Source organism: Peromyscus californicus, unplaced genomic scaffold (assembly GCF_007827085.1).
Source record: "Peromyscus californicus insignis strain IS unplaced genomic scaffold, ASM782708v3 Scaffold_18__1_contigs__length_77618521, whole genome shotgun sequence".
Lineage (NCBI taxonomy): Eukaryota > Metazoa > Chordata > Mammalia > Rodentia > Cricetidae > Peromyscus > Peromyscus californicus.
In genome coordinates, this window is record NW_026294480.1 from 68,841,363 (window position 1) to 68,913,451 (window position 72,089).

At 39.4% G+C, this 72,089-nt stretch overlaps 1 long non-coding RNA gene across 1 annotated transcript; it reads left to right on the plus strand.

Moving 5' to 3' along the window:
- Positions 1-13,870: 13,870 nt before the first annotated feature.
- Positions 13,871-57,627, plus strand: LOC128113755 (uncharacterized). Its single transcript, XR_008219628.1, has 2 exons — positions 13,871-14,189; positions 57,237-57,627. It is a non-coding gene; the product is annotated as an uncharacterized LOC128113755 (long non-coding RNA).
- The last annotated feature ends 14,462 nt before the right edge of the window (positions 57,628-72,089 follow it).

Here is a 72,089-nt window from a genome sequence, read left to right on the forward strand (position 1 = left end):
GTGATTATATTAGGCCTACCTGTATAATAAGATAACTTCCTCCCACTTGTGATTTGTACCCTCTCTTCTGTGAAGCTCCCTGTGCTATATAAGATAACCTATTCTTAGATTCTGGAAAAGTAGGGCCTGGGATTTGTATTGGTTACTTTTCTTTGGGGGTGATAAAATACCATGACCAAGGCAACTTCTAGATGGGAGAGTTCATTTGGGCTTATAATTGCAGATGGACCATGATAGCAGCAAAGTGTGACTGTAAGCATCAGACACGGCAGCCAGAGTAAAATGTTGAGAGACCACACATCCTTTAACCATAAGCACCAAGCAGAGAGAGTGAACTGGCAATGGAACAGGGCCTTTTTGGGTAAGCTCACCAACCCCTAGTGATGTATTTCCTCCCGCGAGGCTGCATCACCTAAACCTTCCCCAACAGTGCCACTGGGGGCAAAGTGTTCAAATGCCTGAGACTATGGGGGACATTTCTCATTCAAATCACTACTGACATCTTTTGGGGTTGGTATTTTACCTGTCACTGTGACCTTGTCTGTCTTCAGCCTTATATATTCAATGTCTTAACTGGTTTCTGCTTCAGACTCAATAAACATTGTTAAAATGAAAGAACGTGGATGTAACAGGCTTTCTTGGACCACCAGCTCCCAAATCATGACACAGAGACTTATTATTAATTATGAATACTGAGCCTTAGCTTAGACTTGTTTCTAGCTAGCTTTTTTTTTTTTTACTTAAATGAACCCATCTCTATCAATCTATGTGCTTCCCTGATGCTTGTTTACCTCATCCATGTACCCTCCATCCTTTCCTGCTTCCTCCTTGTCTGGCTGGCTGACTCCCCTTTTCCCTCTGCCCGCCAGCTCCAACTCTCTCTCTTCTGACTAGCTATTGGCCATTTAGCTTTTTATTAGACCTATCAGGTGCCTTAGGCAGGCAAGGTGAAAGAGCAACACATCTTTACATAATTAAACAAATGCAGCATAAACAAATAAAACATCTTTAAAGAGTTAAACAATTATCCTGCAACACAAACAAATGCAGCACATCTTTACATAGTTAAACAGATATTCTATTCCACAACACTTAGACAATGGTAGGATAAGGCAAATCCTACGTTCCTTTTTGTCTTATACTTAGCCTGGCTCATCTGAGACATAATTTAGCTGTAGAAGGGGAGTTCATATTACATTAATCTATTACAACCGATAAATGAACTGGGAGTCTTTTTTTAAATTTTTATTTACTTATTTATTTTTCTATTATCAGCTTGATACAATACAAATTCTTATCCTAATAGTGAAATGTTTCATTGAGGCTTGCCCAGTAATTGAGTAAAACCAAAATTTATTATAAGCCACAGTCATCCTAGGGTCCACCCTGCTATGTAGCCTCCCTGGTTCTGTGGGTTGCAGTCTGATTGTTCTTTGCTTTATATCTAGTATCCACTTATGAGTGAGTACATACCATGTTTGTCCTTCTGGATTTGGGTTACCTCACTCAGGATGATATTTTCTAGTTCCATCCAGTTGCCTGCAAATTTCATGCTGTCATTGTTTTTCTCTGCTGAGTAGTACTCCATTGTGTGTATGTACCACATTTTCTTAATCCATTCTTCGGTTGATGGGCATCTAGGTTGTTTTCAGGTTCTGGCTATTACGAATAGTGCTGCTATGAAAATAGTTGAGCATGTATCTTTGTGGTATGGAACACTGCTCCACTGTTGGTGGGAATGCAAACTTGTACAACCACTGTGGAAATCAGTATGGTGGTTTCTCGATCTACCTCAAGACCCAGCCATACCACTCTTGGGCATATACCCAAGGAATGCTCAATCATACCACAATGAACTGGGTGTCTTTACCCATAAATATCCCCAAATGTAAACTGTGCATTCAGCTATGATTTTATTTGGAATGCTGGCCCCATATATTCTACCTGCTCTGGCCATTGGAGCACTCATTATTGACAGTGTCATGTAGATCCAGGAACTCTGAGAAATGAAGAGCAGCTCTTACAAACAAATGAAGAAGCTCCCAATTGGATTACATCACAACACTGCAATCACTCAGACAACTGAAACGTTGTACTTGGCCTCCTTCCTCAGTGAACTCATTAGACACAAGCACACAGTGCATGAGAGCAGACTGAGCCCCACACAGTGATCATGACAGCTCTTCTCAAAGGTCAGTTTGAATAACATGCAATTTAAATCATTGTTTCCATGCACTACAACCTGTGGTTGGATAATGCTAAACAACTGTTAAATTCTAAAGGGAAACAGCCACAGCATTAGGAAGCTATTTCTAACTTGCTGACTTGAAGGTCTGATCTGCAGCTCAGTGGTAGAGCACTTGTTTAACATGTGTGAGCACCTCGGTTCAACCCCAGTCTTTAAACATACAAACGTATAAGGCAAAAGACTTATTGTCTTGAGTCAGACAGTTCTCTCTGCCTGCCAACACTGGTATCATTTTGCTGACATAATTTTTGTCACCTCATTCTTTTCCTAAGTGTTGGGGTACTTTGGTGAAAATGTTAAGAGAATTCTTCTAAACTTACACAGAATATCAGTTATCTGACTGTTGATACAGAATATATATAAACACACAGAATTCTCTTTTTATCTTCTAGGGCCAGGGATACCAGTCAAAAAAAATTCACAGGGATGTTTCACAGGTATTGCTAAAGTTGATAACATCTAGATTCTCTAATAAGGTTTCTCAGTTTGCAGATACCCAGGCCAAGACATTGTCATCAAATGCAGTCTTTTTGGTCCCTTTCTATCCACTGGTCGGGAGACATCCACAATCCTACGTAAGTGTAAGCTTGCCATTGTGGTATCACGAGCTGTAGCTTCAGATCCCCCAGTTGTCCATGTGCTAAGATTATGTCTCTACGTTTTTTGCCATTCTTCTTTTTTTTTTTTTCTTTTTATTTTATTTTATTTTATTTTTTTAATTTATTTTAATTTATTTTGCAATACAATTCAGTTCTACATATCGGTCACGGATTCCCTTGTTCTCCCCCCTCCCGTCCCCCTCACCTTCCCCCCAACGACCCCCCCCCCATTCCCATCTCCTCCAGGGCAAAGCCTTCCCCACAGACTGAGGTCAACCTGGTAGACTCAGTCCAGGTAGGTCTAGTCCCCTCCTCCCAGGCCAAGCCAAACAATCCTGCATAGGCCCCAGGTTTCAAACAGCCAACTCATGCAATGAGCACAAGATCTGGTCCCACTGCCTGGATGCCTCCCAAACAGATCAAGCCAATCAACTGTCTCACCCATTCGGAGGGCCTGATCCAGTGTGGACCCCTCAGCCATTGGTTCATAGTTCATGTGTTTCCATTCATTTGGCTATTTGTCCCTGTGCTTTATCCAACCTTGGTCTCAACAATTCTCGCTCATATAAACCCTCCTCATTCTCGTTGATTGGACTCCCAGAGATCCACCCAGGGCCTAGTCATGGATCTCTGCATCCAGATCCCTCAGTAGTTGGATGAGGTTTCTAGCACAACAATTAGGGTGTTTGGCCATCCCATCACCAGAGTAGGTCAGTTCGGGCTGTCTCTCGACCATTGCCAGCAGTCTGTTGTGTGGGTATCTTTGTGGATTTCTGTGGGCCTCTCTAGCACTTTGCTTCTTCCTGTTCTCATGTGGTCTTCATTTACCATGGTCTCCTATTCCTTGTTCTCCCTCTCTGTTGTTGATCCAGCTGGGATCTCCCGCTCCCCCAAGCTCTCTTTCCCTCAACCCTCGCCTTTCATTACCCCCACTCATGTCCAGGCTGTTCATGTAGATCTCATTCCATTTCTCTGTCATTGGGCGATCCCTGTGTCTTTCTTGGGGTCCTGTTTTCCGGGTAGCCTCCCTGGTGATGTGAGTAGCAGACAATTCATCCTTGTTTCATGTCTAGTATCCTGCTATGAGTGAGTACATACCATGTTTGTCTTTCTGAGTCTGGGTTACCTCACTCAGGATGATTTTTTCTAGATCCATCCATTTGTCTGCAAACCTCATGATGCCATTGTTTTTTTCTGCTGAGTAGTATTCCATTCTTTTTGTGTTCTCTGCCCTGGCCCCTTATCATACACAATACAATTAAGCTATTGCTAGCTGATAGTCTTCTATTACAGCCAAGAAAATAGGTTTTTCTACTAATTAATTCATACCACAATATGATTGACTGAGTATATTACTTATATTTTGAAAGTAGGACGTGTATCCAAAGTGATTTTTTTTTCAAGAAGTAGGAATTGTATCAGTTTTGTTCATTCTCAGGCTCCTAGCACAGTGCCTGACAAGAACTGAGTACAGTGTTTTGTAGCTGTCCAGGAGACCAGAAAGAGTAGCTCTCAGTTAGGGGTTCATCTTGGGGTCTGTGTTTTTCTTCCACTGCCTGTAGCCTTATCTTTGGTAAGGCCTTTGCAACATTTGTTTGATATTCCCTCTGCACTGCTACAGATTGGCCTTACCTATGTTCTTATGTAGTAACAAATTCACGTAAGTGTTATGGGTTTCTGGAAAGTTCTTGCTTGGGAAATGGCTCTTTTTCCAATAGCCATTGTGGGGGGCGGGGTCGACCTTGATAAAAACAGGCATTTCTGAACAGGAAAGTGCAGCTCACCACAGTGTATGCCGATTGATCCAGAGTGCTGACTGAATTGGGCTTGATGGGGCCACGTGTAGGGTACAGAGCCTGAGTTCAGGTTTCTGATCCAGACTCAGCAGTGGTGGACTGTCACAGATATCATCTAACAACCTGGGGAGGAAAAGGCCTATTTGGTTTACACTTCTGCATGATATCATTGAAGAAAGTCGGGACAGGAACTCAAGGCAGGAACCTGGCATCAGGAACAGAAGCAGAAGCTGTGGAGGAGTGCTGCTTACTGGCTTGCGGCCATGACTTGTTCAGCTCTCTTTCTTTATATACTCAGGACCACTTTGCCAGGGATTGTGGTGATATTGTGTTCCCCAAAATATTGTGCACCCTAATAAACTTATCTGGGGTCAGAGAACAGAACAGCCACTAGATACAGAGGCCAGAAAATGGTGGCACTCACACCTTTAATCGTAGCATTTCTAAGGCAGAGATCCATCTGGATCTCTGTGAGTTCAAAGCCACACTGGAAACTGCCAGGCATGATGACTCACGCCTTTAATCCCAGGAAGCCATGGCAGGAAGCACAAAAGTATATAAGGTGTGAGGACCAGGAACTAGAGCTGGTTAAGCTTTTAGGCTTTTAGCAGCAGTTCAGCTGAGATTCATTTTGGATAAGGACTCAGAGGCTTCCAGTCTGACGAAACAGGATCAGCTGAGGAATTGGCAGGTGAGGTGGCTGTGGCTTGTTCTGCTTCTCTGATCTTCCCAATACCCAGCTCCAGATTTGTTTTTATTAATAAGAACTTTTAAGATTCCTGCTACAAGGGATGGCACTGTCCACAGTGATCTGGGCTCTTCCATATCGTCCATTAATCAAGAAAATTCCCCAGAGGCTTCCCAATAGGCCAATCAATTGAAGTTCAATGGGTGATATCGTTCTGTATGCTGTGAATATGTGTTGCGCTGTTTGGTTGATAAATAAAGCTGTTTGGCCAATGGTGAGGCAGAATAAGGTTAGGTGGGACATTCTAACTAGAGAGGAAAAAGGAGAGAAAGAACAAAGGAGACACTGCCAGCCACTGCCATGAGAAGCAAGATGTGAAGATACTGGTAAGCCATGAGCCACATGGCAAAGTATAGATTTATAGAAATGGGTTAATTTAAGATTTAAGAAGTAGCTAGTGAGAAGCCTGCACCATTAGGCCATACAGTTTGTAATTAATATAAGTCTCAGTGTTGTTCATTTGGGTCTGAGTGGCTACAGGACCTCAGGACCTTGGGAACTGGGCGGGACCAGGAAAATTTCAGCTGCAGAAGTTGCCTCTCCCTAAATGACTTTAACTTGTGTCAAACTGACATGAGAATCATCAAGGACAGCCATCATCCTATTTTCTTCGTTCTGTGTCTGTGCTACTTTTTCATCAAATGAATGTAAACCTCATAAGTCCTACAATCTATTTCTATATTATTTAAAACCCACAATTATGACTTGGATATGAAATGCACTCCTCTCCCCATCAAAGGCTTAATGAGAAGCAGGGGGAGGGGGCTGATTTTATGAATGAATTTATCCACCAGTGATTTTACGACATTATTGGGAGGCGATGGAAACATTTGGACATGGGCCTTGATCGATGTAGGCATGACTTTGATGTATGAATCTTGTCCCTGCTTTTTGTTTTCTGTGACTCTCTGCTTCCTAGCCACCACGAGTAGCACTCTCTACCACTGGCTTGGACGGCCGTGAACTTGACTGACTCAGCCATCTTCCTAGTCCCTGTCCACACAATCTTAAAAGAATATCTACAAATGGATATCAGCAACATGAGACAAAACATGGAACGTTCAAGTAAATCAAAATCTGGAATATCACATTTCATCATTACCGTTATCAGAAAAAGCAAGAGATAAGGTGTGGAGAAAAGGGCACTCTGGAATAGTTTACAGGAATGTTCATTAGCACAATTAATATGGAAAACACTTTACAGATCTTAAAAAGTTAAAAATAGAACTACTGTGTTATTTAAAAGTCCCACTACTATGTATCTCTTAAAAGAAAATTAAGTACAGATGTTGAGAAAATATATGGATTCCCATGTTAATTATGTCGTTATTCACAATAGCTATGAAATAGAAACAAATAAAAGTCCTGTGTGTCCATGAAGTAACGAATAAAGACAATGTGGTCCATGTAACCACAGAAAGAAGGAAATCCATGATATACAGTAACATGATATACAACAAGTCCTTTATGATCTCATTCATGTGTGGAATGTACAAAGAAGAAGATAATCTCATAGAAATAGAGAGTAGAATGGTTGTCACCAGACACCAGGGAAATGAGAGGAGAGAGATTGGTAGAAAGATTGTTTCCTGGGTACTAAGTTATAGTGAGATGGAAGAAAGAAGACACTGTGTTTTATTGCACAGTGGGGGTGACTATTGTTTAAACAATAATACCATGTGTATACATGTGTATAAATAGGTACAACCTAACTGCTTTCACCATGAAGAAGGTAACTGTTTATGAAGATGTATGTTTGCCTTAGTTTGAATATCATACTACATATGCATGTATTGAAATGCCACATTACAGCAATGTAACTGTGCATTTTTAAGTATCAGTTAAAAATAAAAATAAAAATCCAATTATTCATATTTACAAATAACAGAACTTGGTTTTAATACTTGTTTTCACTGTAGTTAGTTATTTCTTTTTTGGTCTGTTTAATTGCCCTCTTTTGAAATTGTCCTTACAACTCCTTATGATGATTATAGGAGATTAAGAGAAGTAGAGAAAAGCTTGACATTGCTAACATTTCTATAGCAAATATATTTTTTGGACACTGCCCATACCAGCTCATTTTCATAAGAATGTTTTGCCATTAATATTGGGATTTAAAAATTTCTTAACATTACAGAAAAATAAAAACATTTGAGCCACAAGTGATTTCATGAAAAAAAAATATGATTCCATATTTAACCTTGTTTAGTACTTTTTAAATTGTATTTTAAATTTTCATATGTATGTGCTGTGTTTACATAATTTCTCCCCCTCCCTTTGAACTGCCCTCACCCCATCACTTTCCAATTCATGGTCTCTTTTTTTTCTTAATTATTGTTGTTACACACATACATACACAACTAATTACATAATATAATCTGCTGAGTCCCCTTAGTGCTGCAAATAGCTATATGTTTTTAGGGCTGACCACTCAGGATTAGATAACTAATTAAGGGGTTCATCTCTGTGGAGATAACTTCGCCCTCTCTCAGCAGTCATCAATTGCCCATAACTCTTCATGGGGCTCCATGAAACTTCCCTCATCCACACTGTCATATCTACTAATGTTCTTGTGCTGGTCTTGCTTAGGTGACCACATTGTGGAGAAGTCATGGGTATAGCTTTCTTGTTATATACAGAAGCCACAATTTTATAACAGACTTCTGGTTCCTTCGGCTCTTATAGTCTTTCTGCCTGCTCTTCTGAGATGTTCCCTGAGCCATGGGTACAGGAGTTGTTCAGTAGATATAGTCATTGTGGCTGGGCATTATTTCCTGCATTTTGACCAGCTATAGATCTCTGTGATGGGCTTCATCTGTTGCAAAAGGGAGCTTTTTTGATTTGTGTGTGGGGTGTGTGTGTGTGTGTGTGTGTGTGTGTGTGTGTGTGTGTGTGTGATAAACTTATCTGACTGGAACCAGGGTAAGCAACCTGAGTAAGGCCTCTGGGTTGGATGTTATGATACCAGGATAAAGTTAGGCAATCTGACCAGACTGGGCTTATGGATAAGATGTGCAACTGAGAATATAGCTGAGGGTTGTGAAATGCCCTTGTTTAACTCTGTAGAACTATTATGTTAAAAAAGAAAAACTGAATGAGGGCTGGAAATGTAGCTCAGTTGCCTTGCCCAGCATGCATCAGCATCTAGATTTTACCTCAGTAGCTCAAACTAGGCATGGTGGTCCATGCCTTTAACCCCAGCATTTCAAAGGTAGAGGCATTAAGATCAAAAGTTTAAGGTCATCCTTAGATAGTGAATTCAAAGCTAACCTGGGCTAACCTGAGATCCCGTCAAAACCAAAAAACTGAATGAAGCAAATGTAGTTCTAGGCTACAAAATTATACAACACAGACAGCCTTTTAAATATACCATACTTGGTTGCTATTTATCATCAAACAAACCCAAATGTTTGTAGTGTATGAATACTTTAAAATAAACTAGTGTCTGAGAACAGAGTTGAGTCAGTAGTTTGCAAACATCTCTGTGTTTCTCTATATTCATTTAGCTACTGGTACATCTTTTTTCAATGAATGAAACAGATCTGAGCACATTCAATAAAGGAAAGCAAAAATTACCAGGTTTGGACTTCCCTTCACAGCCAGAAAGATTCTGTTGAGTCTGCCAGCAGGGGATTTTGCGTATTAATACCCCACCTGGAAGAGCTGACATGTTGAAAATGAGATTAACACTTCCCTGTTTTACATTAACTAAGGCTAAAGTGTCATTTGCCTTATCAGGAGAAAATATTCAATGTTGAAGTGATAGGGTTGAGAACAAGGTATGGTGTTAAGAAAAATGTTAAAATATGAAGTAGGAAGTTTGTTGTGGTGTAGTGATTCTTTGAAGATAAATACCCTATGTGGATAAGAGCCAAAATAATAAGGATGACTCAAAAGCTAAATATAAACACATGTAGCACACCAACTCCAAGTTCCAAGCCAATACCAACTGACACAGAAAACAATTTGTTAGTGCTTTAAATGTTTTTAGAAGTAGGACATGAATCCACTGTGTCCAGGGCACTAATTCCAAGGTATTTGTTGCCAATTTCAGAGCAGCCTAGAAACAGAAGAGTAAATGCAATGATTTAGTCATTCCAATATAAGGTATCACTTCTTAATTCTTTAATTTCACAATCCATCTTTTTATGATTTTACTAAGTGAGTGTTTAGACTAAGATATCAAAAAATTCTAATAGAGGGAAACCTTAAAATCACTATAAGATCTAAATGAAAATGGGGTGGCACACGTAGGTCAAGAGCAATTTTCTCAGGCTAAGGAGGTGGGACATCGACTTCACTCAGTAGCTTCACTGGGTGGGACTAGGTGTTGATAGAAAAGCTAAACTAGAGAAGGTAAGTGCGTTGTGTTCCATGACTCAAGGTGTGGTTGTGCAGGAAGACAACAGCCACATGCAGAGTAGAAATCCAACTCCAATAGGTGACTGAAGAGAGCTACTGTATGAGGATTTGGCTGTATTTCCCAGAGGGCACATGGGCAGGATGCTAACAGGTCAGATAGGAAATGATGGGTGGAGCTTTCTAGGTAGAATGGACAAATACACTACTGTTGGTTTCATGGGGATGTGGGACATCATAGTTAAACAGGCAGCTAACATGTGGCAATAGCAGTGATGGTGTTATAGAAATGACTGTAAAACATCCACTTTTAACAAAAACAGTGTGTATATCCTGAAATTGTAGGTAGTGAACTAGTCAGCTTTTTTTTTTCCCATTGTAACAAAGGGGTAAGTAAACATAAAAAGAAAGGTTTGTTTTGGCTCAAATGTTGAAGGCTTTGATCGAAGATCTATACTCTGTCCTACTTTGGGCCTGGTAGAAGAGAATGGTGCAAAGAAAGGTATCTCTTGGCCAGGCTGGGGAAAGGGAAAGAAAGGGGAAGAAACTGTGGTCCTCACAATTGCCTCTTAAAACCTCCCGCCTTCAAAAGTTCTATCACTTCCAGTAGTGCCCACCCTAGGGGACATCCAGATTCCATATTATGGCAAGAGAGAAGAAAAAGAAATGGAATCTGGACTTTATTCTGCTTGTTAATTATCTACTATTCAAATATTAAAAATAAGACACACCACTGGTTATTGTTGGTGTTTATATCAGACCATCTAATTGGTGCTATCTTATGGAGTCTCAAGAAAGGTGGGAAGGGATGAAAACACATGTAATTTTTTTAGGGAATGCCAGGCATGTGAAGTTGAAACCCTACTCTAACTACTTCCATTTATTGTCCCGAGGTGACTCTGGTCTGTATTATTCAAAAGGAGCTGGGGGGATAGGCAGTTAAGGTAGCACAAAGTAAGGCAACCCCAAGAGAGGTTGAAGAGGTCCTGCTTGTGGAGAAGATGATAATAGCAATGATAGCAATAACAAAAAAGTGCAGGGGTGGGGTGGGGTGGGGGAAGAGTTCCGTAACTGGGGTGAGATGGGAAGAAAGGTAGAGGGGACCTTTGCAGGTGTTCCAGGAGGATTTTCGTGTGATGCAGAGTAAGGACCACTGGGCCATGAGGCACGATGTGCAAACACATCGTGGGAGTTCCCAAGGATGAAGGAGAATGCACATTGTATCATCAGGACCGCCTAGAACAAATCCTCCCAGGAAGTCTCATCTTTTTGTATTAGACGTTTTGCAGCTGAGTTGGGGTGGGGATTGTGGGGGGGGGCAGTGAAAGAGGAGGGAAGATCACTGAGAAAAATGAAACAGTCTGAAAGGTGGGTAAGACTATGAAGGTAAATGTTTACCTCTCAGCTGCTTTGTGTGTCTAGAAATGAAGCCGGTTTTGAATAGTGCTGCGTGTGTACTGTGGAATGTGGGCATTGTGAGCAAATTGACTGTCTCAGATGATTTGACACATTTTGATTTCTACTTAGGAAAATATCTGTTAATCCTATTAGAAAGAGAAGGAGAAGGGTCCTGAGCAGAAAGGCAAAAGATCAAACTTCTCCCCTTCTTTCAGAGGCTCTCCACATTCCAGGTATTCAAATCTCTGCTATTTCCAGAAGACCTCATGCCTCATCACTGACCTGCTTGGCATGACATCAAAATCCCTTCTCCACCTCTTCGTTGCTTGCCTGGCACTGGCAGAAAGCAAGACAGGACTGCATGGCTGCCGTCTCTGTGGCAAATGATGGGAGAAAACAAATCTTATTTTGTGCTTTTCTCTTAGCGTAATTTTCCTTCTTCCTTCCCTTCTTCCCTTTCCTGTTTCTATGGCTCACGGTTTGCTAGTATCCAACCACAGACCATTCTTTGTGTTTGGCAGAGGAAGCAGTTTTATTGTTTGGTAACTCCTATGGTGTCTATGGTGTTGTCTAGGCCCAGTCTCCCCCGGGAAGGTTAACTACCTCCATCTTATTCTCAAGGGGAAAAATGCCAACCACAGACTCCCATGCCAGCCACCCTGTCTGTAGACAGGAAGCAGATCTGTTGCTGCCCAGAAGTATTTTTTATCCTCGCAATGGTGTTACCCCCATGTTTTTTTGGGACCAAGAGAAGTTATCTGGAATCTGAATCTACAGAGTGCAAATTATGAATGAGGAAAAAGGGAAGACTTCTTCCCTCTCTAAGCCCTTTCTGGGTTCTGGAGCAGCATGGACGCCTGATCAAAGGCCTGCTCATCTGTCTCAAGGGCCAGCACTGGAGCCCAGCACGCACCTAGAAATATGCACTCACAATCTTAGAAAACTGTGTTCATTAAACTCCATCGGCAGGTCCTCATCCAGAATCTGCTCCATGCCAAAGCGGCATGCTGCTGTTAATCCCTTTTATAGATCAGGCGGTAAAATAAAGAGGGTGGGGCTGGAGGGCAGGGAAGTCTGCACACTTGTTTGGAGAAGAAGAAAAGGGAAAACACAGGGATTTCGTGTTCTCTCCTTTATGTTCTGAGTTGCCAGGACTGGCCAGACCACTGAGAGACACAGGGCTTTTTAGCATTCACTGTATTTTCTCGTCCACAGGGTAAGTGCTACACACAACACGAGAATTTTGAGCAAGACCACATAAATGTCTTTGACACAGTGGCACACTGTCTTTTCTGTATTGCTCCTCTCTTGGTGCGAAGGAGGAAATAATAATCACAACTGACATTACTGAGCACTTACTAGGTGTCAAGCAGGTGGTGTGCTACTTATGTAATGCTATTTCATTCTCTAAGATCCCTGGGCAGTAGGTATGGGGGCTGGTGATGCCACAGTTTAGAAGGGTGAAGAAACCTGATCGAGTAAGTAGCAAGACTGGGATTTGAACCCGAAGCCTCCAAAACCTCGCTCTTAACTTCTCTGCCGTAATTCCCTCTATAAATAGTTCCCTTGAAAGTATGGTTTTGTGGTTTTCATTGAAGATTTTAGTGACTGCTCCTTAATAACAGTTTTGCCATTATCTGAATCATTACAGTTTTCCGCAATCAAACCATAGGGTTTCTTGGAGACAGGGCCCATGTCTCCCTCACCTTTGCTTACCCCTGCAGCTCTGAAAACAAAGTCTGCCCGGAAGGGGAGCTAAACAATTATTTGTTGGAACACACTTCGCATTCTATCGGTATCTAAATAAAGCCCCTCTAAACAAGTTCACTTGCCCAACACCGGGCTTCGCTCCTCTTGGCCGCCATCACGTTCTTGTTTTGTTTTCCAAAGGTTGATTTTGAGCTGGGAGGACACTGCAGTTGTCTTGTCACTTAGCGTGATTTGAAAGTGAGAGTCTGTGTCGTGCTCGCGCCTGCCCTCAGCAATCAGGCCTCACACTCACGAGGTTCTGATTGTAGGAGTTGCCTTATTTGCATTGATGAGGATGAGCCAGCTGCTAGAGCATACAGACCTGCACCTGACACAATCACTGAGTTCAGGATTAGCGAGGGGAATCAGGAATCCACTGAGCTGCATGGCAATCTCAGCCCCACATTAGAGTCACTCATGCAAAATGACCCAAATTTGCAATGAGCACAATTAGCAATCCAAAGATGCATGTTAATTTGTGGCCTAATATTTTCAACATTTCCCTAAATTAAAAATAGTAAATATACCCTTTTCTTGATGAGTCTGGGCATAAAAATAATTCAGAGGACTAAGGGATCTGTAGGAAATGTGCAAACCCCAGAAAAATGTAGATTTCTTTGGTAACTGGCCACCCTGCCAAAGTTTGTCATTAAAAAGCTTTGTAGTGTCATCACCCCCTTTTGAAGCAGTAGACAACAATTATATATGAGGATAACGTAATAAATACAATAGCGATAAGACATGGGAAAGAAAAATTTAAACTTAAAAAAAGGATTTGAAATTTTATATTAGATATTAATGTTTTTGAAGCTGTGTTTGGGTTACATGTGACCACAGATATAGTTCAGGTATTTCAAAGTCCTGAAAGTACAAGCAATTGTGCAGGGTTTTTATTGAAAAGATTTTGTAAATCAAATCGAATGTTATCAAACCCTGGGCTGTGTTTCTGCATGTTGACAGTCTATAGGTATTGAAATGCTCACCTACACTTTGGAGTGAGGTGGGGGGGGACACCACATTTTATAAAAATTGAATAAATGATCATTCGAAGCAAAAGCATGCAGTTCAAAAGCTAAACCTCCCATTGGAGAGCAGAAAATTTAATGAGCTTTTAATGGAATGCAATGCTCAGAGCGGTAAATTATTTGTTAGTTGACGATGCAATCAGCATGCTGATTAAGGTTGCTTGGTTTTTTACTAAACATTAACTGAATGAAAACGGGTCGTCCTTGTTCTGCTTGGGGGGCTTTAAGGAAGCAAATGGACTTTCAGAACAGAGATTGTCAATAAAGGTGAGTGCACTCCAGGTGTCATTTGAATATGATGATAAAATACTAGTGATAAATATTTAAAAGCATTTTAAATCCACAATGTTCGTCTAGTGTATTGTGGACTCTGTTTAAAGAAACAGTGGGCCTTGGAGGGCCTGACAACCGTCTGTCCTTCCATCTCGCTCTAGAAAGGACTAACCAGATCTGCTTTTTTCTATTGCAAAAGAAAACAGGGGGGTGTGCTTTGAAAATATAAACGAGCGAGCGTAGACTCAGGGACTGGGAACTGCTTGGGAGTTTGGAATGTAAACCTAAAGAGGGAGAGAGAGAGAGAGAGAGAGACAGAGAGAGAGAGAGATCAAAACAAAGAAAAATATTCCTGCAGGAAATAAAAGAAAACATGTGCTTGTCTGGATAGATTGAGATAAAAATTTAATTAAGCAGTTTCAATTTTCTGATGTTTTAAAATTGCTATTAGAATATTTATAATTTTAAATTTGTAAATGATGGCATTGTGGGGATATGAGCATTGTGAGTCTGGCGTTATATTCTGATTTATTAGGTCTGAAGGTTTGCAAAAGAACAAGGAATAAACAGGGAACAAATTGTGGAATTTGGGGCTATTAAGAATATTAATACGGAATTTGTTAAAAATGTGTCTTTTACTATATTTTAGTCAGTCTTTATAGTAGTCATAATTTGTTTATAGAAGAGGTTTTTTGTTGTTGTTATTAAATCTGTTTAAATCAGTGGGTTGATTTTTTTTTTCCTCTGAAACAAGGGTTTTTTGTTTGTTTGTTTTTCTTCCTGCCAATTGAAGAATTGTGGGTTTGTAGGTTAATTTTCTTTGAATAGCTACAAAGTCCTTTTTCTATAAATTCCAATTAGTTTTATCATTGGTGATTCTCTGGCAATGATCAGGTACCCTTAAAATCCGATAAATAAGTACCTCTCACTTTTAACTATTCCTGTTTATGACCCAAGAGGTTAAAAGCCTTTGACTGGCATTTGACTTCTGACCTCATATAAATGTTATCTTATCAGTCCCTGCTTGTTAACTTGTATTGAGTGCTTGTCCCTGATGGCTTTTAGATAAAGGGTTGTGGTTTTTTTTTTTTTTTTTAATATATTTCCTGTAGGAACTAAACCATTCACATTGTTCTGTGCCTAGTGCACTCTAGTCTACAAAGCTGTGAGGGACCTGCTAGCAAACACCAGTTATATTTTTATTTATTCTCTACATTATTTTAAATTTGGCTTTATTGGTAGGATTTTATGATTAAAATACGTATTTATTATAATTAACAATAGTCATTCCTAAAGATCATAATCCTTTAGTGTGTTTGTCAAGAAGCTTCACAGCTTCATATGTCTCTTTAAAAAACAAAAAACAAAAAAAAAAGAAAAACAAAAAAATTATCTTTGCATTTTGTACCAGCATGAGATGAATAGAGAGATAATTTATGGAAATCTTGTCTCCCCAGACTTCAGAAGTCTGCTTAATGAGAGAGTCATCAGTAAGATATATCTTTTTTAAAAAATCAAACAGGCCGTGAATGGTGCCTTTGTTAACCTTTGGGAAAAGGTTCAGGCCCTGCTTTACTGTCTGTCCTGAAAACGGAGACAGCATTGGGCCTTTGATTTTATTTGCAACCGTGTGTGGTGTTCATACGTTCAAGTGTACATGTGTGTGAGTCCAGTCACTGTGCAAAAACCTAGTGCATCTGAATGCTTGCATTTTAATCTCTCCACACCTCCTCGGCACCGAGAACACTGCAGGCAGAGGTTGGTGCCTCGGAGGGAGAGGCTGCTTCATTTGCTAATGATCTGCAGTGTAGCTCCCAAACAAAATACCACATTAATTTCTGTGTGGAAAAACAGGCTGTTGGGAGGGGAAAGAAAGGAGAGGCAGCCATCTTGGAACCACTCTGCCTTGTAGACCATTCTTCCTTCTACTAAGGCTCAGTAGTTGGAATATTATCTTCATTTTTAATTGGCCCACAACATAAAGCCAGAGGCAGATTCAAAAGACCTTTGTATTTGTGTTTGGGGTAGAAAGAAAGTTGTAACCTCTTTGGACTTTAAATAATAACTATGACTATAGACAAACTATACCTATTATTCTCTACCGTTCTAAATAAATATACATATAAATGAAGCATATGCCACAGCTTGTGAGAGACCTGCACAGAACCTGTTCAGGGAAACAAATGTCTATTTGGACCATTCGTTGGCTGCTATCTAAAGGATTAATATGTCAGCAAAGTTATCTGCCCTTCCTCTACCCCCGTCTGTCTTTTTCCTCCCCAGACATCCTCTCCCGTGCATGCACACAAACACACACGTTCAGATGCCCCCACCACAGTGACCCGGCAACTTGGAAACTTTTCTAAAACAGGAATTCTCTTTCTCTTAGATCATAGCTATTTAGGTAAGCGTAAACAAAAAGAGCAGCTTTGTAAATTTTCTGTTTATTTCTGTGTGTAGGGAGAGATGCTGGGGCTCTGTCCCCACGCTATGTTCATCCTGCTCATTTCCCAGCAAAACTCAGGTTTGATGCAGTTTGTCCCCACTTTTCATTTCAACCGTTGCTTTTCTTCAAGTGACTAGAGTTTAAGGTCTGCAAAGCCAGAGGAAAAAGACAAATCGCTGCAGGGGGAAAAAACAAACCAAGCCCCAAAGGTGAAGCTGGCATCCACTGCTCTCCAAGTACTCTGTGTTTTCTCTGCAGTTTTAACACAAAAGCGCTTCCTCCCCTATTTTGATGTGTTAAAAGAGAGGACACAAGGAAGAGGTAAAACAAGAATTTGGAAAGCACAGGGCGAGTATTTCTCCTTTGAATGTCCAGCAGGAGTCAACAGCAGGTAGATACTCTACAGTTTAATATTAATTTGAGGATTTTTCTTTTTTTAGAAAGAAAGGGAATAAAAGTTGACTTTAAGCACATTACCACATCTGCTGAACTTTTATTGATCAATATTGCCTCCTTTTTATATATTTAGAAGTCCACAGTTTTCTGTCCCCGGAATTAGGAGGACAAGTTTGCTATGTCCCCATGAGAAGGGCATGAACAGACCAGTAACAAATTATTGTCCAATTCACATATTTAACTGAAGACACTGTGAACTTTTACTCCTTAATGTTACTAACTTGAGCTAATTTTCCTAAACAGTGTTACCTACAAGTTTATAAAATTGAAATAAAAAAAGGATTTGAACAGTAAGTAATAATCCGAAACAATTGACTAAATTCTCTGAATTAAATTTCAGGGTTCTTTCCAAATGGATATTGTATGCTGATTATTTTTTATAAAATAACAGTTAAATCTATAGCTAGATAATTTTTAAGCTGGTGAAAGATACAGGACCTTTCATATTGTTCTGTAATTCATGTGTTAATATATGGTCCTAAGTCCTAGTTACTTTGGAAGAAAAAACAGTGTTTGCTTACACTAGTTTCTACAGCAATAGTAGTTAGAAATTGTTGTAGTTAGAAAAACGAGGAGATGAGGGACACTCAAGGCCTTCAGGTTTTCTGCACGGATGGAGCTCTTTATAAAGCTACCTGAGAATGTGGTCAATTTATCGCTCACGTGTTCTTATGTTTACCAACATACTGGGAGAATATATTAGGAGATACGATTCATTTGTTTTGTTTTGTTTTTCTTCCATTTGTTGCCTCAGAAATCAAGCTTGACCTGTTTGGAGAATGCAGAGATGTTAAGGACCTTTTAGTGTTTCAACAAAAAGTTGAGAACATGAAGTCAGAAATAGTCCCCCAAAGTGTTAAGGGTCAGGTCGTTGGTATCAGCCCTCTGTGCAGACTGATGCAGATGGGTGCCCAGCAGCAGATGCTCTTTCCTTTCTTCTGGGTTTTCTTGATTTCTGTCAATTGGCTATGTCCTTTGCTCCTAGCTCACTTGATCTGGCCACACTCTCCCTAACATATTTTCATCATCAATCTCAGAGCTTACTTGGGGTTTGCATTGGTGGTGCTTTGCTTACTATCAGAGCTTTGGGATTTCAAACTTGAAGAGCTAAGACATTTCTCTGGACGTACTCATATTCCACCCAAGATCATAGCCATGCTTTTAACCTTTTGGGAAAAATGAAAAAAAAAAAAACCCAATATCCACGGGCTTCTGATACTGAGGGCACAGCCTGGACATACACCTTGTCTTCTTCCTCTTGGCCTCATCTGCCCTGAAGAATGAATATATTCATCCCTAAGGTTGCTGCTTCAAAGTGACCAGTCAGATGCTAACAGGTCAGCGGCCGTCCTGTTGGACAGAGGGTCCATAAATCAGACAAGGGTTGGTGTGGCTGAAAGAGAAAGGTAGTCCAGCCTGAGGGAAGCCCCCTGTAAATCTCTCCAGGAGCTTTGTTCCTAGCAGGGGTGGAGGTGGGGGTTGGAGTTGGGGTAGTCCTGGCTGTGGCTGTTATTAATGCCCTGGCCCTCCTGCAGTGGGTGCTAACTTCTTGTGCATGAGAGCGGCCTCCACCCATCCCAAACATCGGCTGCTTGGAAAAGTCAAGCACGGCTGAGCCCTGATTTTCATTTAATAGTCAAAACCGAGATGCATTTGGACTATGATGATAGGACAGCTCCCTTGAAAAGATGATTGGAACTACAAAGGCATTCATTTAGGGCCAGCAATGTTGCAAAAGGGCCTGCTAAAAATTAGCAGCCTGTCCTGGTATTTGGAGAGCAAGAGTGACAACTTACTGGACGTTCTCAAGGAATCATTTATATTTCACACTCCACTAGGCAGCTGATTTGAGATTGTCTGTTAGCATAACAAAGGCTCTGAGCCTGTGAACTTCAGAAACCTTTCGACCTCTTAGCTGCTGGCATGAATAGCCCCCAGTCCTGCCTATAGAGATCTCCCAAAGCTCCCCTGTTCGTGGCTAAATTGTTAATCAGGGTAATTTAATATAGTTTTCAATATGCCTCATCTCTTATTGGGAAAGGTATTCACAGCTTCCCTACCCCTGAAAAAAAAAAGTTCTTTTATTCAAGTGTGAGAGGGGCAGCTGCAGACAGACCCCCGTCTCTTGCCTCACCCCCCACTCCTTCTTCCCAGCCACAGTTCTGAGCAGCGACCACAGGGAAGGACCAGAAAGAGAAGCTGGGATGACATTCCCTTTGCAAGTACTCCACTCTGAGTCTGAAACTCTGTGCTCTTTATGCTGGGAAACAACTAAACAAAAAAAAACCCCAAGCTCAGCCATAGCTAAAACCTCAGAGCCAACACACACACACACACACACACACACACACACACACACACACACACCACACCCCATTCTCCACCCTCCTCCTACCACTACCCTTCCCCCTCCCCCCATCTCTCCGCTCAGCTGCTCTTGTGGCCCCGACAAAATACACTAGACCCCAAGGCCTGCTCCTTTTCATTTTTGTCGTTCGTCAGAGGCTGCCCGCACTGGCCTGCACACTCCTTCACACAGCTACACCCAGCCTGTCCCCTGCATCCAGGCTCAGTGTGGCTCCCTTGCAGTGTCAATTCACATGCACATTAGTTAACTGAAGAGCTGGAGCACAAATATATTCATTTTAATCCAGTTAAGACCTAAGAGGTCTCATAGGATATTATTCAATAGTTTGAAAACCAAGTATAAAACTCCGATTTTGCTACAGTGTTTCATCTCAGAGAGGCCTACAGTATGCCTTTCTTTCACTTCCCAGCAGAGCGTGTTCAAAAAATAAAGTGAATAATAAAACAATTATAAGCAAAGAACCGGCTGCAGGTGGATATTCTGTTAAAATATTGTGTTGTTGACTTTGTTAATTACCATACTTCTAGTGTCCATGTACAGATGCAGAATGAGAATTTTGTATGAAGAAGGGAAAAATCCAACGTCACTATTCGTGGATTTTTAAAATAAAAAAAAAATGGAAAGATACAGTCTCTTAATCATACATTTCACCTTTCTATTTCACAGGAGGATTTAGACCATTTCTAACTCTTGTTGGGTATGTCTGGGCTACTGTAGCTGTGATTTCCATGGGGTTTGTGTTCTGTCTTTGTGTGTGTTGAGGCCTTGTGCCTTGCACTATTTCTTGCCTGTGTCAGGTTTTGGTGAGGATGTTGGCCTCTCGGCTTCCTCCTGTTGGATAAAGCCAGGGTCTAGATCCTGAAGCATTGTCTTGATTTTTCTCCAGGTTGGAGTGGTTCCTGATGGGGTTGGCACACTTGCTTAGTGTACTTGGTATCCTAATCTGATGTCTCCAAGCTGCTAGAAAGGTTGGAGATAACTCTGTTCACAGCACCAGGAAAGGGTTATTTAAGCCTCAAATCAGAAATGCAAATCCAGACCCGCTCTCAGGAGTACAAAACTACTCAACAGTCCAGCTTCTTTACCAAGATAATTTTTCTGGGTATTAAAAAAAAATAGTTTTGAAAAATAGGTTTCCTAGTTAATGTAAACCTCATAACAGTGTCCATCGGTGACACGTTGAAACAGAAATGAAAAGAAATGTGTGTAGTTAGGTTAAGATACAGTCCTCAAATCTGTGTTTTCCTAAGGGCTGTGGTGGAATCTCACAGTTTTAATTTCAGTGTTGTGGAAGTTTTTATATTATGAATATTTTTATCAATAATCTATGCATTATTCATTTTAATGATGTGCATTTTATTTTATTCTTTAAGTAATGATTTTCATTTTTCTTGAGGCCTTAAACTAGAATATTTAGAAATATTAATTGGTAGCTATTACAAACAAGTAGATGAATATTGTTGATTTCTCTTTTTAAAAGCCAAAGACACAGAGTCATTCATTCACAAATTAATAGAAATGAAACTTTCATACAATGTTTAGAGAGAAAATACTGTGACTTTAAACTCAAGAAAGAAAAAAAAATACACAATTGGCATTTTCAATGCTTTTGCTTAACACTGTTTTCATTAGCCTTGTCCTCATTAGAATTTATGATCCATGTCCATCTCTATACTTTTACATCTCTGATTTCTGTTAAATTTTATAACAGAGGTTAATGAGTACAAAGGAACAGAAGGCCTGTTTGCTTTTGTCTATGATGCTCAATATTTTAAGGTTGTTTATATTTGCATTTAAATTTTTTTCTATGATCTTAAATTATTAAAATTCAGTGAAATTAATTGTATTGGAGTTAACTAACACGAGGATTAAAAGAAACAATTAATTTAAACGGTACAATTCTGCTGAATTGTGATGTTCTCTTGGGCTTGGGCCTTCTAATGCCCTCTCTAGCATTGCAGTTTGGGTTTCATATTTGTGGAAGAAGAAGTGTTGGGGGGAGAAGGATGTGTTTTTGGAATGGTGTTTGACGGGGAATGAACGCAGACACCAGAACAATTATATTACAATCCCATTGGGAATGCCAGCACCAAATTTAGCCAGACTGATGGGGCCCTGTCTAGACGGTCCCTTTTGTGTATCAGCTGTTTTTTCCCTGCTTTATTGCATTGCCTGAATGTGTGAGTTGAGCATGCATATGGATCCCAAACATGGCCATTCTTGCTGTTAAACCTGCTTTCATTTGGCTAACGTTCAAGGGCTATGTGTTCCTACTGCATTTCCTTTACAGTGCTGTGGTAATTAAAGCACAGCTTTCACATTAGTGGCTTAACAAAGGCCATAAGACAAAGTAGAAGGTGCCTGGGCCGTTTCTTTATGTGAAAAAATGAACTGGGTAAATATTTTTGTCTTCCCAAACATGTCCACCTCCATTCTGCTGAAATGAAAGAAATCCAGAAAGATAAGACATAAAACAATGAGAAGAAAGAGGCAGAGTACATATAAATTACCACCTTTCCTTTTGAAAAGGGCAAAGGAAAGAAAGAATGTGTATTAAATGTTTACAGTGTAATTAACAGCAGTGTGTGTGAGAGGGATTACACCCCCTACACACTTTATTTGGTAAACCAAGTGGAGCCCAGTGATAGGGTTGTTATGGAGTCTCAGAAATAGATTCCCAAACTCTTCTAAATATACAGCCACACATTGCTTTCATGTTATTAGACAGATAGGAAAGCCCAGAGACATTTCACATCTGGGCAGCTGTCAGGATTCTGTTCCATTTGTCAAGCTGGTGTAGAAGGGTAAAGCTTCCTTACAAGTGAACCCAGTATCCACCCAAAACAGCCACTGTTCACAGGAGCGCACACTTCATGGGTGATGGTGCTGAGAATCTGAAATGAACACAAATTAATTATTGCAATTAGAGAGTGAGAAACAGCAAAACTAAAAAAATTAATGATGGTGAAAGTAGGTATGAGATCCACCTCTTTTAATAAAAGGTTTATCAGCAAATTGTGCCTCCAGTCACTAAGAATTGAAAAACCTGGGAAATCAGAATTCGACAAAGTATAAGTCATTTCAAGTAAAATCTTTGCCTCATCCGAGGAGTCTAAAGAACTCACTGTTTCAGGAGAGATGAGAGACAAGACAACATTTCATAACAGATAACTTTATTAAGTCCAGATGCACAAACTATATTTGCTGAAATTATTTTCTCCTAACAACAAAGAGACAAAAGTCTTTATCTCAAGAGGAGGAAAAAGAGTTAAAGTTAATGATAGAAAAAATAGATTTAATCCTTACAACTACGTCATGGAATTCTGCTTTAAAAATAGTGATTTTGAAGGTTTTGTTGCTAGGAGTTAATAACTGCCACCTACTATTGGTAATAAAGACTTTATCAATCTTGTGTGACTTAGATGTAGATGAGAGAGAGATAGAGGAAAGCAAATTCTTTCTAATTTTATTAATAGGATGCATGAGGAATGATTGATTTCTGTTGTTGTTGCTGTGTTTGGGGTTTTTTGGTTTTGCTTTTGTTTCAAAGTATCATGTCACAGACCAACTATCCTGAAGCATGCAGGGGTATCAGATGGGGGGAACTTTCAAGGCTGGTAGGGTAGGCAGACTGTCCCGTTGACAATAAACATGGAGGTCTTCAGTAGGCACTGAGAAGCATCATTGTTAGCAGCCTCTAAGTCCAACTTTATTTAGCATGATAGAGAAAAACACATTGTAAAAGGCAGAGAGAGTGAGTGTGAGAGAGAGACAGAGACAGAGAGACAGAGAGAGACAGAGACAGGGAGAGATGGAGAGACAGAGAAAGAGAGACAGGCGAGAGAGGGGGGAGAAAGAGACAGAGAGACAGCGAGACAGGCAAGAAAGTGTGAGAGAGAGTGACAGAGACAGAGACAGAGAGATGGGCGAGAGGGGGAGAGAGAGGAAGAAAGAGAGAAAACCATTGAAAAATAAAGACTACAAGAGGAAAATGGGGGGTGGGTGGGTTGTTTGGGGATGGGTGGTGTGCAGGAATACTGAAAAAGGAAAGCAAGCAAGAGCAGAGAATGAATATTGTAAGCATTGTTTTAATCTGAAACAGAGATGCGTCCATGAGAATGAATTTCAATGGAGCTGAGCCAAAAATAATTACAGAGCTTTTCTTGTTCTGTTTTGTGAATGAAGAGCATCTCTTTTCTGGCGATGCAGAGTGAGGGGGAAGCAGAGGCCAGGGATTGAAGTGATGCCCCTCTGGCCCTTTGCTTCTACACCCCACAGTGGTGGACCTCTCTTTATTTCTCCTTACCAGTAGCTATTGGCATGGCATTGTGCAAGACAGAAGCCGGTGGCAGCAGACCCCAAACCTTGGCTGGGTTTTCTTTTCTGACAATCACTTGTTTATTCTGTTAAGGCCGAAGTGTTGAAATGGAAGCAAGATTGGGGTGGGGTGGTAGCAACGCATATTTTAGGTTCTAGAAATAAAATTGAGCTATTTACAACTAGGAATATTCCTCTGTTCGAGATGCTTGAAACTTCCCATGGGGTTTATTTTACCAATTACATTTGTTCTCTTGTTTTTCATCATCAGTAGCAGGCTACAAAAGGAAACGAAAGGATTCTCTCAATTTTCCTCCATTTTCTCTGTGATGTAAAATCTTGATCTTAAAACCATTTTTTTTAAACAGAGAAAAAAATAATCATTTGTTAAAATAACTTGAGCTATGACTGAATTTTTGTGAAAGCAATAAAACACACTCCTTGCAAAGACAGGAACAAAAAGCTTACACAAATATGAAATACACAAGACTGGAGGAGAATCCACAAATATTAATAGGCTTTGTGACAAAGTAATCCTAAACAACTCGGGATTCATATCTAAACACTTTTAATTTTCAGATTAAGTTGACTTCCGTGCAAATCATATCATATGCATTTTCTGATCCAAACTCTTCACTTTAGGTGCTGTACCATTTAGAAAATGCATTGTCATCCACAGATGCTAATCGTTCAAGTAGGGCTGAAGGCATAACTTGTGTCTTTGTGATACAGGAATTTGTGGAGGCTTTTAAAAAATCGTACCTTTCCAACTCTCAAGAACTAGTTCATTTTCTCTGTACCATATTTCACAACTGACAAAAATTAAGACTTGGTTTTACTAACATTTGATCTGCTAAGTTTAAACCGTTTAGTGACCCAGCAGAATGGCTGCATGGAGCTGTAAATGTAATGGACTAATATTCAATGACCTGGATATGAATTTAAAACAAAAGAATGTATGTTATATTCATTGGCAATGTAAACTAGCAGCATAAGTATAAACATTCCTGAAAGTAGCAACATTGGATATAATTTCCTTTAGAACTTTTATGGATTCAGATTTGTTGTGTTTTCCTGTCAAAAAACTTGAAATGTAGAGTAGTTAGCAGAAAAGTCATAAAATTCTATTATGTGGATAACTTTTACTTTTTAAAGATTAAAAATGTCTTCATGGATATAGAACTTCTATTTGGATATTTTCAAAATGTATTTTCAATGTCAGTATGAATATATTGTATAAATACATGAATATGAGTTCTATGAATCCATATTTAATTTAACAAATCGTATCAATTCACTTGACATTTTTCTCCCTCTGAGTTCCCCCTCCCCCTTTTTCATCTCTCCATTAAAAGCATTTCTTTCACTGTGCTAGACTCATTTTTGAAACAGGTTTTATAAAACAAGGCTGACAATTGTTTCAGAAGAACTTTTAACCAACTTTGGTATATTACAAATAATTAAATGAATATTTAAGAACCTAAAGTACTTGGCAACACTAATAAAATCTCAACTGCCCACATGGACAATTCTACTCTTTAAGAATAATAGTTAATTAATACTAATGAGAACAATGCATGTATACTAATACACTAAGTATTACTAATACACAATACACTAAGCTAAAATATGTGCTTGAGATTAGCAAAAATTATTGTTTCTAATAGGAAACACCCCTTCTTTAAAATCTGAACAACACTAGGTGTGGTAGCTCATACTTACAATGCCAGCATCCAGTAGGCAGAGGCGGGAAGATTGTGAGCTTAAGGCCCAAGCTGGCTATTCAATGAGTACCACACTGGTCTGGTCTCTACAGGGAAATCTTGTTTCTAAAAGCAAAGCAAACGAACGAGCAAAAGCAACAGTAAAAATAGATAACTTTCAATATAGCAAAAGATTTAATAACAGTTGTGTCTGTTGAGAACACTAGGAGATATGAACTATGTTGGGTTATACAAAGGCCATGAAATTATTGAGAGAAAATGTTTGTTTACTAAAATATTTAGAATACAATAATTATTTATTAACAAAAATGCAATATATTATACCTAGACATGTACTTACTGTCTCAAACACTAATTTTCATAAAAGGAGATTATATGTTTATAATTGAGAAGGATCTACGATATGTAAGTGATAACTACAGCTACATAGAGTACTTGGTACATGCTATGATGGTTCTATACTTTATATGAACACGTGGACATGTGTGTAGAGAAATGTTCAACACGGGTATATTTGCCATTTGTTTCCACTGACCATGGTATAATAGCATTTGTAACTGGAACGATTCTTTTCCAGCCCTAAATTACTAAAATAGTTTGAAAGTTTAGTACCTCCAGTCATCATCGTGGAGAAAGTTACATTTTTAACTGAAACCAGCCATAGGAGATGCCCCAAACACAGTCTTATTGTTCTTTTGTTCCGGTGGTGATGTAGAGCCTGATACAGGACTGTGGGTGGGAGGAAGCAACAGGAAGTTCTTCAAAGGATTGGCCTGGAAGCTCCGACCTCACAGGCTTCTTTGGTGGCTACAGAAGCCATTATGCTATGTCAATAAGATATGCTGAACATGAAGACTTCGGAAAGAGCCTCACACCTTGAGGACCCAGAACACTGAGCTTCTGTGTTCACTGGGCACAACTCCCTGTGTTGGTACAAGAAGCCAGCTGCAGAGAGCTTCATCCAACTCTGTGCTCAGGTATGTCACTTTGTGTCAGAACTTCCAGGTTCTTTGAATGTGTTAAGTGGCATTGCTGATATAAGCCTCCATGTAGCTGTACTCGCTGTTCTGATCAGGGTTCATTCATGGTGGTGGAGTTCGTTAAGGGGCCCACAACAGTCATACTTTACAGTAAGGGAACAAAATCTTCTTGGATTCAGTGGATGTCAGGTATGTGTAAGAGCAGAGTGAGCATTGCATGTTTTGAGAAGAGTAACTTCTGTAGAGGCATGCATATTTCACAGATGTGCTTTATAACACAGGGAAGTGTGGTACAGTAGAAGTAAAGCCCTGTTAGCCTTTACCCTCAATATTAAATACTATTTTCTATAGCTAGGTCATATAAGATATCCAGTAATATTTATTGTAGCAATAGACGATTCCACATAAGAACGGCTAGTGAGCTTACGTGTCTATTTAATCATAATCAAGGGCCACCTGGCAAGCACTAAGTGACAATAAAGCACATTCTTGCTAACATATTAGGTAAATTGATAATAGAGAAAATGATGACTTAAGCTAGAAAAGTCAACAGAAAATAGTAGTGATTATATGTGTCTTGCACACAAGCCTACTGTATTACATTCAGTATACAATGTTTTGTCATATAAAAGAGAAAGTGTGCCCCTCATCATGGTGACATAGCTGTGTTAGAAAGTTTTATAGGGTGGCTTGTTTTCCAGAGCCCATTAAGCTTCCCACATGGCTTGGTGGGTAGAATCTCTCCTCCCAGTTAATACCCATTTTTTTTTTGTCATACAACTTCATAATGATTTTTCAACAACTAGGTGTAATTACTAGTTTTGTGTATCTCTACTAGAGGAGGTCAGTGTTTGCTCTTCTACCTCATAAAATGCATCAATATTAGAGGCATGTGAAAAGGAGTTTTGACCTTGTGTAATTTATTGCTATATTGGTTGGGGCCTGAATCTTTGCAAAAGGCACACGTGTCTATTATTGCTTAGTTTTTCTCTTGGAACAAAATGTAAGCATAAAACCAGAGGTAGACTGAAAAACAAGAAACCTCACCAATGGAAATTATTTAATGCACCAAGAAAACCCTTTCCGGTGGATTGCAATGAGTGCCTGAATGGAGAGGCTCCTGGAGGAACTGGCTAATGGTGTCATCACAGGAAGCCTTGCAATCAGCATTCGTGAGGTTGATCAGACCCACATCTAAAACGGATTTCAAGTCATCAGAGGTCATCTAATCATTGTATGTCACGCCCAAGGCTCTCCACAAATAAACATGGAGATCAAGCAACAGTGTCCTGCCAGCTTCCGTCCACTCCTGTCTGCCCACTGTCCTCTCAAGTTCTCTGTCATCCTTGCTTTCCCACGGTCCACTTTAGTCTTGTTCCAGTGACATCGATAAGAATAAACAGCTTATTTCAAACCTATGAGTTTAGACCCGTAGTGCGTGATTCGTGTGTGCCTTTTTATTATTATTTAGTTAAAATATACCTGTGGCACCAGATTTTTAAATTAATTGTTTCAGTATCACACAGAACAATGGGTTTCACTATGACATTTTCATACATATCTTTGTACTTTGCTAGTATTTGCCCCCACATTAGCCTCTCCTGTCCCTCCCTCTTCTTAGAATAATTTTTAGAAGCAAACCCCAAAGAAAACATAGAACTGAAATGTTGTTTGATATCACCAAATTTATTTATAAATACAGGCCATGGTAAACTCAGCAAAGCCCTTGTAAGAATGCTCTCATGCTTACCGATCCCAGGGTACAGAAAGAATTAGCTTATTCAGGAAAACTCAAAGTCATAATTAGTCTTGTGAATTATAATAATCTGGTCCCATCCTCTATTTCTTTCTCATGTAGTATTCCCAGTGGGAGTTCTGAATGAAAAATGACAATGAAGTTGGGCATTAATAATGGCATACCTGTGAAATATGAGCATTTTCCTATAGTAAAACTGGAACTCTGCCCCATCTTGCTCCTATATTTTTCAATTAAAAGAATAACATCACCATATTTTTCCAATTAAAAAAGTCAGTCATAACTTTTAAGAATAACTCAAAATGAGAAAAGAAAACAAACATTTTCCTCCATGTAAATGTATTTTTTCCTCTTAATGTAGTTATAGATATAAACTATATTTAATTTTATTTTTTAAAAGTTTTAAGTGTCTAGCTTTGATAGTTTTCTCAAATAAACAGATATTCAATATCAAGAAAGGAAAAAAGATGAAACCAGAAAGAATTTGTAATTATTCTGAAAGAGTTCAGGTCAGATACTTTTCATAATTTGACCACTCAGACCACCAAATAGTTTATGATTACTAATTGAGTGATCAATTATTTTAATATATGGAGATACATAAATTAAGAGGGGAAAATGCAATTGCTTGCAAGCCTTGAAAATTTAAAGCATTATGTGAAACATAAGTACATCTTTGAACAGTAACAGCTAACTAGTCTTAGAAAAACACAGAGACAAAATTGTAGTGGGTAGCCATTCCAGCTTTGATCTGGAAGTTCCAAACCCATTGAGACTTCGGCAACTGTCACGCCTACAAAGCGGGGCCAAGGGAGGCGCCTGGAGACCCGAGATCTGGATCGGCCAGCGCTCTCTCTCGGTTCCGGGACCCTGGACGGTGGAGGTGGGCCAAGCAGAGCTCCAGAGAACACCGCTGGACTGCGATACACCTTCCCCAGACCCTGCGACCTACCTATCCCTTAATTTGTAAGTTACGCCATTAAATAAATCTCCTTTTAACTACGTGGAGTGGCCTTAATAATTTCACCAATACACAATGCACAATAACTGGACACCCACATAAGTCCAAGTTTGCACAGCTCAGAGGGCTCTAAAATTTAGGATTAGCTCATCAACAGGACAATAAATAAATTTTAGTATAGTTTAACAATGGAATATTGCTTAGCAATACAAAAGAATACATTATTGCATTTTACAACATCTAAGTTCTCAGCATACTTGTGTTTTGTAAAAAATAACAGACCAGGAATAAAGGGTGGGGGAGTAAAACCATTTTGTAATGTTATAGGAAATTCAGACTAATCTGTAGTAACAAAAGGTAGGTCAGTAGCAGGGAGAGGGTGTTGGCAGGAATTTCCAGGACAAGGGAATTGTGGGTGACATGTGTTGTTTTGACTGGTGATGGAGTCACGGGTGTATACACCTGGAAAACTTTAAATGATACAGTTAAATATGAGCAATTAGTTATATATAGTGTTTCTCTCAGAGTAGGTGTTAAACACAAAGGGACTACGCAGAACGAGTGCATCAACTAGTCAGCACACATGTGAACCATCGGCAAAAACAATCACACAGGGGTTTGGGTGTTATTTGGGACCCTGGGACCATTTGCAGATTTGAAGAATTTAGGGATTCCTACTGTCTTTTGCATTCCTATTGCATTCACTAACTGAGGTTATGGCTGCTGGTTTAATTTAAAACATTTTCCAGTTTTTTTTTTTTTTTTTTTTTTTTTTTTGGTTTTTCGAGACAGGGTTTCTCTGTGTAGCTTTGCGCCTTTCCTGGGACTCACTTGGTAGTCCAGGCTGGCCTCGAACTCACAGAGATCCGCCTGGCTCTGCCTCCCAAGTGCTGGGATTAAAGGCATGCGCCACCACCACCCCCCGGCTCATTTTCCAGTTTTTTATTACTAAAATCAATATATCCCCAAGAACAACGCAAATTTTGATTCCATCTCTTGAAATATTACAAAATGTGTGACTTAGGACAGTTGGCTAAAGAGTGTCCAAACACTGCTAAATGGTCATGTGAGGCAGAGGTAAGCTGAAAGATATTTAATTTTAAAATTAAACCATCTTGAGAAAAGACGATCCAACTACAAAGCCTTTTAATTTTATAACAGTGTTTGTCACAACACCATGTGATGGCTAATCTTGGTTGTCAACTTGACACACTTGGGAAGAGGCAACCTCAGTTGAATAATGTCCTTACAGGATTGGCCACAGGCGTGTCTGTGGGCATTTTTTGGATTGCTCATTAATAGAGTAGGGCTTAGTCCACTGTGGGCAGTACCATCCCTAGCAAGTGGGCCTGGGCTGTGTAAGAAAGGCAGATGACTGTGAGAGAAGAGGCCAGTAAGCAGCACTCCACCATGGTCTCTGTTTCAGTTTCTGCTTCAAGCTCCTATCTGAATTCCCACTTTGGCTTTCCTCCATGGCAGACTGTAACTTGTGAGATGAGCTAGATTCTTCTCTCCCCAGGTTGCACTTGGTCAGTGTCTTATCATAGCAACAGAATGCAAACTAAGACACACTTCCAAAGATTTTTCTTTTTCTTTCATTTCCTACCATGTGTGTAATTAAAACAAACAAACAAACAACAGCAACAACAACAAAAAAAAAAAGAAACCAGAGTGGAAGAGTTTCCCTGAGGGTTGTTTATAGACAACTAACAGATATTCTCTGAACATGTTTGCCTCAGATAGATATCTTGAGAATAAACCCATTTTAATTAGTTTCAACACAGTTTTGAAACTACCTGAAGCCCTACCAAAGTCCTTGTATGGCTTAGTGTGAAGGACAGAGATGACTCCAGGTTGCTTCTAATTTTATTACAGGAAATACTGTGTTTACTTATAATTAAAATGTTAGACCAATATCTTGAATTATATTGGTCCTTAGGAGGAAATCCAGTGAAATCCAATCAACATATGGGGGAGGTGGTAGACTGAAGGCAATCATTTCATGATCATATGTCAGTAAAATAGAATTAACATTCAGTAAGTAGAGTATTCATGTGTGTGACATTACCTGAAAGACATTTTCTGCTTTAACATACTATGATTTAAATTTATTGCTCTGATTTTACAGACATGTTTAAAGTTGATTAATAGAAACATTTCTATTTAGAGTGAGCTGCTTATGAATTTTTTTTATATATCCTCCCTTCATTTTGGCCAGAGATGGTCCTCACACTCCATAGAATACTGAATATAAGCTCTGCAGCAGAGGTTGTCACAGAAGCCTTCTGTGTCCCTCTTTCTCCACTGTGAGTCTTTAGTCATCCATAAGATGCAAAAGTAGCTTCCTTGCCCTTTACAGTCAGTGGGAGCACTGACTGCGGACATCCACATGGTCTCTGGCGTCAGCACCTACCATGGACCTCTGGTGGCAGCACAGACCACAGACATCAACACAGCCCTCTGCCACAGCATGAGCCATGGACACCATCATAGCCCTCTGTGGGAAAATGTTATGTTGGGGAAAAGAAGATTACAACAGAAAAATGTGCCATTAAGTCTGGACATGAATTTCTAGCTGATCTTATGTTGAGATGCAGTTAACATGTACATTTGAAGCTTTGTACCCAGTTATGACCATGTTTCCTCCCTCGCTGGACTTTTCTTTTTTATTTCAAAATGGACTCCCCCCACTGAAAGACAGAGACTCAACTTCTCTTCCTTTTTCTTTGCACTTTCACTGGTCATCCTGTTTTTTATGTCTTTTTTTTTTTATGTCTTCTTCTCTCCTGTTGCTTCATTATTTATGCCATAATTTTTTTCTGCCATTTGAAACCTTAGCCAGGGTTCAAGACATTGTTTTAACAATGAAGTTGCAGTCACCTTGGACAAGATGCCTAAGTAAGTTTCCCCTGCAACACGGTGAATCAAACCCAGAACCTCACATGCAAGGGCAGCTCTATAGCATTTTAACTGCATGTTTATCCCTCATTATTTCTTGACTCTGCTTACTTGTTAAAATATTTTCTCAGATACAGCAATAATCATTCATTTCTATAAAGTACCTGCGATATTATTTCCTTTGGTTTTCTCTTTGCTAAGGATTTTAGCTTTCACTATGACCAGTTTATTGACAAAAGATTTTTAAGAAGTGCTAGGATTTCCTCTCCTGATTCTCAGTACTGTGTTTAGCCAAATAGGATGAGTCCATCTCCTGTACTTCACACTACCTGGAAAGGGATCCCAAATCAAGATGTTTGGAAGCTAATAATTAGAACAAAATCCTGTGCATAGTTTCTAAGACGGAAGCCTCTTACAAAAGTCATTCCACAGGCATCTGGGATTGAGATGCAGCATTCTGACTTCCAGTTGGCCGGACATTAAGTTCTCTTCTCATCTTTCTGTGCCTTGTCTTAGAAAAGATATAAATTGACATCATATTCATGGTAGTACTTTTAGTCAAATTCCAGATGTCTGTGTTTCTTAGCAGTAGCTTGGTCAAAGCCTGCTCTATATCCATCTTACTGGATTTTCAGGGCATCTTACTGGATTTTCTTTAGGACTCGATCTATGTGCAGTGGGTTTTTGTTTTGTCTTTGTTTTATTAAAAATGATAAAGTATGATTAAGAAGACAGTTTTATTGGAAAACTGAAGGACTATAAAGTGATGTGTCATAGTAATGTAAGTCAGGTGTGTATTGTGTGACACAGGCCCTCATTTATTTATTTATTTATTTATTTATTTATTTATTTATTTAACTCACAGAAAAATAGATCACTAAGTAGAGTCAGTGAGTGGCTTCTAAATGATTCTAGGGGTATGGGACACTTGTCAACACCAAAATGATGGGAAAATATTTTGTCAGTTCAGTGTAGTAGAATATTATTTTAAGGTATGTTACTTTTGTTTATGTTGCATTTGTTTAACTCTGTGAAACTGTGTTACTGTGCCTGTCTAAAACACCTGATTGCCCAATAAAGAACAGAACGGCCAATAGAAGGCAGGAAAAAGGATAGGTGGGGCTGGCAGGCAGAGAGAAGATATAAAAGGAGAAAAGTGGGAGGAGAGGGTTAGGAATTAGGAGCCAGAGAAGGATGAGGACTCCAGGCACTAGCCACCCAGCTACACTGCAAGCCATGGAGTAAGAAGTAAGATTTACAGAAGTAAGAGAACGGGAAAAGCCCAGAGGCAAAGGGTAGATGGGATAATTTAAGTTAAGGAAAGCTGGCAAGAAATAAGCCAAGCTAAGGCTGGCCATTCATAATTAAGAATAAGCCTCTGTGTGTGAATTTTTTGGGAGCTGGGTGATGGGCCCCCCCAAAAAGATCAAAGACCAACCAACAGCACTTCAGAAGACACATGAAAAAGTATCACTGGCTGAGACACTCATAAGTATCAATAAGTACCACTCACACACTCATTCTCCAAAAACATAAGGGATTTACTTGACCTTTCACTGATCTAGTAACATGGTCACTTTTTAATTTGCTGTTATAAGTAATTGCAATGGATTTATTAATTAATGCATAATAATCATTATTAATTACTCTTAACTTCATAGCATTTCATATAATATGCTCCATAGCTTTTTAAAATCCAGAAAGATAGAATTGAGAGTTACCCCTGAAGACAATGGACCCACAAAAGCAGTTATGGACTGGATTAGAACAAAGAAATTGAAGTATATAGCACTTGAAAAAGAAAAACTAAATAGCTTCTACAAATATTCATGTTTATTTTGTCTGCATTGGGTCTAGTTGTTTTAAATTAGAATAATAAACACAATCTCCAATTCTACTTTATACATTTTTTTTACACATTGACTAGTCAATGATGATGCCCATTTTTTAAAATTGTATAGATTGTAGTGTTAGAAAAAATAAATAATTTACCCGTTTTTATTTAAAATTTTACAAAAAAATTAAGACTTGGTAGTTTTTCAGTACCTAAAAGTGATGTTGGAGTTGATATTGATTGGAAAATGAAACAACCCTTCAATTACTGAAAAATTTTAGTGCAACACGAATTCTAATAGGTCTTTTAATAAAAATCCCTGAACTAGATATTGGGGATAAATACTGACAGATCAAAGAGACAAAGGAACAAGCCACAGCCACCACCTCTTACCTCACCAACTCCTCAGCCTGAAAAAACCTCAGTCGATAGGCATCTAGACAAATGAGCTTCCTGTCTTTATTTCTTGTCTCCTTATGCCTTATATACCTTTCTCTGCCCAGTCATCACTTCCTGGGATTAAAGGCATGTGTCCTTTCCAAGCAAAGGCATGAGCTCTCAAGTGCTGGGATTAAAGGCGAGTGATTGGGATTAAAGGTGTGTGCCACCACTGCCTGGCTCTGTTTCTCTCCTAGACTGAGTCAATCTCATGTAGTCCAGGGTGGCTTTGAACTCACAGAGATCTAGACTGATCTCTGCCTGCCAAGTACTAAGATTAAAGGTGTGTGCCACCACTGCCTGGCCTCTATGTTTAATCTAGTGGCTGGTTCTGTTCTCTAATCTTCAGACACATTTTATTAGGGTACACAATATATCACCTTTCCCCTTTTTTGTCTAAAATAATAAAAGGTTATAACTAATATAAGAAAAACTATATACACTAAGTACAATAAGTATATACAGTCAAGAATTATATTAACAGTGTCCAGTCCATAAACATTTGACAAATTCAGAGAAAATATTCCATTGTTTATCCTGTTTTGGTGAATCCAAAGTGTTGTACCTAATTCACTATCTATCCTTGTACTGCCAACCAAAAACTTTCTTTTGATGTCTTTCAAATTTATACACTTTATACCTGTTTAATGAGTTTCTTTTCTGAATTTGTTAATAAGGAAAACTATGACTATCTAGTCTTCAGCTCCCTTAGAGATCCAAGAAGGAAATAATATTTACTGAGTAAGCAGGAAGTGATTTTCCAAAAATGTGAGAAATGACAGAAACAGCTGGCTTCCTGGACAGTCACCCTAGGTTCCTCTGCAACATTGGGGCATCCATCTTTGGCCTACCAGTCTAGCATATCTGACAGACTTATCTGTGAAGCATGATTTTCTGAAGGGCTATCCTACCTTGTCTTTGCAAGGTTTGGCAGTCCTTTCTTTTGTGTCCTTTTGTCCATTTGGACAGCACACTGTTAGTAGTCGAGGTAAGGGTGCTTTCTTGCCCAGTGGCTAACTTTTGCCACAAAGAAAGTAAACTCCATATGGAGTTTCTTTGGTGCCCATCATCTACTCTGAAGTAGATTGGTGCTGCCAGGGGCAGACATGTCTCAGTGTCATAAAGAAAAAATAAGAATCTATGTTATTAAAATACTTAAATGCCATTTGTAGCTCTCTGAAATATTTGAAGATGACCTGTCCATATAAAATATATTTCTGTTTGACCTTAAAAACATACCTAATATGACTTACAAGTTTGATTGTAATGACTAATTACTAACTTGCATTTCTTTATATCCTAATTAGTTGGTAATAATAACTTTCAAGGACTAGAAATTTGCATTACATTGTTAAATGAACTATATAGGTACAATACCTTGAACAAAATTAGAAATATATGTATATATAGTATTTTCTAACAAAATCAATCTCTAATTTGTATCAATATACATAATTTGTATACAATATACAAATATCCAATCCAATGTAAAAATATTTAAAACTAATAGTTGCTTTTTAAATGTTAATTCAATAATCTACCTTTTTATCTTATCATATCCATATCCTCCCTTTTTTCTTTTCAGAAAAGATTCAATAATCTATCCTATCATTTCTATCCCTTTTTTTCCAGATTCAATAATCTACCTCTTATCTATATCCTCTTTTTTCTTTTTCTTTTTTTTCAAACAAGAACCCTGAATTGAATCTCCTTTGTTTAGCTTTTTTCCTCACCATTATCAATTAACAACTTGTAACCAACCATACTAAACAATGACAATTATCTATAACCCATTGAAAGGCCAAAAGCCACCCACCCCACCTCTTGGGAATGTAGGCATTGTGTTCTTAAAATTACTTTTTGCTGTCTGGGAGCAAAGAAATCTTCAGGGAATCCTGAAAAGAAAAATTTTGGGTTAATTGTCAAGTCCTGGGATAGGTAGCTGTATCATTTGTTGTCCAGTCTCTGCATAATGCAAAAGTATAGGACTTATCTCAAGTCCTGGCTAGAGTCGTCTGTGAGGCTGAATCATCCCAGCTAGCCATCTCAAAATTGTCCTGAGCAGTTTGTAGTCCAAAGCTGATCTTTAGGTAGTTATTGTCAGCTTGGTGGTGTTATCATCTTCCTAATGGAATTGGTATCATCATAGAGTTTGCCAATCTCTATATATTTGCTTTGCCTAAAATTACATCCTTTGCTATATCATTATTTATCAGTCACTAATTATTTTTGTAGGCTATTTAGTGTTCTATCCAAAGAACATACCATGTCAATACTCTCTCTGATCCATGGTAAAAAGAAGAACAAATTGTATAGGATCTTGATTTGAATAAGTAAAAGTATAATATAGGGAAGAACATGTGGTCTGAGCAAATATCAAAATCAAAGACAGACAGTTGGGTCAGACTTGAGACAGCTCATCAATCCACCACAAGAAGCTATTGGGGAATATAATTGATAAGAGTTTTAGTGAAATGATAGAGACCACAGCTAGAGTTCAGAGAATGTAGGACAAAACTGGAAAGCGAAGAAATGGCTTGCCCTCACAAAGAGAATAACTATATAATATCTTATCTCAGAATCAAGAAACACAATAACACCAGGTGGTGCTGGTGCACACCTTCAATCCTGGCACTTGGGAGGCAGAGGTAGGTAGATCTCAGTGAGTTGAGGCCAGCCTGGTCTACAAAGTGAGTGCCAGGACTGTTATACAGAGAAACCCTGTCTCAAAAAAACAAAAAAAAAAAAAAAAAAAAGAAGGAAAGAAGGAAAGAAACAATAATTTTATGCATTACAAAAAAAAATAAAATGAAATCTTTTGCCTCACTTACACATCTGTGTTCTATCTATTATGTCTAGGTATTTCTATTGAAGTTGTTTATTGTAAAGGAATTATGTATATTAGATGTTTAATGTAATGACAGGCACTTCTTTCTATCTAAGTCTAGTCCACTCCTAATAGATTATGGAAGGACAGAACAGATGCCCACAAAAACAAAAACAAAAACAAAAACAAAAAACAAACAATAGCTCATCCTAGAATATCAACAATGCTAAGGTCAAGGGGCCCCAGAGGCAGGTAATATTCTCTGTGGATACCAAAGATCAAGTACATTATACTCTTTAGAACAATCAGAGCTGATGCAGGAGAAATAAAACAATTGGTGGCTGGATCACTAAATATAACCTGGAGATTCTTGAATAGAACATGAAGAATTTAAAGTGTTCAGAGGAGGATGGAGATAGTGGTACACACATTTAATCCCAGCACTCAGGAGGCAGAGGCAGATGAATCTGACTTTGAGGCCAACCTGTTCTACATAGAAAATTCCTGGCTAGTCTGTCTCAAAACAAACAAACAAACAAACAAGTTTTAATGAAACCAAGTATTATGGTAAAAAAGAAGATTCATTGGTCACCAGATGTTAGATATGACCAAGGGGGAGAAACTACTATACTTAAAAACTATTAGTAGTGGTGGGGAACAGGATATGCTATAGATCTATCAGAGGAACATATAGAAAAGGTGAACTCAAATTCATATTTCAGAGGAAACCTCAGCTGGAATAAGGAACACACTGGCTATTACAGAATTAGTAGTTGGAATGTGGGCTGGTGAATTAGTAAAGAGGTCTGCTGCCCTCCTATCTGAGTTCAATCCCTGAAACCCATACTGCTGGCGATGTCTTTCTGTATGCTGTGAATGTGTTGCTCTTATTGATTGATAAATAAAATGCTGATTGGCCAGTAGCCAGGCAGGAAGTATAATATAAATGGGATAATCAGAGAGGAGAGTGTTGGGAAGTAGAAGTCTGAGTCAGGAGACACTGCCAGATGCTGCTGCCATGAGAAGTAAGATGTAAAGTACTGGTAAGCCACAAGCCACATGGCAACTTATAGATTAATAGAAATGGGTTACTTTAAGATATAAGAACTAGATAGCAAGAAGCCTGCCACGGCCAAACAGTTTATAAGTAATATAAGTCTCTGTGTGTTTACTTGGGTCTGAGTGGCTGCTGGCCCAAGTGGGACTGGAGAAAACTCCAGCTACACCATATGACAAAAAGAACCACATCTTTCAAGTTGTCTTCTAACCACCATACTTCACACACATGTGCAAGCGCGCACACACACATACACATACAATCATATACTTATACATACATGCATAAATGTAGCAAACAATTTTAAAGTTGGAATGAATCAATATTATTAGCTCCAGGAGCTACAAAACAGGCCTTTCAAACCAACAGCACCAATAAATGCATGAAAGCAGCTGCTTTGGATGTGGAATATAAGAAAACAGTATCTGATTTTTAACATATTATACTTCAGATGGATAGTGCACATAAATGTATAAGATAATTTTAATGGTTGCAAAAGTTTTTGTCTGAGTTTTTCAGTTAATTCTGTTTCAAAGCATTTAGATATTCTGTTTTATGACCTATAACACATATGAGACTCAACTCTAACCCAGAGGCCATGTATTTCTCCCATCCAATATCTTCCATGGAATCACTAGAAATATTATTGCCCCATTTTATGGAGAAGACAATTGAGGCTTTACAGGATTGTCATTCTGCTCAAATTCAACCAAATGTCTTTTAAGTCTTGGAGTTTTCATAAAAATGATTTTCCTCTGGTACTTATTGCAAACTTCAGCTGATTCACACTTCTCTACAACTACATACTTATTGAGTTTAATAAGCATCTCTCCCTAAGTATGCATACCTTTAAAAATACACTATTTGATTAGAGTGCATGTTAAGAGAATAAAAGTCATTAATTCTACTGTGTAGACATGTTTTCTAACAAATAATTTTATGTACTAATTTCATTTTTGTCATAATAACTTTTATTTTTCTCTGCATTTTTTTTACATATAGATATATTTTAAAAGGAACCATGGGAAACTAGGGGAAATGAAAGAAAGGGAAGGCACACATATTAGATAATTAGCTTTCAGATGCATGGAGAAGAAACTTGTGTGAGGGAGCATGAGGAAAAAGAATGAGGAGATAGATAGTAATTTCAAGAACCTCTTTTTGCCCAAGGAGCACTAGGAACTCAATAAATCGTACTTCATCTGTCATCTCTATGCTCTGCTAATGACAAGATAAATTGAAGCCACACTTTCTTGAGTGCTTATGGTTTGCCAGACGTAGTACTCACAGCTTTACTCACATTATCTCATTCTGTCCCTGCAGCATATTTCCAATTTGCAGAAGAAAAAACTTAGGCTTAAAGAGGTTTTAAAAATTTGCCCAAGTTCAATGTCTAGTAAGTGGAGAAGGGCTGTGAGGAGTCAAATGCAACTTGTCAGCCCACCCAGGCAGTGCTGTTATTTGGTGATCACCACCTCCTCTCAATGAAGAAAGGGATATAATCCAGGACCATGAGTCAGAGCAGAGTAGGAGGGACTTTGGAGCTCCCTGGTATGGAAGACCTTCTCATGATTTCTGCTGCCAATGGAAGACCTTCTCATGATTTCTACCATCAATGGAACACATTCTCATGATTTCTGCTGTCAATGGAACACATTCTCATGATTTCTGCTGTCAATGGAACACATTCTCATGATTTCTATTGTCAAATCCCCTTTTGCCTTTTTTAAAAAGAAGTGAGTGGCATTTGACTTCCGGAATATGGTGTAACACATGAGCCAACAGATCATTCCTAGTGAATTCCATTAGAAAATTAGTTTGCTGAGAGATGCCTAAGATTACTACATAGCCAACATCCAGTAGGCTCTTGCTTTGCTGAATGTTAACCAAACTAAGGATTGAGCAGTGGAGTCCTGTGAAAGTCTGCCAGTGACTTATTTCAAATGAAAGAATCTCTAGTATCAGTCAACCAAAATCACTGTTGCCTGCAGCATTTCTCAAAGTCATACTGCTACTTTAAGAAGATGCAATATTTCATTACATTTTAAAACTCAGCACTTGCAGAGGGTCATGTTGTAGCTCAAATTTAAAGCTAATAAATGTATACTAACAGTCTTTTTAAAAATATTTTAAATTTTTATTGGTAATTTCATGTATATAATTTATTTTGGTCACATTCACACAACTATCTTCGCTCAGTCCTCTCCCCCTATCACCAAACCCCTTCTTCTGAAGGAGGGCCTTCCTGATTTCATGGCTTTTGTGTTGTAATGACTCACTGAATTTAATTAGGGTTGCTGGCAAGAGCCTGAGTGGAGAGTTATTTACAAGCGCACAGGCGGCTTACCAGTGGCTCTAGCTCTGAAGAAAATGATTGTCCCCCTCTCAGCAACCATTAGCCATCAATAGCTCCTCAGGAAGGGGTGGGGCCTCATGAACCCCACCATCCATGATGAAATTTTTGCCTTTTTCTTTATGATTTATTTATTTACATTTATGCATGTGTGTGTGTGTGTGTGTGTGTGTGTGTGTGTGTGTGTGAGAGAGAGAGAGAGAGAGAGAGAGAGAGAGAGAGAGAGAGAGAGAGAGAGAGAATGAATATGCCTTGTGTGTGCAGGTGCTGCAGAAGCTTTGGATCCTTCTGGGCTGGAATTACAGGCTGTTATGAGCCTTCCAGCGTGGATGCCAACTCAGGTCCTTTGGAAGAACACTCTTAACGCCATGATGGAACACTGACTGATTCAATCTTGTGCAAATCTTGTGCTGGTAACCACAGATGCTGTGAGTTCATAAGTGAACTAGCATGTCATTTCTAGAAGACAGCATCTTACAGGCATTCTGTCTGACTCTCTGGCTCTTACATTCTCTCCTTTCTCTCTTCTCTAACTATTTTGGTAGAGTCTTACCTTCAATCCCTAGTTAGCATCCAAGAGCAGTTACAATAGTCTGGAAAACCTAGTCTTTTAGGCTGTTGGGTAGAGCTGTTGGGTAGAAAAAGTAAAGATTTTTATCAGCTAGTCTTCTAGATTGGAAATATTTTTGTATGTGTGTGCAATCATAGCCTTCCTTTGAAGCCTGATGTCAGTTATTGATTTTTTACTCAAAGACCTTTACTAGCCTAGTCACTCACAGACATATGTATACATAATTGTCTGTATTTATTCTGTTAATAAATGTTTCAAAGTTATTGTTCTCTGGGGCCTTCAAATAAAGAGAGATATTTATCTCTTTGAAATTTTAGCAACACTACAATTAAAATGAAATGCAATCAATAAAATATTAATGCATGTGTGTTTGAGGACCAACTACTTAATGGTTAGATCCATATCTGTCTTTCTCTAGTTTCCTCAAAGTCAATAAATAGCAGAGTCAATTAGCTAACGAGCAGATTAGAAACACAATATACATCTAGTTGTAGGTCCATTATTAAACCATAGAAGGTACAAGACACCACTACCTAGTCACTAAAAAAAAAAATCTCTTGTCAGACTAGTTTGCTACTGTGAAATCATTCAACATTATTTTTACCTCTTAGATATCAGCATCACACTGTAAGAAGTAGACAGAATCAAGGGATGCTAGGTCAAGCAGCTGTATAGATTGATCCTCACCGTTTCCTTTTTGAACAGGGCACTGGATATCACTACCATAGTTAGTGATGAGCTGGACTTAGAATTCCAGGCTTCTAATTCTCAGGCCACTGGACTCTAAAACATCACGATACTGAATCCTACCTCACATTCAGATCCTGCATGCACAGTGCAGCTCTTGGACCTGCTCTTTGTTTATTGTTTTAAATAGACAGTGATGAAGCAATTAAGTAGACTTAAGCAGGGGAGAGCAGTAGCAGCTCCAAATAAAAGTTCTACCTCACAGCAGCACATGCCACAGAATGTCTTGAGACCAATTTTGGTAAAGGTGAGCAAGCACCTTCTTAGAAATTAGGCTCTAAAACATTTAACTCCAGCTTCAGTCTCCTGGAAGGTTCTGACTCTTAAGTCAGATGGGTAGATTTGCTTGGAGTTCTGGTGTGGAGGATAAGAGTTTGCTGAATGAGCACGAGGACCTGAATTCAAATCCCCATAATCCATGCACAAAGCAAGATATGGTACCATGTGCCTGTAACCCCAGCACCGTGGGAGGGTGGGGTCACTCTTGCCTGCTAGCCACCAGCCTAGCTCCTGGTCCAGTCAGGTCAGAATGATATAGCAGCACTGCTGACATCCTCCTTTGGGGTCTGTGCACGTGTGTGTTCCTCCACACGTACACAGCACACGCGCATGCATCACACACATACATATGCACAAATAAATTACAGTGGAAGTACAGAGAAAAAAATTCCCCACTAATTTTTCTTTGCTCTTTTCTATGCAAATCAGCTTTAATTATCTGTTTTACTTCATGTTGGAATATGAGAAGATTCCAAGATTCTGTCATTTGTTCAACTCTCACAGCTCTGCACAAAGGAGAAAGTAAAGCGTTTAGCCTAAAGTTTATATAATGTTTCTAACTGTAGCAATAAATAAATAAGTAAATAAATAAAAATGAAAAAGACCCCAACTGGCTGGCGCTGTGGAAAGGCTTTCCATTTCTGATTTTAAAGTTATTTATTTTTATGTGTATGGGTGTTTCACCTGCATATATGCATGTTTACCATACGCATGCGTGGTGCCTGAAGAGGTCAGAAGGCATCAGATACCCTGGAGCTGCAGTTAGAGATGGTGGGGCTGCACCTGAACCGGGTCTGCGAACTGAACCGGGTCTTCTGCAAGAACAGTTCGTGCTCTTAGCCGCCGAATCGTTACTCCCACTCCTCCATGGCGGGTTTTTACAAACCCATTTCCACCAAGAGCATGGTCACTCTTAGAGAGACCAATGAAATGCAGATGGTGGAGCAAGATTTAAATTATTTTAAAAAGCTGCATTTTTAGAAGTTCAAAGTGTGTTGGCCTCGTCAGAGCGAGTCCAGCCTTTGCCTTCAGCTTCGATGAAAGTTTTTTCAATTCATTTAAGGACATTGTTTTCAATGTGATTCTTAAATAAAGGTCTTTATAGAAGCCGAGTCAGGTTGACCAGTTGGATTCTCATTCCTGCTCTTATTCCTGCTTTCTTATTACCTTTTCAGGTCTCAGTAAGTTACTCGTGAAGGATGGAGAGGAGGCAGCTCTTGCTGTACGATGCTTGTGTGTTTATATTTTGAAGCATCAGACAAGAAATAGAGCTTTTTCTACTTGTGTGTCTGCAAACAGAATGTCTGTGGGGAAGCAAGCTTACCTCGAGAGAGACCTTGGGCAGGGTGAGAGATGTGTACCAGGGTGCATAGATCATTCTAGAAAGCATACAAGCAGCAAATGTCACAGTTTGAAAACTATCTTCTTTTCAGGTTTTCTTTTAATTTCTAATTATATCAAGAAGAAAGTCTCAGTCTGGTGCTAACAAAGAGCTTCCTAACACTTTTATCTTCCTTTTTTAAGAAATTGAAGGTGAGCCTCAGGCTTAGCATCTTCAGCAGAAAACTACACAGAGTTTAATAATATTGTATGGTTTTTATAAATCAAAAAAATTCAGAATACCATCTTTTTAGGTGACTTTTTTTTAATGGTAGTGTTGCAAAACTTTCTTTTAAGACATATTTAGGTTAAATTTTTTTTTTTTTGGTTTTTTTTTTTTTGGTTTTTCGAGACAGGGTTTCTCTGTGTAGCTTTGCGCCTCTCCTGGAACTCACTCTGTAGCCCAGGCTGGCCTCGAACTCACAGAGATCCGCCTGGCTCTGCAAGGATTCCAAACAAATATCAAGTAAGAGTGAATGTGACACATACAGTAATGCATAATGACTGGACATACTGATGGGGTGGAAATCACAAGAATAACACTGGGAGAAGGAAACTAGATCGGAAGCCCAGAGATGCCAGGAAATCACAAAGTCAGGACTGCTAGTCACAGGCCACCATGAAGTCAGGACTTAGTTCCACAGGTCACCGTGAGGTCCGGGCTGCTCTCCACAGGCCCTCTTCCAAATGGAAGACAGAATTCCACTTGACAGTGTAAACTGTTTTTCAAAATAGTCTTTTCCTCTGCTTGTGAACAATATTCATTGAGTTCAAACTTGTAAAACAATACAACTTGATGTCTTCATTCCCATGTCACACCAGGGCTGACATGGTAAGGTTACTGAAGAGGAATCCCAGATATTAGAATAACTCTACCTGATTTGTGGAGAGTGAGTCTCTGAGAAGGGAAATGGCAAAAGATTGTCTCAATGTAAAATTTTACCCCAAATTCAGTGCTCAACTCAGGCTTTCCCCCTGCATCTTGAGTGTAGTTTGCTAAAAATAAATAAAAAATGTGCTTTTTAAAAAATGTATTAAAATCTTATGTTCTTAGAATTGCTGCTCTTAAAAAAATATACTGAGTCATCAAAATACAACACTAAATTTCTCCTAGAAATAGAAAATTTTAAATGAAGAGAAAATATGTATTGTGCAAATATTTAAAATATTATTACACTTGCAGTTTGTGATCTGGAGGGTTTGTTTTTATTTTTGGTTTTTCTTTATTTGTTTTCTTTTTTATTTACCACTGCCAAAATAATTTCCAAGATGCTTGAGAAGAATGTAGGTGTACCTTGTCCTGTCCAAGGGCTCATAGCCTCCCAAGTCTTCATGGTTATTTGCCTGTGCCCTGGGAACTAATACTTATCAAAGATTCCTGTGATGACTTCAACAGTGCAGTGTTCTGTATTAAGAGGCTATCAGTCATATCACAAATCCCAAAGTGTACGCACTTGGTGTGTGTGTGTGTGTGTGTGTGTGTGTGTGTGTGTGTGTGTGTGTGTGTGTATGTTAGGTATTGAGCATAGGGCCTGGCACTTGTTAGAAAACTACTCTGGCTTTCTCATTCCTGAGTCCAACATTGAGGCTGCAGGGAATTCTGAGGAATATCTTTCCATGTACACAGTGAGTGGTTTCTTTGGGTGCTGTGAAGTCTCTGTTCACAAGGAAAGAGATGACTCTGTTTTTTCCTCTTTGATTTTCTTCCGTCAGTTCATGAACAGACCTATTTCTGATGCTGACAATTCAAGCAGACGTAGAAATGAAAATCATTTGACACTGGAAATCACTTGTGAGCTAGTTTCACATGGGATTGATCCTTACAGCCCCTTGCCTCACTTATAAGATGCCCATGCATCCAGTATTGCCACATCATCCACCTCACGTCATTCAAGATCCCATTATAGGTGACCAATAGTGGGAACCATGTATTAATCATCTTCCTGAAAAGAGAGAGTGGAGGAGAGTAGAAGCAAAATTCTGCACGCAAAAATGATGCAATGCCTCTTCAACAATTCATGTCACTGTGAGCTAATTAAAAAAAAGTATTTATATCTTATATGTATGTGAATGCCTGCACATATGTTTATGCACCATGCAAGTGTCTGGTGCTCACAGAGGCCAGAAGAAGCTGTCATCCCTGGAACTGGAGTTACAGGTGGTTGTGAGCTACATGATGTTGGTTCTGAGAACTGAATCCAGGTCCCAAGCAAGAAAAGAAAATGTTTTTAACCTCCCTGCCCCTTGGGGCTAATTTACTTATGTGATCCACTTGAGAATTGTTTGTTTGTTATTTTGGTGTTTGTTTGCTTTACTTTTTTTGGAGAAAGTTCTCTTACATATGTCTAGCTAGATTGGAACTCACTCTGTAGCCCAGGTTGGCCTAAACCTTCTGCAGTCTTCCTGCATTAGCCTCTTGGGTGAGAGGCATGCGCTCTAACACCCAGTTCTTTGGACTTCATTTTTGCTTGGAAATTTCAGCTGCTTTATATGCCTTGCGAATCTCTCTGTTTCATCAGTGAAGACAAAGTCACAAAGAGCTGCTCACTTCCTATTAACAAGTCACCACACGGTTTTCTCAGGTGGGACAGAAACTTATACCCAGTTTCCAATTGGAGCATTTTACCTCAACGATTCCTAGTAGTATTGTCTGTTCCAGCTTTCCCTTTTGTAGGTGAGTTTGGGATTGTTGTCTTGGATCTGCAAATCTTGCTTTTTTATGGAGGATATTGTAATGGTCCCACTTTGGTTCTAGGTGAGCAAACACAGTAACAGAGAGAAAATAACATTGCTTTAAGTTGACAGAAAAGTCTATCAAGTTAGTAATATAAGATATTGATTGTTTGGTTAAAAATGTCTTTGATGCCAGAGTTTTTGGCTCAACGACCTCTCACCTTTTGTGCCTTCTTCATGACTGTCCTACCCATCAAATGTGACTCAGCTAAGTGAAGATACCTGTCAGTTTTTCCCCCTGCTGTCCATAGCGTACACACACCTTTGTTCGTTAATAAGTTACATATATAAAATTCCATTACAAATAAGCAAAGAGAACCTTAAATTATCTTCAAAGAAAGTCAATTTTTCTTTGCAACGTTAAGAGTACATTTGTAAAAATTAAGCATTTTAGTGATACGCTGTACATTGAAAATGCTGCAAGATTCTTTGGTTTTGTCACAGTTTCTTTTTTTATGCTTTTTTTTTTTTTTTTTTTTTTGAGACAGGGTTTCTCTGTGTAGCTTGGAGCCTGTCCTGGAACTCACTGTGTAGATCAGGCTGGCCTTAAACTCACAGAGGTCTGCCTGCCTCTGCATCCTAAGTGCTGGGATTAAAGGTATGCACCACCACTACCAAGCTCATCATATTTTCTAGAGCTGTCCAGACACATAAAGTCTGCTTTAATGTTGACCTCTTGAAGATATAATCATCATGGAAAGAGTGAAGAGCTTAGAATTGTTTGGACTGTGGTTTTATGAAAATAGATGCCTTTGTATATTTTTTCCTCTTTATTAGAACTACAAGCAAATGACTATAGTCCAAATAACCTTAATACCAAGAGAATTATATAGGCTTTAATGATAATGTGTTTGATTTTGCTCATTCTGGAAGGACAAGGGTGCCATCTCCCTGGCTAAGAGCAAAGGGGAAATTTTTCTTTCTTTCATCCTTGCTTGAAGCATGGCTCTTTTAATAATAACAATGAACATCAAATTTTAAGATGGCTAATATTTACAGTGCACTCTAGAGAGATGGAGTCGAAATTTCTAAGAAATAGCTGTACTCATTATGAATCATTTACATTCAACATACATCCTTTGAGCCCCTAATATATCCTAGTTAGACAGTTTACTATATGTTAGATGCATGAAGATGAATATGACCCAAGCCTCAGAGTTAAAAGAAATATATGATAGAAGAGTTAATTATAAGCACATGTTTGACTAATATGCCAGCGGAGAGGCTACACTGGATACAGTCCAGATGCTTATGTAGTAGAAGAGGCAAGAAGGGCATTTCAGAGATGGAATAATTATTCCCTGGTATAAAAGTGTGAAGGTTGCAAGTCTTAGGTGGATGAAATAACTATCTGAAAGTGTTTTAAGATAAATCACAACTGTTTTTTTGAGTTCTGAAAAACTTTGAATTCGGAGTCAAGTTTTGTCAAGCTTTTTTTTTCTGTCCTGTTCTTTAAGAAGTCTAGCTTCTTATGACAGTGATTCACTGCTTAACTGCTCTACTTACATACTATTTTTCACAATATTCTTTCTTAATCTCTGGTGAGCCAGAAAACTGTCAGCAGAGAAGTGACCAGCCAAGGATTGAATGGTCCCAGATCAGTGGCGTTCTCCTGAAACAGAGAATGTGGGCTCATGCCAGATCAAGTTATAAGACGTCTGAGCACTGTTCTATAGGCATTGTTATAAACCTTTATGGAATCAGTCAGAAACTTAACATTAGTGAGTCAAAACTTTGTGATCAAGTCAGGGGTATGATGATACAAGAGTGGAGACCAGTTCACTATGATTTTATTTTGGTGCTGAGGTTAAAACCATGCCCTTGCACGTGCTAGGCAAGGATTCTGCCTCCTCAGCCTAAGGCTAGAGACCCAAATTCTTTTGCAAATTATTGTGCAGGAGAGTGGGGTTATCTTAAAAGGGAGGTTTGTATCATAAGACATTTTTACACAGTGTGAGCTGGCTGCCCTTTTCTAATCATCAACATGAGTATTTATTTACTTATGGAAATAATTTTACACATATGATCAAGAATCACCAACCAATACATGATGTGTTCATCCAGTCCGACTTCTCTGAGACAAACTCTAGGTAGTTGAGAAAAAAGGAAAGAAAATACAAGAAAAGAGAAGAAAAGGAAAGAAAAGAAAAAAGGGAGGGAGGAAATGAGGAAGAAAAAGAAAAGAACTTCTTCTGCCTTACCTGCTTTTCCTTTGAGATTGTGAAGTCTGGTAATCTGCCAAAATGAAATCTAAAAATGTTATGAGCAATCCTTATTTCAGGAGGGTTAGTAACAGTGGCAATAATTGAGGGTCAAGATGAAGAGCAACCATTCCAGTGGAAATCACACACTGTGTTATAATGTGACCGTGATCGCCTTTCAAATATGCAAACTTTTTTTCATGGTCTACAGGACTGATTAAGCATCATATCATCTGTAGTTTAAAAAATGTTAGGATGTCATGGAAATAACTGTTTAAGAAAATAGTTGAATTCTCAATCCATTTGGATGAAGCCAAAGAATTCATTGCCAATTCTTCCTAATTCAGAAAGTACCTTTCAACGTAATTCTTCACATCTATTTTTCTTAAGGAAAATAGTTGCTCATGGAAATTGTCACTGTACTGGCTATTTTTATGTTAACTTAACACAAGCTAGAGTCATTTGGGAAGAGAGAAACTCAACTGAGAAAATGACCCCAGTAGACTGCCCTGTGTGCAAGCCTCTGGTGCATTTTTTTAAATTAATTAATTAATTTATTTTTCTATTATCAGTTTGATACAATATAAATGCTTATCTTAATAGTGAAATGTTTCATTGAGGCTTGTTCAGTAATTGAGTAAAACCAAAACTTATTATAAGCTACAGTCATCCTAGGGTCCCCCATGCTATATATGTAGCCTCCATGGTTCTGTGGGTTGCAATCTAATTGTTCTTTACTTTATATCTAGAATCCACTTATGAGTGAGTACATACCATGTTTATCCTTCTGAGTTTGGGTTACCTCACCAAAAATTCTACCAGGGAACTCCTACAACTGATAAACTCCTTCAGTAAAGTGGCAGGATACAAGATCAACTCAAAAAAATCAGTAGCCCTCATATACACAAATGATAAAAGGGATGAGAAAGAAGTCAGAGAAACATCACGCTTTACAACAGCCACAAATAATATAAAATACCTTGGGATAACACTAACTAAACAAGTGAAGGACCTTTTTGATAAGAACTTTAAATCTCTAAAGAAAGAAATTGAAGAAGATATCAGAAAATGGAAGGATCTGCCATGCTCATGGATAGGTAGGATTAACATAGTAAAAATGACAATCTTACCAAAAGCAATCTACAGATTCAATGCAATCCCCATCAAAATCCCAACACAATTCTTCACAGACTTGGAAAGAAAAATACTCAACTTCGTATGGAAAAACAAAAGACTCTGGTGCGTTTTCTTGATTGATGATTGATGTTGGAGGGCCCAGCCCACTACAGGCAGTGCCACCCCTAAGCAGTTGGTCCTGGGTACCATAAGAAAGCCAGCTGAGCAAGCCAATAAGCAGCACTTCTCCATGGTCTCTGCTTCAGTTCTTGCCTTGATTCCCTACCCTGACTTCTTTTGATTATGGACTGTGACCTGAGATTATTAATCTGAAATACACACTTCCCTCCCCATGTTGCTTGGGATCATGGTGTTTTGTCACAGCAATAGAAATCCTAAGACAACCACTGATGGCTATTTTACCTCACTCGGAGACCATTTATGGGCTATGTAGGATTCTGTGGAACTCTAAGAGTTCTTGGACCGCTCTTTGGTATCCACTTTTTCATGTTCACATGTCATTTACTGGGTTGTCTAGGAATGATTTTTGGTCAGTGCCACAAACTGAATTTCTTTGTTCCTTCAATATTCATGTGTTGAAGTCCTTGTCCTTAATATGGTGCCATTTGAGGTTGGGGCCTTTGGGAGTTAACTTAGGTCATTGGGGTATAGTCCTCAAAACAGGATTAGTGATCTTGTAAGAAGAAGGCAGCCCACTGGTGCCATAGGGGCACAACTGGTGTTGGGGTAACTGACTTAGTCTTAGACTAGATTTGAGGCTCCCTCCGCCGGAAGGAATACATGCCTGAGGTTTCAAATCTGTTCAAAACTCAATGGATGTAGGGGTCATATGTTCTAGGTGGTAATGTGCTGTTGTTAAGCTAAACTGTCATGGCACCAAACTGCATGTTAAATATTTATGTTTGTACTCCATAGACAATGGTACTCCCATCTTTAATCAAAGAGGCTTCTTTTTGCAACAAACTGGTAAAAAGCAGAGACTCGTAGCTGTTTAAGGTGTTGAGAGTGAGTGACATTTGTGTTGTCACCCCTAAGCAAGACATGTATGCCACTGCCTGTTGAGCTTAGGGAACATTGCAGAAGGAGGAGCAGAAGGAACACAGGGGCAGGAAGACAGGGAGGAGGACACATCACGGTCTTATGGTGGTTTCGGTAAGAATGGCCCCGTAGGTTCATGTACTTCAGTGTCCAGTCCCTAGTTCGTGGAACTGTTTGGAGAAAGGATTAGAAGATGTGGTGTTATTGGAGGACTAGGGGTGGGCTTTGAGGTTTCATGAAGCCCACACACTATTTTCCAGTTGGCTCTCTCTGCCTCCTTCTTGTGAATCAGGATGTAAGCTCTCAGGTACTGCTCCAGCGCCACGCCTCCAGTCTCGTGCTCCCCACCAGGATAGGCATGCGCTCTAACAATGAACTATAAGCCCTGATAAGCGTTTTCTTTTCTAAATTGCCTTGGTCATGGTATCTAACCACAACAATTTAAAAACAGCTAATATAGGTATCTTCAGAGCAGGACACAGGCATTGCAAAGTTTCCAACTCCGAAGTTGCCAGGTACGCGCATGAAACGAGGCCTACCAATTGCCAGCCAGGGATCAAGGAGCATCTCGGGGTGGGGGGGGGGGGGGGAGCTCTGCCTCTTCCTGCTGAGCCATTGGCTACTGATAGATGTAGAGTAGGAACAATCATTGTGTTCAGTTGTGTACCCGACAGTGAGCCCTCCAGCTTTGCTTAAAAACAATGGGTCACAAAACAAAACACAAAGACAAGAATCTGGAAAGAGACTTTCAGAGGGAGAATGATGGGAACAGGGAGAATGAAAGAGGGCTCGGGTACAGAACTCATTACACGTGTGTGAAATTGTCAAAGAAATTTAATCAATAAAAAAATTGGTTTCTGGGTGAAGGGAGGAGCAGGAGGGGTGGACGAGGAGGAGGAGGAGGGAGGGAGGGAAGGAGGAAGGTGGTGACAGATCTCGCACCTTTCACATTCCGGCACCAAGGAAGACCCATGAGACGGCCAGCAAGAAAGTGACAGTATCTATACCAGGAGGAGAGCTCTCAGCATAAACTGAGTTATTTCTCCCTTAAAACACGTTTTCAGCCTCAAGAGCATGAGAAAATACGATTGTGTTGTTCAAGCCTCCTAGATTATGATATTTCACAATGACAACCTGAGAAACAATGGACCCAGAATTTTCTCTTCTTTCTGGGAGGCATAGAAAGTTGTGCCTTTTGTTGTTGTCTGCAATACTCAGCATTCCGGCCATACACAAGCTTTGTAAGAGATGCTAAATCATTTTCTTTTGGGTTACTCTTCAAGAAGCCTGAAATGAGTTTGGTTTTCCTATGACTAACTGGTAAATAGAACGCAACAGAAGGCAGGGCCACTTCACTTAAAATTTTCAGTCCCGCCCCCCTCTCAGAGAACGTATTTTACAATTTAGTACTTTGTGTCAAATTCTGTCATTGCTGCAACAGACTCTGGTTTGGACAGATCTCTCTCTCTCTCTCTCTCTCTCTCTCTCTCTCTCTCTCTCTCTCTCTCTCTCTCTCTCTCTCCTCTCCTCTCTTTCCCCTTTCTCTTTCTCTTTCTCTCTCTTCTCTCTCCCCTTTTCCTCTCTATTTTGAGGTTTGTCATTATAACTGACACTGGTTGAATTTCCTATTAAAAATATAACAAAGTAAATTGAGGAATCATTATATTTTATTTCACTCAAACCTCCCACACAACAAGTAGCTTGATTTGACAGCATGGTAGTGATATGGACTAGAGTTCTTATCTAACAAGGGGATTTATAGCATGAAGAAGAAACTAAGAAATGAGCCAATAGGGTCCTGTGTGTAATTCCATTTGGAGGGCGAGCATTCCATAGGATCCATGAACCATTATTCCAAATGTTTGGGTAAACACGTCTTAATTCGTCTTCACCTTTCCCAAGTATATTTACACTCAGCTCCAAAGTGTAGCTTTGCTTTGTTTTATGAATGGATACCAACTGAACTAGCTTAGCTTTTCAAATAAAATAATAAAACAAAATCACTTGAAATACTATGTTTCCTGTTAATCATAAAATGTTTTAGATTTCTGTAACCATCATTATGTAGACAAGAGAATATTCTCATCTCTTACGTTTGAAACTATAGTTTCATATCTAATCCACTTAAACAAATTAGAAACATAATTAAAGTTCTGCAACATCATACAACTTTTTGGGTCAGTCCTGGTCTCACTAAATATTGCAAATAAAACCGTAGCTTTATTTTTTTGTGCAAAGTTTTGTTCTAAAAAGACTGAAATGTTTATCTACATTAAATATGTGAGAATTAGCCCACCATGGAAGAACAGGAACTTAGAAAAGACTGCTTGGGTTTGAATTCTAACTCTGTGAATTGATTGCATTTTGAGAGAGATGCAGTGTCCTTCTGTGACAGGGATGCAGTGTCCTTGTGTGACACATGTAGAGAGGATGCAGTGTCCTTCTGTGACAGTTTTCTCGTCTGTAAAGTGAGACCTAGTATTTCACAGCAATTGCTCTCATAGGTGATGTGATTTCTGCTGGCAATAAGGCATATTCAACAGCAAACAGTGGAAACTGTACCTCTTTGGCACAAGCAAACAGAAAGAAGTCCTTATAACATCTTTGGTCCAATCCAGAAACCAAGACATTAATTTTATCTATAGGAATCCAGCTGATCTTTCTTCTTTATTAATACAACTGAAGACAATGTTTAAGACATGTAAAGATGGTAAAAAAGCTAACTTACAATGCATGTGTTCTGAACTAGCTGTCTTCTGTTTTGGCCTTCACCCTTATGATCCAGAGTTTATGTCATGTTTAGCTATTGACCCATTTGACTATGTTTTTATGACTTTTCTAATTTAGTCTAGACTTGTATCGTCCATTTTCTCCTTTCGGTTCTTTCTGCTATTCACTTTAATCCTTCTTGTCTCAAACTCAGGGGGGAAAAAAGAGAGAAGTGTTTCTGTGAATCAAGTTTTTGACATGTATTTCGTGGAGTGGGGCAGCATGTACAGAGGTTCCAGGGCAGCTTGTGGAAATCCACTCTCTTCCTTCACCATGCAGGCTCTGGAGATGGAACTGTGGTTAGCAAGCTTGGAGGCGAATGCCTTTACCTGCTGAATGATCTCACTGCCCCTCAAGAAGTATTTTGAGAACGATATGCAATCCCACTTCACATGGCTGCTTGTATCCAGCTGTCTTTGCCACAGCATAAGAAACATACCACGTCATGGGAGTAGCTGGTGTTTCTGCCTCGTCAGGTCTCAGTGGCAACAGTGTCAGCTGACTCCACACCAGAACCACTGCTGCAAGCCCAGGCCTGAGCACTTTTATAGGAAGACATGCTCTTTTAAAGATGCTGGTCTGGTCTTCCTGTGTGAAATCGCGTGTTAGCAGAAGAGAAAGCCATATGTTTTTGCACCTGAACCTGTGACCTGGACACAGGTTTCAACACCTGTTAAATACCCCAGAGCAATCCTAGCGCTTAGAGTTACTCTTCAATGTTCCTTTGAAAATGGACATTAAAGAGGAGAAAAAGGGAGCACTGAAAAACCAGCACGAACTGAAGACCTTTAGAAAATCACTCTGATTCTTGTCCAAGCATGCTCAGTGAGAAGACCGGCGTTAGTGAATGCGTTCTTTATCAGAATGACTTCTCAGAAGACCTCTCGTTAAGAAAAAGGCCTTGTTAGTAGAGAGGGATTTAGGGCAGTGATTAGACTGTAGGTTTACCCCTTCTTTACCCCTTCATTGGAACTGGACAAAATAACATTCCAGTGGCATCTGATAGAGCAGTGCAAAGAACTCTGGGGTCCAAGCAGACTAAAGCTGATACTTGGGAAAGCAAATTGTCTTTCTGAATTGCATGTGTTCACATGTGGCAGTAACATCAACCCCAGAGCCATGTGTAAAAATCAAACAAAGCCCGCATGCTTCAGAATGTTGGATATTATCATTTTTCAAGGATTTGATTTTTCCTTAACTGTGTGTACTGTGTAGTTGTGTGCAAGTGAGTACAGTGCCCACTGATACCAGAAAAAGTTTGACACTCTGTAGCTGGAGTTAAAGGCATTGTAAGCACACATACCCAATGAGGGTGTTGGGAACTGAACTCCAGTCCTCTACAAAGCAGTGCATACTAATGCTTAACTGTTGAACCAGCTCTCTTGCCCTGCAGTTATTCATTTTAATTTACAATAAGTAAATTTGATGTTACATATTAGAATAGTTAATGCCACAAAGCTTTGCTTTCCTTAAAAACTTCCTTTATGCCGGAAACACATAATCTGCATGTCTTCTGGGTTGCTTAGAAGATGATTGGTGAATGCACAGCAAACCGCTGCATTATGAGCAGTGAGGGTGGGGCTTGCCATTCTTCATCTCATCACCCACAGCATTGGTTTGTCTCTTCACGATGGCCTTCTAGTCCAGGCACTGTATTCAACTGTAAATGCAGCAAAGTTGCTTCTAGAAAAACATGAGTTGTTTAGGTTGATAATCATTAAGTTATTATGAAATTATATGACATATACAAAAACAGTTTTCTAGTCAAATAGCTGTAAATTATTTTGGAATTCTAGGTTCTGTGAGGAAGCTAAACATCTGTAAGTCACAGCCACTGGCCTCAGGAAGCGTACAGCCTTGAAGAGCTGCTGCTTTCCCTGCCAGCTGTGCCCGATCAGAAAATGTATGATTAATTCTCATTCCAATAGGGCTTCTGTATAACCCTTAAAGCATTTTCCCTTTCTTACTTCATATCTCAGTCACAGCAAGTCTTTACAGAGTACAGTGTGATGTTTTGGTATCTTTATATGTTGTGTGTTAATAAATTTGCAGAATAATGGGTTAACTGTTTTCAGAATGGTGAGACTACCTTGTCTGAGATTACATACTGGAGAAGAGATTTCAGTTACTACCAAAATAAGGAGAGAAAGTACATCTAATTTATTTAATTTAATGGCAAATCCTAAGCAAGTATTTTGAGTATCTTACTTTCTCCAGCAATCTCTTATTTTCTGCCCTCAAATATGTCTCCTTATGACTGCTGGGCCCCAAACAGTTCTAGTTGTGGACTCTTCTAATGAGGGCAAGAGCTGTAGCCATTCCTCCTGCGCAAATAGTAAGAAGAACCCACAGCCATTTCTAAGATGTGAGTGTGTACTGTCATAGGCAGAAAAATGTGCCCGACACTAATCGACTGTAAAAATGTAGTACAGGATATCCCACAATCAAGACATACAACTCATCCTTTTACTTAACAAGTGATTATCTCTGATATTCCCTAATTAGTGCTAATACTTTATAAAATAGCTTTAGATGACTCATCACTGGTAGCTACAAGTAGGGGGAAACTGAATTAATATGACGTAACAAAAATATGAATCAAGAAGTCCAAGTATGGATAATTCAGAATCTATAAGGAGGAAGGATGAAAAAAGTCTCAGGCCTGCATCTTTTCTTTTATATAGCTCAGGTTTTGTTGTTGTTGTTGTTGGAGTGTTTGTTTTGAAACAGGCTCTTCTTCTAGTCCTGGTGGGCTATAACTTGCCATGTAGCCAAGGGCATCCTCCTGCCTCAGCCTCCTGAGTACTGGGATTACAAGCATGAACTACCATATCTAACCCACCTATCTCTTAAAAACGAAAGTATTCTTGTAAACCTCCCTAGCAACTTAGTTCTTACTGTCCAGAAGCTATCACATGATCACTCTTAGGAGCAAAGATGTTTGTAGCATGGTTTGGAATGTACATATGAATTCACAGGTGTTGAGATAGCACACAAAAGATCTATGTAAGTTCAGAAGACACGGAATCTCAGCAAGGAGAGGGGAGGTTGGAATGAGGGAGCTGTTGGCAAATGATAGCTGTGCAGAGAGGGACAATCAGTTTTCTTTAAAGGTGTGACCCCTGCTGGGTTGACCATACTCCAGTGGAAGGGCGCTCAGGTGAGAGTATAAGGGCATCACCAACTGTAGTTGACTGGTTTTCAGAACATGACACAAAGTAGGGTGTATAGGAAAGTGGTAGTCATTCTGAGAGGAAGGGGGAAGGAAGTGAGTATGATCAAAATGCATTATATGAAATTCTCAAAGAATTAGTAAAAATGAGAAAAATTAAAAGGAAAACACATTATCAAAGGGGAGAAAAAGAGGCCTGTCAAGAACATCAAGAATTTCAGTTTCCCAGTCTATGTAAAAAAGAATCAAGTAACCGTGAAAGACCTTGAGGATATTTTTAGCTAGTCTGCAGTGTTGGACATGGGAAGCCACTAGTTCTTCCAGGGTAGTTCTTGATGACACAAAGAGCCATCTGCTTCTATCGCCTATTGCCTATGAGCCTATATTCACTCTTTTTGGCTCTGGAGCAAACATAATTACAGTGTTTATCTGAGTCTTCTGTTCATTTTATGATCTCGTAAACATTCTTAACACAGTGCTTGGCACACAAGCAATTATAAGAATGAATAATTATCAATACTATGAATAAATTCAACTTGATTGAGCCTTTTTGAATTCTTGGTGTATTGCTTTTAACTTTCTAAAAATGTTTGTACTAGGAATGCCTATCTGGAACTCTGGATGTGTCCTCTGAGAAGTTGCCCATGAGACTAAGTGCCCTGGAGGGTAACACGGATCCTGAGTGAAGATTGTCAACTGAGTGTGGATGTGCTGATCTCCAGGCTCCTGGATGTGGAGCTGTTCATCTCTCCTCCAGAGCTGGATGGAGGCCCAGGCTGCCTTGCAGCACTGAGTGATGCCATGCCAATTCCAGGCAAGGTCTTTATTGCTGGAGCCACTGTATAATGACAGCTTTATTCATGTGAAAATGCAGAATGCATTTCGACTGTATGAAATTGTTTATGTTCACCAGAAATGTTATTTGTCTTCACAAAGTCTGGTTTCAATGAACCAGCTACGTAATGGATATTAAATAAACATGGAATTTTACATGTTTGTAATATTTGGTTTCTTGTTGTGATTTTGATGAACAGTACTTTCAAGCACTGTCAGTTCATCCTTATTTACAAAGAAACGTTTACATGTAGCATGGTGATGCAGTGACTAGCTTTATTTTAAATAAGTGAACTTTTCTGTTCAATGTTTAATGTGAAGCCGACTCAAAAATGTTCTTTTTAGGCCACATTTACATTTCTTTCTGAATAACACATATTATATTATTTTTGACTTAGTATCATGAGTCATATAAACCAAAGACATTCTAATTCTATTTTAATGTATTTTTGCAAGATTAATAATTTATAATACACTAATAAAACTAAGGATCTCATATTAAAAGACTTATAAGACCTGCTGAGAATGATCTATGGAAATTTACTCTCTTAAAAGTAATTTTTCAAATTTATTTTATTTAAAATGAAATTTCATCTATGAAGTCCTGATAGAAAATATAAAACAAAAAGTTGAAACGCCTCTATCTTTTTACACATTTAAGAAAAACAAATGTATACTTTCTAACCTGATGATTTTTATGTTCCATTAAAAAAAAATCAAATGGCCAGCAAACACTCTGCATGCACAGCTTGGCTTTGGTGGCCTCTTTAAGATAAATTCCTCTTCAATCTATATGTATTACTTTTGTATCTTTAAAGTGATATGGTTTTATTTATGGATTTATTTATGAAATATTTATGTTTGGCCATTCAGAGAAAGAAATGCCATTTGCTGCTTTTTTGGAAGATGAAAATTAACTATGAACCCATATTCCTTTCTTCTTTTGTCTTCTCTTAAGTCTGTAAGCATCCACTTATGTCTCAGGAGATAAGAGAAGTGAAGAACGAGAAAGTAAACATTCCAATCATGAAGCTTCCTTTAGCCCTTAAAGAACTTCTTTCAAATGACCACTAGGTCACACATGACCAACTGACATCATTGCAGAGGCATGTGTGTGCCATGCTGCTGTTGAGGGAGGCACCGGAAGATTCTGAGGAGGAGAAAGCTGACTGCCTATGTTTAAAGTGGGCTTTCCACACTGTGGTACAACTACCCCATTACTGGTACCTTGTCTTTGGTTTGGAAGCTGAGGTGATGGTGGACAGAGAGGAAAGCAAGGAGGCAACAGAGGAAGCTAAAAAGCAGAGAAGCTGGAGTAGAAAGAAGCTATAAGACAAAATATTGATTGTTGTGGCCACATTTCTAAGCACCCTAGCTTGCAACAGCCAATAGGAGTTCCTTGTAAATGCCTTTCTATGCTACCTTCCGCGTTAGGTTACTTTGTGGGTGACCAGCCTCCCCCATTCCTAGGATTCTTTCCTTTTGACTAGTTTCATTTTTCAAGCAGTGACCTTTCCCCGACCTCAGCCTCTCTCTGGGGTCACCTTGCTGGAGCCCTGGTATAAAACTGAATAGAAGTCTTGCCAGATTGTTGGCACTGGATAAGTGGTACTGAGCACAATTGCTCTTTTATGAGCGGGAGGGCAATTTCCTTTCCTGAGGCACAGAGCTCTGGGCTGCCTGATATCCCCCTTTCATTTTGTTGTCCAGATCTGCAAGCTGGTGGCCTTGCAGGAAGATGGTATACACCACGGATCCAAGAAGGGAAAAAGACCTTCGGCGGGCAGAAGCACAGCTTACGGCGCTGCTCAGAACATTCGTTTTATGGTGAAGTAGTTCAAGTATTTGCCTCCAGATAATTCAAAACTCCAGTGCTTAAGCTTCATTTACTTACTTCAAAATTTCACTGTTGTTATTATACTACATTATATCCTTTTGAAAATCATTGCCTGAACATTCCACTATACCTGCATTGCAGTCGGTCCCCAAAAAGCCCCTGGAGGTAACACTTTTTACTTCAACATGGAAGAAATGCAGCTATGAATCTACCAGATGATGGGCAGTTCTGATACCCCAGGCTGCACTGCTGTTGCTTACTGAGGAAGCAGTCCGTCCAGTGGATCCTAAAGTAATGTTCCAGGTCTATGGTATTGCAGTTCTTCCAGACTGTTATAACAAAATACCTTACACTGGGCAATGTATACATAACACCAATTTGTTTCTCATGGTTTGGAAGGCTAGGAAATCCAAGACCAAGAGAGTAGCAGATTCACGCGTGATGAGGGGCTCCTTTCCTGATACATAGGTAGTGTCACCGAGCTTGCCTTTACATGGCAGAAGGGTCCAACAAACTCTTCAGACTTCTTACAAGGTCATCAATCTCATCTCTTCATTCCTTGTGCTCCTGACTCACTTGCCTGTTAAAAACTCTACCTGTCTACCTCTCAATATTACACTTAAGAATTAGCTTTCAGCATTTGAAAGAGTCCACAAGATTCAGAGCACAGGTAGTGAATACCAGACTGTGTCATGTGGTATTAAAGTTAGAGTCTAGTGCCCTAACATCTCTTGAACAGATAGATAGTAAGATTGACAATGTCTACATTTTGTACATACTCCCACCCGAAAAATGTTAATGCTAAGGAAGAGTAAAAGAAAAACCTAAGTGGCTTGTGGGAGACAAAAAATAAAAAATTGAAAAAAATCCTTCATCTTGCTATCCAACTTTGTCAAGTCTTGGAAAAATAGTACTTCAAATCATTTTCGTCCCACGTTTGGGAATTTAATTAAGCCCAACGGGGAAAAGGTATGGAAGTTTTAAATACCATTTTGCTATGCAAAACATTCATGAATATTTTCAGGAACATTAGGTAATTCTATATCAAACACACTCCCAATTCCTATTGGTCTAGTTGTTGTGCCGCAGAACACAACCATCAGTCAGTGTTAGCTCCGCGCAGACACATTGTTCCCTGTGCACACGGAGGCAATCAAACGAGTCTGCAAATGTTCTTCAAAGAATACGTCTAGAATGTCACTTCGTTAAACATCTCCTTGGCATCCATTCTATTTTCCACTTTGAATTGCTGCATTTAGTTTTGTAATGACCTTCTATGGCAAAAAGGTTTTATTAACTCTTTGATCTTCTAGCTTTGGGATGAAAACAAAGAAAATATAAATGAGCACTTTGTGCAGTGTCTTGTAGAGACTAGGAGAAAAAAAGAAATATGTTTTCATCAAAAAGATTGGTTTGTGTGGAGACTTTCAGCCTTTCCCATTCTTCTCTCCCTTTGAGCAAAATACTTACCAGGATGGTCTATGCATTTGTTATAACATCCTGGGTTTGACAAAGTCTTTCTCTTTTCTCTGGGGCTGGTAGCTGAGGTTAGGGTCATAGAACTCTTTGAGGGTTTTCTTTTTAAGGCTGTTATCTGTCTCTGTTTTCCTCCAAATCTGAACACAATTCTTCAGAAATCTGTCACCAAATTTACAGGACACTGAAAGTGTGTTTCCAAGCACTCTTTCCTCGTGGGTATACATGTGAGTGGAGAAGAGTAGAGCATCCCTGAGATGATAGTTTCTGATAAAAAGAAAGTGGTCTTTGCATCAAAATCCTGGTTTTTCACTTCACTATTATGGTATCCACATATTATAGAATCTGTGGATTGGCCCTCATCATTTAGTTGTGTTGTTTCTGAACATACATAACTGGCATTATTAATAGATGAATGACCACTTTTCAAATCTCTCTATATTTTGCTGCTCCTTCTCTTCACTTCCTTTTACATACTCACTTGACTTTGTTTCTTTGGTCTTTATTACAACCTGGGGAAGCAACTTAGGATATTACAAGAGACCCAAGATGGACACAGTTACTAGACAGAACCTACTTTTTACTTTCTCATGCTCAGAATCAGTCACTTATCAAGGCTATTCTTTAGCATCTGAAATTTGAAACTTGTTGTTTGGTTGGAAGTAATCTGGCATAAGAACCTGAAATTAGTTGTGTGATCAGAATGTTGCCTGTTAGGTTATAGTGTGGTAGGCTTATCTGGAATGAGAAACCATAAGACAACATTTCTCTTTGGCTTTTTCAAACATCCTTAGTATTCTTTATCCCTCCTTCCTTCCTCTTCCTCAGTATTTCTTTCCCTCCTCAATACCATATGTATATCTTAGTGCCAGACATGGAAAACTGTCTTCTGAGTCACTGATCCAGGTATTCCAGTAGACTCCCAACACAATATAGGGTATGGCCATTGCCCTTAGTTGCCTTCCAGAACTTGAAGGTAAGACCCTATTGCTGAAGACAATGAACACTTCAGACACAGGACTTGAAGGAATTGAGCTGAAACCAACCTGGAAGCCTCCACTTTGAGGTCTTGTTCTCATAGTATCTGAAGGTGCTATGCTAGCTGCTAAAGGAGAATATCAACCTATGAAGCCTACAGACTGCAATAGCGATCATCAAGATATATCCAAGAGTGCAATAATGGCACTTTTATACTGGGGTAACCACCATCACTTAATTGGACCGAAGGCCTACATCATAGGAAGGAATACATGCCTGGTACTGTAAACCTAGTCAACTACTGGTGACCGGTAAAGTCATGGACCCTAGAGGAGAACCTACTGCTGCCACATTCCCAAACCAGAGTGATTCCCATTCTGAACACCTGCACTTCTACCCAAAGGTGTGTGGTCCTCACCTCTCACCTAAGAAGCTTCCTTTTGTTGTCGATAGGGACAATTACAGAAATTTCTAATTACCCAAAATGCAGAGGGAAAACTCACCATGGGGTATCCCTCTTCAGTTGATTGATCTACAATGCAACTCCTACTGCTCAAGCCGGGGAATATAGCAGAAGAGAGGACAGAAAGATTGTAGGAGCCAGAGAACCAGGATATCTTTTACAAGATGGTGTCCTCTATATATGACAGGGAGCTGCACCCACAAAATCATAAAAATATGGTCTCCTAAACAAGACTTGCACAAGAAAACCAGTTGACTTGTCAATGTGAGAGAAATCACACAAGGTCCATCCCCAGATGAAGAGCTACAGGCAATTAATTGCTGTTGAGAGGACGAGAATCAGTCCCCAGGTAGATTATCCAATCCCAAATGGTCATCCACAAACACATGTACCTTGAGCAACACTAATGAACTCAGCAGGCAATATCTATATGTGTGTTACATATAAAGTTGTTTATTATTATTATTATTATTATTATTATTATTATTGTTATTTGTTTTTTTTTTGAGACAGGATTTATCTGTGTAGCTGTAGCTGTCCTGGAACTTGCTCTGTAGACTAGGCTGGTCTTGAACTCAGAGATCTACCTGCCTCTGCCTCCCAAGTGCTGGGATTAAAGGTGTGCACCACCACTGCCTGGCTTAACATATAAATATGTAAAACAATAATAATTAAAGAAGAGGTCATGAAATTGAGAGGGACTTGGGGGCCATGTGAGGAGTTGGAGTAGGAAGAGAGAGTTTGGGGTGGAGATGATGTAAGCATAATACTCATGTATGAAACTGTATGCGTTTCAAAATGACTTTGTTTCGTTTTGGCTCTGTTCTCCTTTCTTTGACTCATTTACGACAAATCACTGAGGTATCGGTGTACTGAATGTGTCACTTTCAGAACCGAAAAAAAGTAGTAATTTAGTTGCTTTGATCTCAAGAGGCAGACTTTGCAAAGCAGACCTCATATCAGAACCCACACGTCTTCATTTCTACTCTGCTTTAATATGCTTGTCTGAGCCAAAGAATTAGGGGGAAATGATCAGGGACTGATAACTGAAAACACAGATTCCATCTCGACAAATGTAACTGGCAGTTCCCTCTAAACAGAAAATGTCAGATCCTCCCCATCCTAACTGGTCGCCTACCAAATGCCTTGCCATTCTTTGTAGTTTTTTTTTAAGCTAACAACTTGCTTATGTTCTAGAACAGATATTTTATAATAATCCCAAATACTGAGATCAGTAAAACTACCTGCACTAGGAATGTTGAATTTCTGTATACTTACTTTGAAATCATAAAAATGGAGGATCTGTGATCTGAAAACACTACAAACTGAAAAGCACATTGGGAATATTTGCAAACATCCCACTGAAATACCCTTTATCATAGAACTAACAATAGAACAGTTGATATTTACATGTGTAAAATAATTTGACCTTAGATAGAAAGCAAGAAGACAAACAAAGACAATAACTGAGGACAATTATTAAGAAAAACATGATGCTACACAGGGTGGCCTGCCCCAGGTGGCAAGGAGAAAACACGGGCTTGCCCAGTGCCATTAAGACTGAGTGGGGAGCTGGTGGGAGCTCATGGACTCTGGCCTGCCAGCTGGGGAACATGCATGGGACTGAACCAGGCCCTCTGAATGTGGATGGCAGTTATGTGGCTAGATCTGTTTGGGGAGCAGTGGGACAAGGACTTATCTTGGGTACATGAAATGGCTTTTTTGGAACACATTCCCTACGGTGGGATACCTTGCTCAACCTTGACACAGGGAGGAGGGGCTTAGTCCTGCCTCAACTTAGTATGCCAGACTTTGTTGACTCCCCAAGGGAGACCTTACTGTCTCTGAGGAGTAAATGGGGGGAGATGGGGGGGCAGGAGAAGGGGAGGGAGGGGGAACTGGGATTGGTATATAATATGAAAAATAAACTTTAAAAATAGATAAATAAACATATAAATAAAAGACTGAGTGGGAGGAAACCCACATGCTTTCCAGGGACTCTCTGACCTGGGCAGGGAGGAGATACCATGGGCCAGCCACAATGCCACAAGCTGTCGGGCACTATTAGGGTGAGCAAATACATGGTGATGTGTGAGAGACAGAGAGAGAGAGAAGACAGACAGAATAGAACACACAGACAGATAGAATAGTTCATGTCCTGTGGTGAGAGGCAGATCTGAAAAGGTGAAGGTAATGAGGAGAAGGCTGAGGTGAGTGGTCTTTTTGCCATCCACAGCCATGGTAATATCCAGGCCTGGGCTGTTACCAAGGCCTATGTCTGGGTCCTTGTCTGCCACAGTTGTGGTCTGTGTTGAGGTCTGTGACTCCTGTTACCACCAAAGGCTGAGAAGATAGGGCTGCACAGAGTTGGCCCACCCTCACTGGCTGCTACACTAGAGAGAACTGGCCTGCCCCTCACCAGCTGCAACACTCGGGAGAGCAGGCCCTGCACCTCACCTGGGCAGCACAGTAGAGCTGACCCTGGTGGTGTAGGTGGGGTGAGCTGGCTCTGAGAACATGAACATGGGATATCTCTTCCCTCCCTTCATCGGCCATATGGTGGTGTGAACAAGGGAGAGATGTCCTCCACCCCTTGCTACCTATGGTGGGTAGGAGAGCTGGTCCTGCCTCTCATGCACTGCAGCACTTGGTGGTGTGGGTACAGGTGAGCCAGCCCCAAGGGCAAGAGAGCAGGAGACCCAACCAGTTCCTTTCTTCTTACTGCAGTGCTGGAGAGCTCACTATGGTGGTGAAGATGGGGGAGAGCTGGTGGGCTGACCAACCTTGCAACCACCCAGGCCCAGAACCAGGGCTATGAGTTGGCCCGCCCCAACATCTACCCCATCTATGATCTTATGGAGCATGTGAAAGGGCCTGACTCACAGACCCAAAGCTGCAGGATCTCCACAGCACAGGGTAACAACAGGATATCCAAGAGGAGTCCTAGTGAGGACCCAGTATCGATAGTGTAGCAGAAACCAGAGGCCTCCAACCAGACCAACAACTCATTGCAATGAACATTTGCAAGTGAAGACACATGGACTAAAGAGTATACTGTGTGACTCACCATGTCACACTACAGCTTCCAAGAAAAATTCCAAGATTTTTCTCCTAAATTTAATTTAATTTAATTTTATTTGGGGGTGTTGAAAGGGCAGAGGGTGGATACGAAGGGATGAGGAGATGAATAGGATAGAGATGCATGATGTGAAAGCCATAATGAATAAATAAAAAGTTGAAACAATAGAAAAACACGATGTACTTACTGTAGACATGCAGAAATTTGAAATCTTGAAGCATTGATTGTTTATAAAATATTGGGATAAAACAAATCAAGTTACCTACAAAATTCTTTTCTATTTCTACCTTTGTGTGTTCTAGAAAATATTTATTATTTGAGGCAGGCTGGTCCAGAGTTCACTGTGCTGCCAGGCCTGGCTCCCCAGATCTTAGCGTATAGGAATAAAACATTGAGTATAGCTGCAAATAGTTAACACTTCATAATAGTATAACATTTATTCAGGGGGTGATAGCATGCCAGAAATATTTTTTTATATTTTATACTTTGCTTAAAGTATAAACTCTAATAATGCTTAATAATATTTTAGACTGTATAAAAGTTAAATATAAACTTTTTATTTATTTGGATTTTTCATCTGTGTTACTAGGTCAAAACAATAAATTCATTCTTCTTTGAAAAGCAGAACGAAGGATCAAAGACTCTTTTTGTATGTATATGTGTGTGTTCATGAGCGTGGGAGTGTGTAGCAGGTATGAGCGTATGTGTGCTTGCATGTGAGGACCAGATGGCAAGTTTGAGCGTTGGACTTCAAGCACCAGCCTTCTATTTTTTTTAATCTATTTTTCTTTTACTAAAAGTGGACTTTTCATATAATATATTCTGATGACAGCTTCCCCTCCCCCCAGTTACTCCCAGGTCTTCCACGCCTCCCCTCCATCCAAATCCACACCCTTTCTTTCTCTCTCTCCATCTTGTGTTTTAAAGCAGAATTTCCCACTGGCCTGGGACTTACCAGACTAGTCTGACTGGAAATTGAGCCCCAGGGGTCTTCCTATGTATCTGTCTCAGCTACAGGAGGATTACATGCATGAGCCACCATACCTAGCTTTTAAACATAGGTTCTGAGGACCAGACTCAGGACTTCATGATTGCAAGACAAGCCCTTTACCAACTAATCCACCTCCCAGCTGTCGATCAAGAACTCTTGCAAAAAAAATTTGGGTTTTTTTGTTTTGTTTCAGATTTTAATTTATTTTTAATTTCATGTGTAAAGGTATTTTGTCTGCATGTATGTTTGTGTATCATGTGTGTGTGCAATCTCCTCAGAGGCTAGGAGAAGACATCCAATCCCCTGGAACTGGAGTTACAGATGGTTGTGAGCTGCCATGTGGGTGCTGGAAATCAAATTTGGGTCCTCTGGAAGAGCAGTTAGTGCTCATAACCTCTGAGCCATCTCTCTAGGCCTTGTGAAAAGTTTTGATTTCCTTGAAGCTTGCAGGGAAAAAGCATGAAGGCCTTTGAGATAAAACTGGTAAATTAATTATGTGTGCTTATCACTTCTACTCCCCAAAACTCTACCAAAATGATAACCAAAGATATTTGTCTATAAGAAAATAAACCAGGAATAGAAATAGGGGTCACACAATTTCAGTGACTATTTGTGGGTACACTTATATAGTCAGAAGGATGGAGTTGGGGTACAATAAATGAAGAATCCTGAGAGATTGAATGAAAACTGGAGAGTAAAGAGCATGGCTGAAAGAAAGAGCAGTATGGGCGATTTATATACTAGATGTACTACCAGATCATCTTACACACACACACACACACACACACACACACACACACACACACACACACACACACACACCACTCCCCACTCTCTCTTCTGAGAAGCAGAAGAGCCTTAGCTCAGGCATAGCAAAGACCAAGAAACAGAACTGAAATAAATGCAAGTTTAATGGTGACCTATAAACCTGTAGAATTTCTCCTCCCTTCTCTGACTTTGCTGGCAAAAGGCTGACAACAGGAGACCTCAAGATATTTCTCTGGAGAAACTGAATGCATCCTAAGAAAAGATACATACGAGCTGAAATTTGGGGTTCGCTAAGAAAATGATGATTCACCAGCCAATCCACTAACAGTGGAGTTTATGCTCTGAACATACAGTCAGATACTTTATGCTTCTTTATGAAGATGCACTCTTAAAAAACATGACTGAGTATCGAAGAATCACTTAGTGTACGTGGAAAGTTTCTAACCTGAAAAACAGGTAAAGGAAACCAAAGTCAGAAAAATTCAAAGATCAGAGGGAAAAGTCAAAAATTATTTTGAGTTAGCATCTTCACATATAAAGGAAAGACCCCCCAAAATGAGAACAAACACTACAGTAGAGAAGCAATAAAAATAATTTTAAAATATAAAAACATGACTGTAAAAATTTGAAAAATAGATGAGAAGATAAAGATATATAATACCGGAAGTAGAAAAATAAAAACATGGACATCAAAAAAGCAAAGACACAACCAAAAGGTATCATTTATTTTAATTGATATTGGTCATATCCATAGATGCTCAAGTCTTCACAGACTATGCAGAGAGCTGTGCAGTATTTTTCATACACTCCACAATTTTATTTAATTTTAGTCATCTGTGTATTACTTGTAATAACTACTACAATGTCAATGCTAGGTAAATAGTTGTATGTATTCTTAAGAGAATTATGATAAGAAAAAATCTATACATTCAATAAAACACAATTTAAAAATATTATCTGCTCCTGTTAGTTACATATGAGGACGAGGAACCTTCCGATAAGGAAGCTGACAGTAATTGATAGGCAAAGAAAATACACTCTTCTTGTAATAATGTTCATGAGTTAATAGTGCTATCTCATATGGACAGGGTTATGACTGCAATGAATTTTTAACAGAAGAAAATGCTACGATTTATAGAGAAAGGCCTTTCACAGAGCTGAAAAAATGTCAAGTTCAATGGTCCAGAATTGAATAAACATGATTTTCCAATAAGTCAAGGTTTGGGGCCTGGCCCACTCCTGGCCTAGATCCAGGGGTTTCTAAGGAGGGAAACTGGTTGAGGAGGTCACTATGGGAACTTGTTGAGCTTTTTGGGCCCTCGAGGCACCTGGACAATTAATGAATGACTCACAACTGCAGAGCTTTTCTCACTCATCTGTTTATTAAATGATTTTTCACATACTTAGTTTCCAACATCCTGCTTTCTTCGTGATACACTCAGATGAGAGACAGACAGGGAGGTGGGTAGGGGCTCTGTGTGCTGTGCAGCCAGACTGGCCTTGAGCTCGGCATCCCTTTCTCTCAGCCTCCTGCATACTGGGACCACAGGTGTACAGCACCAGCTGACACTTGAGCTGTTGAATGTGTGAATCCACCAATGTAGAGAAGGGAAGTGCTTTGAAGTCTCTGATAGGAAATGAAGAGAGGTGAATGACGAAGCATTCATCATGGTCACAAGCTCTCAGTAAAACCGCCCATTCCTTTTTCTGTACTTGTGGTTTGACAGACAGAAGATTCACATCTACTGTGTCTAGCAACCTCAGCATAGGGTTGTGTTAATCTCGTTGCTGAAAACGGTTTATTTTCACACAAACAAGGCACTTTATGGCTTCTCCTTGGTGCATCTGAATTGCAAGCAGCATGAATGTCTTCTGGGGCCATTATTAAGTCAAGTAAGACTACTTTACTACAAGCTCTGCATCCCTTGGTAGTCTACCCAGTAACCCAGGCAGTCCTGCAGTAACTAGTGAGTAGGCAGCACACACAGCCAGTACACTGGACAGAGGGACAAGGATTGACCTGTTGTTCTCTCAGTGTACTAATACACACAGTCCTGAGCAAGGCACCTTGAAATTCTGTCAGACTATCACACAGGGCAAAACTTGAGGATTGTTTATTACTGGAATTTTCCAGTGACTGTTTTCAGACCAAAGCCTAAATGAAAGTATAGAAAGCAAAATTCAGAAAGGGAAGACTCGTATAATAAAGTATTTAACATACAAATTGATGGTAAAGGTGTTTTCACTCATGTTTGACATTAATGTTTTTGAGGTCAGTTTTCTTTCTTACCACTGCCTTCTTTTCCTCTTTTTTCTTCCCTCCTTTTTTCAAAATTCTTCAGAAACATATAGTATGATGGGTATAAAAGCACAGACAGTTAGCTACACAGCTCCTGTCTCCTCTTGTTCTCAGCAAAAAAATATATTCTCTTCGCCATCCAAATGTACCGGTTTGGGCTGTCTCATATAAGTGTTATTTTCTTCTTCAATTTGCTTATTTTCCTCTATAGACACAATGTTAGGGATGATAGTTATTAAGTCTTCAAAGTCCCTCTTAACTAGAGAACTCTTCAGTACAGTGTGGTTGATATATTGTGCACCCCAATAAGCTTATCTGGGGGGTCAGAGAACAGAACAGCCATAATATTAAACATAGAGGTTAGGCAATGGTAGCACACACCTTTAATCCTAGCATTCCAGAGGCAGAGATCCGTCTGGATCTCTGTGTGTTCAATGTCAAACTGGAAACAGCCAGGCATGGTGACTCATGCCTTTAATCTCAGGAAGTGATGGCAGGAAGCAGAAAGGTATATAAGGTGTGAGGACCAGGAAGTAGCCTGGTTAAACTTTTAGGCCTTTGAGCAGCAGTTCAGCTGAGATTCGTTCCATCTGAGGACTCAGAGGCTTCCAGTCTGAGGAAACGGGATCAGCTGAGAAGTTGGAGAGGTGAGGTTAGCTGTGACCTGTTCTGTCTCTCTGATCTTTCAGCGTTCACCTCAATATCTGGCTCCCATGTTTGTTTGTTTTTTGTTTGTTTTATTAATAAGACCCTTTAAGATTCTTGTTACAGTACAGTCTTCCACAGTTGCAGAATACAGCCACTTTGAGTGAGAGAACTCAAACCCAGGACTGAGTGAGAGGGTGTGCTACTGTATCACTGGGGAAGGTATGATCTTGAAGTCCTTTTCCTTTTTCCTTCCTGATGACCAAGAGTCATCCACTTTTCTTCCCATTGGTATGCTCTTTGGTTCTGCTTAGCACTAATCTCCTTCCTTGGTTTAGCAGGGATGTAAGTAACTTTAGCAATACTTATAATAATAGCTAACATTAAACATGTTTACCCTTATTGGTTTATTTGGAATGGGGCACACAAGCCACAGCAGGCAAGTGGAAGTCAGAGGACAACCTACTGAAATTAATTCCTTCTTCCACCCTATGAGTACCATGGGTCAAGCCCTGGATCATCAGGCTTCACAAGTGTCTTTTTCCAGGGAGCCATCTCTTTGACTAACATTGTTTGGAATACTCACATTTTAAGTGCCATTTAATCTTCACAACAAAACTGTGTATAAAGTATCATATGTTATGTCTGTTATACAAAGAGGAGGTCAGTGTGAATACATTAACTGAATAAATGGTTAATATCACATCCCTAGTAAGTTGTTAGCATCAGAATTTAAACTCAGGCAGTTGAACTCTGGAGCTTATCTCTTGTTAATGATGAAACGATAGCTAACTGATAAGTAAGTGGGCAAACCAAAGAGCATGCACACACAATTCACAATTGTCTCGCCCCTAAAATTGAAAACAGACAGAATAATGATATACCTATCTTATGATTCGTCTGCTTGCTTTTTGTTTGTTTGTTTGTTTTTTCAAGACAGGGTTTCTCCATGTAGTTTTGGTGCCTGTCCTGGATTTCACTCTGTAGATCAGGCTGGCCTCAAACTCAAAGAGATCTGCCTGGCTCTGCCTCCCAAGTGCTGGGATTAAAGGCATGCACCACCACCACCCAGCTTCAGTTTGCTTGCTTTTTAAGACAGACTTTTACTACATCACCCAGGCCTTGACTTCACTCAGGCTGACTTGAAGCTCACAATCCTTCTGCCTCAGCCTCCCAGTCCTTGGATTGCAGGCATGTACTATCATGCTCAAGTCTTACTTTATGATTATTACTTTTAATTTAGCAATACCAGGAAAAGCCAAAGCTTTCAATATCAGTAATGGTGTTAGCACCTAATCTTCATTTCCAGTAAAATATATGATGGTTTGGAATTGAAGAAGCAGTTCTCGGTAGATGGGATAAAGGAAGAAGTGTGCTCCAAAGGAGAGTTGTGATCTGGAAGTAGAAACCAGGGTGATTTGATGGATAGGTCTGAAGGAAGCCATATTTCCTTCTGCTTCATTGTGAGACCATCTGGTCCTAAAGACATCATCCAGAGCCAGCCCATAGCCAACAGACAACATGAAAAAGAGATTTTGGGCTTCCAAGTTTGCCACATGGGAAGGGAATCCAACCCTGGGATACATTTAGGGCAGCAGCAGGAGGAGCAAGGGGAAAAACAAACAGCACGTACTTCTGTTATTGAAAAAAAAACATTGATAAAATTTATAAAGTAAGTGTTGTATGTAAAGTAAATCATGTACACTGTTTAACAAAGACTTTAACACCGACATTTCCTGAAGTCATTTAATACTGAACATGTTATGTTGCTTCATTTCTTTAATTTGTTGATCACAGGAACAGAATCAAACATCACGAACACCTCTTGAGTGGCTTTAGGAGACTTTATAAGCTGTTCTTGGTGGTAGAAATTAGAAACCTCCCTCCAGTATGTGCTCTGTAGCACTTGCCGGGAAAAAGGACACATTTCCTCTGGAGGGAATGAACAAGGTCACCTTGGCCCAGGTTGTCAGGAACTAAAACAGTAACAGACACTTGTCTAAAGGAGGATGACAATATTGTTATTAAAGATTTTTAACATTTCTTTAAAAAGAAAGACTTAGAGACTTGTAGAGATTTATG